The sequence below is a fragment of the Tachypleus tridentatus genome, chromosome 6 (genome assembly GCF_004210375.1).
Source record: "Tachypleus tridentatus isolate NWPU-2018 chromosome 6, ASM421037v1, whole genome shotgun sequence".
NCBI classification, from domain to species: Eukaryota; Metazoa; Arthropoda; class Merostomata; order Xiphosura; family Limulidae; genus Tachypleus; species Tachypleus tridentatus.
Genome location: NC_134830.1, coordinates 141,383,336 through 141,444,283, shown reverse-complemented (window position 1 = coordinate 141,444,283; position 60,948 = coordinate 141,383,336). Strand labels below are relative to the sequence as shown.

General features: G+C 31.5%; 2 protein-coding genes across 5 annotated transcripts; one reads left to right on the top strand and one right to left on the bottom strand.

Annotated features, from left to right (window-relative positions):
- The first annotated feature begins 236 nt into the window (after positions 1-236).
- On the top strand, positions 237-27,807 carry LOC143253871 (uncharacterized). Of its 4 annotated transcripts, none has more exons than XM_076508361.1 (9): positions 237-333; positions 9,241-10,701; positions 13,018-13,255; positions 13,659-13,792; positions 14,116-14,293; positions 16,949-17,096; positions 19,605-19,672; positions 20,758-20,894; positions 21,387-27,807. In XM_076508361.1, exons 2-9 carry the CDS (start codon positions 9,307-9,309, stop codon positions 21,450-21,452), a joined length of 2,364 nt encoding a protein of 787 aa, XP_076364476.1. In that variant the 5' UTR covers positions 237-333; positions 9,241-9,306; the 3' UTR covers positions 21,453-27,807. The 4 variants fall into 4 exon arrangements, with proteins under 4 accessions (XP_076364476.1, XP_076364475.1, XP_076364474.1 ...); XM_076508360.1 differs by lacking the exon at positions 237-333 and adding an exon at positions 784-923; XM_076508359.1 differs by lacking the exon at positions 237-333 and adding an exon at positions 801-951.
- Positions 27,808-27,991: 184 nt separating this feature from the next.
- LOC143253870 (sphingomyelin phosphodiesterase 4-like) lies at positions 27,992-49,126 on the bottom strand. Its single transcript, XM_076508357.1, has 9 exons — positions 48,811-49,126; positions 48,220-48,357; positions 42,351-42,496; positions 39,467-39,557; positions 38,133-38,248; positions 37,372-37,495; positions 31,486-31,704; positions 30,528-30,800; positions 27,992-28,852 (listed from the first exon to the last, which is right to left on the bottom strand). Exons 1-9 carry the CDS (start codon positions 48,919-48,921, stop codon positions 28,697-28,699), a joined length of 1,374 nt encoding a protein of 457 aa, XP_076364472.1. The 5' UTR covers positions 48,922-49,126; the 3' UTR covers positions 27,992-28,696.
- Positions 49,127-60,948: the final 11,822 nt, after the last annotated feature.

The following is a 60,948-nucleotide window of genomic DNA, read 5'->3' as shown; positions in this document are numbered from 1 at the left end:
AATCTATCAGCCTAAAATTATGGAACAGCTGGCATAGATAGCTGTTGTGTGGGCTTGCGTAAAATCCACCAAATAAATATTTTGTAAAGGATGACACAGTGACACTGCTTTTATGATACACACTTATTGTTAACTAATCTTTAGGCAATGAAGTTAAAACAAAGAAACAACCTTTTTTTTTCAGTTAGTGATAAAAATGTATTATTTAAGTGAATATTTCGCCAGTGCGGCTTCATCAAGAGTAGTAGAAGTACAATAATTATTAATCCTGGTGAAGTCACAATGGAGAAACGTTGGCTGAAATGAAACGTTTTTATTACTACGATATGTTAGGTAATCTTTATTTTACTTTCAATTTCATTTGTTCTTAGTTTGGAATTTATTTTTCATTAAAATGAATGCTGTATCTAATATTCGTTCACATATTTCAGACGTTTAACTAATATAATATGAAAACTAAAAAGAAGAAATAAATATATGATCCTTATTTTAATTCGTAGCATCGAATGAAAGTTTTTGAGAGACTAATGTTAGCGCTCTCTCTTTATTCATCACAAGAATAAATTTTCAAAACTTAAATTTCAAATTGTCGCTGGACGTACAAGGCTTAACTTTTATCAACTATAAATTGTAACGAATTTTATTTTTAATTATACAGTGTCATGAAACTCATTAAAAAGTTATTTCTTTCAGAGTTATAGCGTAATATTTATTTGACTTACAGATTGCAATGTTATATTGTTGTTTGAAGACATTAAGAAACATTTTCATTTCCCCTTTCGGGCAAAGATAAACTTTGAGGTGAAAATGCGGTTCGTTGTGCGAGAGAAAGTGTAGCCACGTGGGATAGTTGTGTTTTTAGTTCTACTTTAATAGTAGTTTGAAGCGAGTTAATGAGAAGATTACGCATTGACAAATAAATTGTAAGCAAAATCCAGTTGCTCATTAAAGGTAAAAAACGGAATTGGTGAGTTAAGAAGTTTATGGATGTTTTGCTAATATTTGGTACTTGTGGGATATTATAAATATAGATCCACCATATTGTGAGGACATTTTTCCGAGCTCGAGCATAACTTGGATGCGAAGCGGATACTGTACCTTTTACAAGTAACATTAAGCCTAATATTCGTTAATAACACCGAGTCATGGTGTGGAGAAGGGCAACAACGACCAAATTTAAAATTTTTGAATTTACGGTATTAGACAAGTAAAAAGGAATAAACATTTCACGTACTATAATACATATTTATCAAAATTTCGTTTTCTTTTAGAAATCAAATGCTTTAACAACATCTTAAGCTATAATTTTAAAAGAAAGAGAAGTTATTTTTAAAAAAAAGTGAAGGTCAACAGGGATTCACAAGGATCAATATAATCAAGTTTCATTTTTCTTAACATCTGTAACATAAGACCTCTTATACGTTCAGTGTATTAGTGTTTTTTGCCGTTGTTTTTATGTTTAAAACTGTACTTTAGGAATAAACACATAGTCAAGCATCATTATTTTGTTGAAATTAAGCTGTGCCATTGAGTTTCTTAAACATATTGGATAACACTTTTTTAATTGTGAATTTATACCTTTTGCTGTCTGATACTGAGTCCAGAAACTGTTAAACAACATCTCAAAGTTTAGTCACCCCTGTTTTTCTAAAGACATTTAGCAAAACGATAGGGTTTGTACATTTATAGTATCTTAATTTGCTATTGATATAAGCTTGCTGTTGTAAGCTTTTATTATTTATACATATGAAAGAGGTTTGTTTTAGATAGAATGTATAAAGAGTAAAAGCTTTTTGTTGAGTGCACACCAAACCTTTGTTAACCTGAAGATGACCTAAGAGGGTCAAAATGTTCTTCTGTTTTATTAGTAAAACTGTTCATACCCATATCAGCTGTCCTAATATAAATTTTTATATGTATCTATATCAATAAATATACATGGATCTTTTACAAAAGCTGTTTATAATTTTCAATAAGATAATTTTATTTTCTAACAGACAACAAGATGCCACAAGGCCCATTTTTTACTTCTGCCATACTCCAAATTTCTCTTTGAAACTTCATGTTTTATATTCATGACCATGTGTGGTTTAACTGCTAGTGTGCTTAACTGTGAATTTGAGGACTTATTGTTCATGTTCCATTGTTACTTATAGCATTTACAGTCAAAGATATATTATGAAAGTGATGTTCAAATCCCACTGTTTAGTAGAGTTGAATAATGGATGCTTTTCATTGGTTGTCTTTTGGTAAGCCTAATTATACAAAATTATAAATGGCAAATGCACATGATCTGTGTGTACTGTGGTGTCCATGTTATGTTACATCATATATTAGAACTGAATGCAAGCAATCCACAGGGAGTAAGTAACTAATCACACAAGGTGTACATTGTAGGCCTATTTCAGAGTTACCATATTCTTTCATCTTTATCAATGCCTGTTTAGATAGGTAATTTTTATTTGGAAATGTTTTATTATGGTTGTGTAAAATGTTTGTTTTTATTTTATGTGAACCTTAAACTCAAACAAACATTACTACTAAGAAAGATCAGCCACATTGGCAAATGAAAACTAAGCACGAGATCTAGTCTGTATTTGTAATTAAGATTTGGTTTATATGTAATATGGTGATTATTAACACAAAGTTTTTAGGTACTCATCTACTAACTGAAGTATGTATTGAACAAGAAGTGAATGTTACAACACAATTATGTGTAAGATGTAAGCTTTCAACAACCAACATCAAGGGCACTGTGTAAGCAATATATCCATGCATTGTTTTTTCCATAGAAAAAAAAAAGTTTAAATCTACAGATTAGGGTCATTTTTGTTCTTCAATGGTGCCATTTCACATCCATCCTTGAGAAGAATAAACATTTAAATTCACCTGTTAATTTTCAGGAAGCCATCAGTCACTGTTAGAAAAAGCTAAGTTGTTTTAACTAAGGCCTAGCCTGCATTTTCAAAATATTAAGTTTGTGAGCTCTTGTCCTGTCATCTTAAGAACAAGGTACAGAAAAATCAGGGGATCTTTATCCTTTTAATGATCACCTGGATAACCAACCTTAAGATTACCTCTCTTTCTCTTCTTTTCTCTTTTATTGCTAAAGTTATCGTAGTAGCCTTGTGAATATTTTTCAATTATTTAGCATCCTTTTTTACACATAAGCAGACCACAGTTGTATGTAGTGTTCCAAATTTGACTTAAGATTTTTATAGAGAAGTTATTACTCCTTATGATGTGTAATAGATATTTTTATAAATACACATAAAATTCTTCAATCTTTACTACTTGTAACAGAGCGCTGTTTGTGGACTTACAGTGCTAGAAACTGGGTTTTATACCTGAGGTGGGCAGAGCACAGATAGCCCATTGTGTAGCTTTGTGTTTAAAAATCAAACGGAGCACTGCTTTGAGAGCTGAATTCCTTTATCCACCATCATACCAATTTTTTACTCCAATCACACATTAGATTAAGTTCCTGTTTATATTAAACGTAAACTAAATTATGATAATGCACTTTAATGCATTACTTTGCATTCAGGATAAGTGAATGTCATTGGTCAAATTCTTGTGCGACTTATCAGCTGATAACAATGAATGAAAAACCATATAACCCTAGTGCTTTCAAAAGGTAGACCTTTCTTCTCTAGGGGCAAATTGGGAACAGAGGTGTAATTGAATCATAGATATATGTTAAGGGAGTTTAGTGACATCATTTTTTTATTTCTCTGTGTACTGTTGTAAGCACCTTATTTCTGGTAACATGTAGCCAGTGCTGAGTGTATGTAAAAAGGTGTTGGGGATATTTTACTCTAGAAATTGTTAAATGTCTATTGATAACTCATTCTGTATTACTTTGATGTCCTAAGCATGACTAGAAATATTCAATAATTTAATGTCATTAGAAAACATAACTATGTCATTATCAATGTTGTTAATTTAAATAATAAACAAGTAAACGAACAAGCAGTGAACCCTGAACTATTCAAAATCTTTACCAGTAAGAAGGATCTAGGTTGACTAAACTCCATAAATAACATTTTGTTTTCTTACATCCACAGTTTAGTTAACTTTCTGCTTCTGTACTTTTAACTTTATTTGTGACACATTTCAAACATTTTCTGAAAACCTGTGTTAACTAAATCCACATCCTTTCCATTATCCAGATAACAAGAAACATTATAAAAAAACAACAAAACATGAATCCATGTTGGCTTTCTTCTATGGTATATTTCAATATACGATTTTGTAAAAGCTACTTGTATCAGATATTTGAATTTTGTCTACTACTGAAGGAAGACTAATTGACATATAATTTCCATGGCTAATCTTCAAATGAGTAATAGTAGAAACTCTCAAGTCCTCACACACCTATCCATTTTATTGACTTAAAAAAAAAGTAAGAGATGCTCCTGTTTTTATTGTTAACCTCCTTTAAATCCCTGGATAAAACTTTGCCTGGACCTGACATTTTATTTTTTAAATATAATTCTTACTCCTTATCTCCAAGTAATTACTTACATGGTTAATTGTTAAACCAGTACCAAAATCTCATGTAGAATGCTCAGGGTCAGCAATGTTGCTGATATATTCTCAAGTTAAAACAGAATAAAACACCTAAAAGTTCAGCTATTTTATAGGCCTTAACAAAAACCTTGTAATCAACATCCTGTAAGAGTCTAGTCTTGCACTATTAGTTTTAACATTTTGCTTATTTTTAACAAACACACAAAAAAACCAAAAAAAAACTGAAAACACCAAAATAGCATACAGAAAATTAGGAAATAATACTTAAAAGTTAATAAAGAAATAATTAACTTTATTATGGTAGAACATCAAAAGAGTTTTGTTCCTGATCTATTTGTGTGGGATCTTAATTCAAAATCTTCCCTGAGAGACACTGCCAAATTCTTATGTGAAAGGTTATTTATTTTCTAAAAGTGCCACAGAACATTCAAGCACCACAATTTCAAACTGAAATCTTGAGTTTAAATCATTAAATTTCATTTTAGAAAGTTGATAAAGGATCAGTACTATTGTAACATTTCATCAAACAGAATCTATTAGGCTTATGAAACAGATACTGTACCTATAATATTTTAAACCTGTTTGCCAGTATTTCGGCCCAATTTATTTGAGGTTTTCTTTCGAATGCTTGTGCCTTTTTTAAGTACAGCACATGTTTAGAGTGCTCAAGGTTCACAAAATGAGTTAAAAAAAGGGTCCTGGGATCTATTTATAGAAATTTTGTGTTTAATGGATGGTAGTTATTACTTAAGAAGCATCATTTAGAAAGCTAAGGTTTTCTATTTCTCTGTCACCAGTTATACAGCAGCACATTTGGGAAAAAAATGACCAAAAATATACTACTAGAATTATACAAGGGTGAACACATTGAGCTTTGAAGAGAAAATTTATATTTACTGGAGTATATGAAACAAGAAGTGACTTGGTTTAGGTGTTCAAATATGTTAGGTTTTGTATAATTTTCCTGTGGGTGGTCTGTTTTGAATTGTGAAACATAGGGATTGGAAACCTAGATGTACAGATGATTCATATATTCAGATATACTCTATCTGTTTAAATGGTTGTGTGGAAGTTTGGAGAACTAATTTCTTAATTAGGGATAACAATTTGATGCTTTTTTTTTGTTGATAGAATTATTTCTCTGAGTGTTCAAACTTCCAGAATGTTTTCTTCTGAGTGATGTGAAGTGCATTGTTTGGTGTGTAAGTTGTTTAGAAAAGAATGTTTTAAAAAGAATATTAGACTCACGTGAACTGATGCAAGTTTTATGGTCATGATAGGGAAATACAACATGTGCTCGTGTTTGGTAGAACCATCTTAGTGATAGCATGGTGTATTTATCAGTCTTTACCATACCATTAACATTTGAAAGTTTTATTTTGCATATAGTTTGAGCTATTATTTAGTTTTAAAATCATAACATCATTGCAGATTCATGAAACAGTTAATATCATGTACTTTTCTTAAATCTTGATAAAGTCTCACGTGAAATAAAAAGAACAGTTTAATAGATGAAATGCACCATTTTGTTGACAAGCTTACCTAAACAAAAGAGTAGGCAAACCTTAAAAAGAAATAGGTATGTATATAAATGGGGAGGTAAATGCAGTCATGAATTTATTTAAACATTAACCTTTGCTCTGTAATGATTAAAAGCAGAACAATAGATTTTTAACTTAGTTCCTCAGAGTTTTGTTGTATTTCTGAAACCAGCTATAGTATAAAATCAGTGTGTGTTTGCATGGTAATGTTTAGTCTGGTAGTTACTTTTGCAGTTGAAGATGAGTGAGTGCAGTTTGGCATTGGAGATTGAAAGAAAAATTGGTTTTCAGTTAAAACAGTTAAGTGCTTGAATATATGAGGTAGATGAAACAGTTTTGTCTTTAGATGTATATGTCTACAAAAATTGCTAATTATATGAAATATGTGAGGCATGCTTTTTTTTTTTAACTATTTAAATTTGTAGGATTCTAAATGATATCAGTGCTATGCCTAAATGTATAGTGCATTATATTTTAACATATTTAAAAACAATAATGAATATTTATTTGTAATAAGATATGATAATTAAGCAAGTTCCTGTCCAATAAATTGGAAAAAAATGATTGAATAGTAGTTCTTGATTGATATGCATATGATTGAATACAAGGCTACTGTAATGTTTTCTTAATATAAATGCAAAACTGGTTAAATATAATACAACTTTCAGTGTGAAACACTCGTAGACTTGATTATTTTGTTGACACTTCAAACCAATGCTCCCCCCAACAGTTACATTTCTTGTTCCTGACTTGTCTTTTGTGAAGGGCTGAGAGCAAAACCATTGCCCAAGAAATGTTGTGAATGAAGGCTTGAGTTGATATTTGCAGTTAAAAACTTTACATTTAATGTATAATAGACATGATCGAAGCAGAATTTTATCTAGTAAATGAATAATATGATTCTTCTTTAACACTACATGTTCTTTAACTGAATTTGAATATCAACATTTGGCAAAACTTAACAAATGACTAGCGTGAAGTCAGCTTGTCAAAACAGTTAATAAATTCTTCTGTTATGTGGCTGTTAATATTGTCACCATTATAAATTCCGTTCTAGGCTTAAGAAATGTATTAAACATTTAAAAGAATGTGAAGGAGGCTTTCAGGTTGGTACATGGTTTATAAGTTCGTTTTAGGCTTAAGATTCTTTTGAGACTCATTATGATTAGAGGCTTGAATAAATTTAGTATTTTCAGTTCTCTTTTAAAAAGGATATGAAAATTTTTCAAGCATGCATGCCCCTTTATTGGAGTAGAAATACTGACTAGAATTCCAAATTTATTAAATGTAACTACACAAAAATATATTAAGCTTTCAATCAAATGTTTAATTTTCTGTTATACACAGAAGATTAGTGTTTGTATTGAAGATATCTCTCTGGATTAACAATATCAATCCAACTCAGACTGTGACAAGCCAGAGTGCATGATGATACTCATGTAAATAATAAAAATACTTTATTTTAAAAATAAGTTTGTTTATTGCATAACCTCTAGAACTTCTGAAATGCATATCTATAATTTGTTTCAGTATCCTGGTGTATTGTATCTGGTGTTACTCTCATCTATCATGAATTATCATTAAAATAGCAATGTAGGGTAAAGTGAATAGTTCATAATTCTGAGTTTAAGTACATAATGTCTTGTTGAATGGCACTATATAAGGTTGTGCCCCCTGCCCATGGACATACAATTAAAGGAGGTAATTATCTTTACTTTTGCTACTTTTGTGATTCAGTTTAACTTCATAAGCTTTGCTTTTGTAGATATTTAACTACTGTTTGAATTTGAAACTTTTATAAAGTAAGTTTATAATAATTTTTATATTTTGCTTCTGATTACTCAAAGGTCAGCTTGAGGACTTGTATGTAAAAATTTGAGATTTGACACTTGCAGTGGGAACTGCATATCTTGTCATTCAGTTTATGGCTTAGAAGTTTTATATTTTAAAAGTTCATTTCCGTAGGGCTTTTATCTAAGTAAATAATGCAAAAACTAAAACATTGATGTAATTAGTGCTTTTTGATTAAGTTGGAAGTTGCTTTTCATGTGGAATAACTTTCTTTAGGAAGTAAGTTTGACATATTAAAATGTTTCTGTCTGTATTTCCTGTGAATTTTATACCCAAAAATAAATATTTAAGAATGTCTGAATGAAAGTGAAGAAAATGTGTAGCATTATTGAGACAATATTCAAAGCTCCCACTTAAAAATGTATTGATTTTTATCTAATGTTATTTTTTAAGGCAGTTAGTAAAGTTTACTTTATACAGTTGATTTAGTTCATTAGAAAAACATTGAGATCTTTCTAAATGTTTTGTGATGACAAGAAGCCCACTTGAAGTAAAAATGTATCTCAGGATGGCTGGTTAGGGTATTAACACTGACTAATAAAGCAAAGAATGTTTTGACTTTCTTAGGTCTAAACTTTGTTCTCTGCTTTATTAGTAAAAGTGTTAATACCCATACCAGCCATCTGGAGATATATTTATAAATATTTATTTTGGTATTCAAAACACACAGGAATATGTAACTGTTGCAAAAGTTTTCCACCTCTTTCAACCCCTTATTCACAAATACAGGTTATAAACTGTGACTGAATAATCAATTACAATTGCAAGTGAGAACAGAAGATGTAAGTAATAGCTATAAGTATAAGGAAGAGAGCTTGGAATTAGTGGTTTATAAGTACAGGGTGTTAAAAAAGTCTTGAACCATCAATACTTAACAAATTTTACAGAATGTGTTCCACATGGTGTAGTCGTAATTTGAAACAAGTGTGGAAACAGTATTTCCATTCTCTTTGAATGCTGCAGAGCATGTTCGTATCATTATTGATGGTGCAACATTTGGCTTGGATTTGTTTTTTTAGATGTTCAGTATCCATAATCTTCTTTTTGGTTCTATACATTTTAAACATCCTGGAGAGTGTTTTCTGATGCTTCTGTATTTATTACTCTTGACAAAATAATTATAATGTTCAGACTGTAGTGTGATGAACAGTAGGAAATCTTTTATACACAGTCTTGGTTGTTGTTTTGTTTTTTAAGATAATTCACTTCAGTTGTGCTTTGTACTGAATTCTTGAATGTGAGGAATGTTGCTTGTTACGTTAACATACGGATAAGGAAATTTGGTCATTACATTGTTAAAACACTATGTTTTCAGATATTCTTAAAAGACTGAAAAAATAAGGAAGGAAGAAAAGGTTTTGAAACCCAGAAGTTGAGACTAATGGCAGGGTTATCTCCACGCACAGTTGCTGTGTGTGTTATCCCTGCTCTTATTGCCATCTTGTCCATTATTTGGTTGAGGAAAAACCGAAAAAAATCACCTGAACTAGATAGAAGTCTTGTAAAGAAACATTTAGAACAGGAAAGAGAAAGTGATTTATCTCTTACTGCTCCAGTTGGATTACTGGCAACCACTAGAGTTCCGTCAGGAGGTGAGGAAGATGTCACTAGAATGCTTGCCAAGAGAAACCCAAGCAAAGAGATTGAAGGATTGCACAAGATGTTCAAGGAGGATGAATTTCATCTGGAAGTGGTTCACAGTGATATGTTGTGTGAATCAGAATATCAAAAACAGAAAATTGAACCAGAAATTATGAGAAAAAATTTTACTAAAGATGAAGCTTACCCAAAATTAAATATTATTATGCCAACCAAAGAGGGGAAGTTAATTAATGAAATCATTCATGTTGATGAACAGTGCAGTGATAAACAAAACACTGAAAATACTTCACAACAACCTATATGTGTTAGCAGAGCTCTTGATCAAGATTCTAGTAGTGTTTCAAAGAGTTCAGGAGAAAAACAACAGATCCCTGAAGGAAATGTTGATTTGGCTGGAATCGGCACAATACAATATAATGAAAAACAAACCAAAAACAATGAAATTTCTTTGTTCACCAGTGAAGAATCAATCAATGAAGAGAGATTTGATGATAGTGTATCAAATGAATCGGAACAGGTTAAAAGAAACAATGAAAGTACAAAGATGAGGGAAAGTAATGAAAGTGAAAGAAGTTTTGAGAAAGACACTGAAAAGAATGTTACAGATGATTGTCTCAACTTTGAAACACAAGAGGGCATGCATTTCACTTCAGATATCAGCATTAACAAGTCAGAGTTGAATGTGTTAAGAACTTCTGTGGTTTTAGGAAATCATAGTAATGTTAATGATTCCACACATAATTCAGTTTCGTGGACAAAGGATTGTGTACGCCTTCCAGAACTCTGTAAGAAATCACTTGATAGTGATTTATTAAATGCAGAATCAACAAAAAATCTCTTATTTTCTGCTCATTCAAGTAAACAAAATGGCATACAAGCTCAAAGTGATGATGTAATCCACATCTGTGAAACACACTCAATTAGAACGGACGTTGATTTGGAAGGTGATACACAAAAAATTTTATCTCTGTCGGAAAATAACATTTCCTGTACAGACGCTGCAGATTGTACAGTTCGTGAATTGGACACTCGTACAGTTTCGTACCAGAATCCCCAAATGTGCTCTGAATTGCGTACCCACAGTGCTGTTCCTATCTATGATGCAAGTAACCTTTTGGACGTAAGAAGTGTTGACAGTCCACCACATGGTTCGTTGTCGGATGGCTTAAGTGAGGTAAGATTCATTTTCTTTAGTTGTTTTGAGTCTTTTTTGTTGTTGTTGCATTTAACTTATATACTCATTTGTAGCTTGTATCAAAATAAAGCCTTCTCTTTCTAACTTCAGACTAATTGTATGTCATTTTAAGTATTAATTTTCAAACTAGTATCTTTCATGATTAACCACATTTTTATTTTAATTAATAATGTACACAGTTTAAATGCTACATTACATAAGCAGCTCTAGAAAGTGAGTCTAAACCTTTTTGGGGACTTCAGTGTGCCCCTCTCATCCACCAATGGTTCAACAGTATGTCTTAAGTTTTCATACCAAATATCCCATTGTTTAACATTGCACTTAATGACACAAAAGAAAATCCCCATCCCCCACCTCCTCCAAAAACAAAATCACTTGTATTTATGACTAGTTTGATATTTCTGCTCTTAATTCATGTGTATATTGGGTTTCAGAAGGAACAAAACTATCTGAAGCACTGTTATTCTGCAACATTGTGTATAATTTAGATAATTGTTAAATTTATTGTATTTTGTTCTAATTATGATTTCCTTTTTGAATAACAAAAAATATTTGAAATTGAGAACTTTGAAATTCTTGTTGTTGTGGTGTGTTGCAAGCACTTTCTGAATTTCAATTTTATTTTTTTGAGAGGTAATTATTAGTTACATGTTTGATTAATCCTAACTGCACTAATTCAGATATCCAGGAAAAAATGTTTATTTTGCACAAAATGAAAAATGCTGCTTATCTTTTGTCATAAGTACAGGGAATATTTTCTCTTTTGAGAAAAACAACTTTTACCATTTTTTAAACTATGTTTATAAAAATGTTGGTTAACAATGTTAAAACCTTTTGATGCAGCAAAAATAATTTTTCAATGATTTTTTTAAACAAAATAAATATTAGATTTAAAATAAGGCACTTTATATTTATTTGAAATTTCTAACCTGGAACCAGTATGAAAAACAAAACATATAGTGAAAGATGCATTTTTTAATATCTTAAACATTTATTGTGAGCTTACTTTAAAATGTGTAAAACATATTGCACATCATTAGTTTCACATGGTCATTTATTTCCCAGTGAAGTGAAGACTTGTTACTTGTTCCATAACATAACAGCTGTTTCTCATCCATAACCCAGGTGATGTTCTTTTGTTTTGGAATTCCATCATAAGAAAACATTTTCTTGTTACAGTTTTTGAGGGAGTTCAATATTACAGTAGTTTGTGCCTCTGGACCCTGTGCTTTACTTAATTAGCTATTTATTTAGAACAAATATGCATTGTATATTTCCAAATACCCAGGTGTTTTTTTAATGTTATGTTCCTTGCATAGAAGCATTCCAAAAACTTTCTGTATTCTAAGTGTCCAGCCACATCAATAAAAATTCTAAACTTCTGATGGATACACTTTTTTCAAAAATTAAAGCATATATGAAAATATGACTTTTGAATGAATCTTTTTGGTATTATATAAATTGATTTTTGACTGTAGTGCAATATTACATAAAAAAATTAAAGTGTTTCTAAAACATTAGTGGTTTTATTGCTGTATGTAAAGTGAGAAAAAAAGCAAATATTTTAAAGGGTGGATCTTGGTTTCATGTACTGTGATATTGTACCACTTGAAAAACATTTCAAATTCAAGCAAAAGAGAATTGAAATGGTGTAAATGACTTTTTTTGCAAGTTGGCAAAGCAGTTATAATTTACTCAGTTTTCATTATTCATTAGTATTAAGCCTATTGTACTTTTTAACACTGGTTACAGTTGTTACAATACACTGTTAAAGTTTCAAAAACTGTACATGCTGCAGGAATTGAGAGGTAAGAAGATCATGATGTAATACATTAGCACATGTTCATTAAAAAAAAGTTTCCCACCTAGTTATCAAGAGAAGTAATGTGATTTTTTTGTCTTGTTAATTTGAGGAAGTGCATGTTAAAAATAGACAGCTCTCTTTGCTGCCTACAAGTGAAGAAATGTGTTCATGTTTTAGACTTTTTAATATTTACAAAAGTATTGAATTAGTACAGCATTAGTGAAAAGTGAATGAAAAGCATTATATAATATAATTAGTATTTGTATAACAATAAGTTATAATCAAAAATTTTGCATTCATCTTTTTTTGCTTAATATTTGCATCTTTACATAGCTCACTATTTGACTTAGCTACAAGGTTTTCAAGCTTAGCCTCAAATCGTCTAACCGGATTAGACAAAACGCTACAAAATTTAAGTCGTATTAAACTTTGATAATTGAAACATTATAATCCATGCTGAAATTAAAACTACATTTTTCTTAACCCTTTAGGGATCGAGTGATAGTGGTAAAGGAGGTAGTGATATTCAGTTTGGAGCTGATTCTTCACAAGCATCACAGGCCGACTCGATGATCACTGTATACGAGTTTGAAATTCCCCAAGATCTTTGTGGTCGTTTGATTGGACGGCAGGGAAAACATGTTAATTACATTAAAAGCTGTTCAAATGCTAACGTATTCATTAAAAGACATCTTTTCAATCCTCGTATGAAACTCTGTGTTATTGAAGGTGAGAATTTTATAGTCTTATTATGTGTTTTTTTTACTGTAATTAGTTTCAAGTATCATGAATCTTCCAGTGTAGAAAAACTTTTTTATTAACATGTCAAAAGTTAATAATACAGTGTTAAGTCACAACACTACTTAAACTGGTTATGGATGAGTATGCAGAGAACTTTCAGGCTTGAGACAACATGGATAAGTATTGTTTGCAACTAGTTCTTGAGAAAAAGAAAAGCAGGCTCCATGTTTTAAAGATTTTATACATATTTTGTAAGGAATGTTTGTTATGGAAAATTCAATTGAAATTGAATAAACTAAGACTGTTTTGTGTCTTATTAAATAACTAAAATTGTATTAACTAAGCCTATTTTATGTCTAATTAACACATAGTTATATAAATTTTACTTCAGGTACAGAAGCAGACATCAAAACTGCTCTGCATTTAATTAGGAAGAAATTTCCTCTGACACACTATCCCATGGTCACTCTTGTCCAAGTTAATGTTCCTCTTACGTGTGGTATTCCTGTACCAGAGACTTTGCAGGTAAAGGGGTACACTTACTGATCACAGTAGCTATGCATGGACATGTACAGTGTAGCTTACTTAGCAAGAAAAATTGAAATCTGTTTGTGTAGATGTAAAGAAATGAAATAACAAGTTTAACTTTTCAATCATCTTCTCCCAGTTACATTTCATTGGACCATTTTAAATGTTACACACACACACACACACACAATATAGCATGCATACAGAATTTATGCTATTTGAAGCTTCTGTTGCTTCTGGTGTTGATTTACAGTATATATATATATATATAAAAGTTACATTACTGAAATACATGCAGGTTTTATTTTCTCTCTTTACAGCTTCTTCTTCCAGAAGGGGTATCATGTGATACCATCTTGTCCAGTATGGTTACTGCTGGTCACTTTTTTCTTCAGCAGCCAACACACCCGACTTACCCATCTTTGAGTCAACTTGACCAATGTATGACTACGTGTTACATACAGGTGGACACTCCACGACTTCCTCAACCTGTTGAGGGTACAAACAAATTTACAAAGTAGTTTTAGTCTTTCAAAGATTAGGAAAGGTTTGAAATGTAAACTAGTACACATACCTAATCATTATCAGGGTTAGTACTTTTATTGAGTATATAATTCTAATTACTTTTAAGTTACTATTTAAAAAATGAAATATTGAAACCTTTTCTTTTTTGGCATGAGACAACATTGAGTTAGTATTCTTAATGTTTAAAAAAACATTCATGGTTGAGTTTCATGTTTGATTGATTTTTACATGTATTTCATTATATTAGCTGTATTAACTTAATCTGTTTTATGTGTTGTTAATTAATGTGAAAAGCAAATCATTAAAAATTAAAGACTTTCACTAGGTTATCCTAAAGGTTAGTACTGGCAAAAATGGCTAAAACCTGATGATCATAACCTTGTCATTGTGTAAACAGTGGTTGAAATCTGATTATCACAACCTTATCGTGAGTGAAGAATGTTTGAAATCTGATCATCACAACTATATCATTGAGTAAAGAATAGTTGAAACCTGATTGTCACAACCATATCATTGAGTAAAAATGATTGAAATCTGTCATCACAACCTTGTCATAGAGTAGAGAATGGTTGAAACCTCATGATCAAAACTATATCATTGAGTAAATAATGGTTGAAACCTGATGATCACAATATTGTCATTGAGTAAAGAGTGGTTGAAGTCTGATGATCACAACCATATCATAAGCGAAGAATGGTTGAAATTTGTTCCCCCACAATCTTATTGTTGAGTAATTATCATCAGTACTACTTTGAATCACATGTCTATACTTAACATTTAAATATTTACATGAACTGACAGAGTCAAAATAAAACTAAGGTGGTGAACTATATTTGAAGGAAATCTAATGTGTTGAACTAATGGAATTGAAGGTAAACTATTGCAGTGGCTATTATGTGTTTAGATTAACTAGTCATTTCCACTTTTCAAAATCTTTTGTAAATCCGTCAAATGCAAGCCTGGACAAAACATGGGTTCCAGGTTGCCATGGTGACTAAAATTTCATTTTGGATCCTAGTGTATTTTATTTTTAGCTGTGCTAAATAGAACTTGAATTTACAACAGTTGTGGATTCTTGGAATTTCAGAACTATTTTTTGCATTCTTTGATTCCTGAATCAAGCTTTTTAGGATTTTAATGGTGTATTCAGCACTTCTTCATACTTTTCTGGAATGAAGCAGTGTGGTTGCACAACACATTTACTAATTTCAGATCATTTTTTATTTTATTTTCTCTCAATTCAACCAGTTGGTGCATATGCTTAGACTTGGATAGGACCAGAGGCAGTTAGTTCAGGCAATACTATCATGTGGTTGTTGATAGCATGTGATTGTTAGCATGCACTCATTGCTATGGAAGTAAATATTATCTTGATTATCTGTGCTGGTCCAGAGAAGATAAAATAGTTACAAATAACAGAAACAGAGGATAATTGAGCACTAGTTAGTCCATTATTTAACCTTAATAAAAATTTCAATATATTTAAGTTCCTTGCTTTAAGTTATAATCTTTTTATTCTCATTTAATCATGTTATTATGAAAGTTGTCATAATCATAATACCCAAGTGTCGGTCAGTCAGTTGGTCATACTCGAGTTCTCTGAATTTTGTGAGTTCCACAAGTACAATTCTGCTTTTTCTCTGATAATGCTTCTTCTTTTGATTACTCATTTCTGTTAAATTGAATTTAATTGCTAACATAGATATAAATACACCATAAATGTTGGCATGGAAACGCATTAACACCCTATCAATGCTTGCAAAGATTAAGTAAAAAATTAGTGCAAGTTTAAGCTTGAGAATTATTATTAAAAATGTCTTTGCTAAAAGAGACAGAAGATACTAATTATTTGTAGGGAAGAGATCAATGCATAACTAGGCAACACAACTTGAACATGTATATGTGATCAAAGGACACTTGCTGTATGACAGAGAACAGCAGAAAAACAGTTGAAGTTGAGTGAAATCTTTATTTATTTTGTGAGATTTTATGGACTGTAATTTTAATAACTTATCAAATAAAGTTAACCAAGCTACAAATATTTGTATTCCTGTCTTAACAGTTAAAAAGAGTCAAAACTAGGCTTGAACTGGTTGCCTTATAGTTTAAACACATATGAGATCCTGCACAAGGAAACAACAGATAACATGCAACACCTGAACTTTAGAAACCAAAATTAACTTCTTAACAATAATTTCTCCAGAAACATGTAAATTATTGTCTAGAATTATAATGGCACAATTATTTTGAGAATAATTAAGGAAAAGAAGAAAAAAAATGGATAATCAAGGCATTAGTGAAAGCCCCAAGTTCCTGGTACAAATAGTATTGAATTTAGGTTAGGCACACTTGGTGCCTGAGTTTTTGTTTTGGCTCCTAGGTCTGAAAATGTTTGTCATGGCCTGGTCTAATGAGACATCAGATATTCATAAATTCTCAACACTGGGAATATATGGGAAATTTGAATCTTTTTGTGGACTTTTTCACATGAGGTGATGAGCTTTCTCCAGCCATAAGTTTAATGTTCAGTATCCTGTAAATTTGAATGGAATGTATTGTAGAAATGACATCTATGTACGTAAGTGGATGCAATCAAAATAATTATTGTTATTTTTACCTCATTTAAAGCAAGTGTAGTGTGTGCAGCTTCTATGATGGGAGGATGGTTCAGAGCCCAGATAATGTATGTACATGAAAATATGGAAGATTGCGACATTAAATTTGTGGATTACGGAGGATATTCAAGAGTTCCAGTATCTTCTTTGAGACAGATAAGGTAATGTGAACCTACATATTTGGAATGTTGAGATTTTTTTTCTTAAACTGGAAAAAAAAAATTTTAAATTTGATAATTATGTTAAAGTTTATTAATTACTTTGCTGCTCACTAATTTTTCACAATTAATTATTAATTTGCCTGTTGATAGTATGTTAAATAATCTGTAATGATTTTATTCTTGGGGGAGGCTATGAAAATTCATCTCTGTGACTACAGAATGGCTTTACAGGGCTCCAGTCTATAGTTTTCTCAAACCTGTTTGGTGTATATAAATTTCTATAACTAATTTAAAAAAAAAAATTTTTTAAATGTAATTATATACATTTGAATATTTTGTTTTCTTTTTTAAGAACTGAATCTATAAGTAGAATACATTGTATTTGTAAACTGTTTCATTAAATCCGGAAAGAATCATATTAAAACAGTGAAAAAAAATCAAATACAGTCAGTATATTGAAGAAGCATTTACTTTAACCATTAAGTTTGAATTGGTTTTAATCTTTTACTTATGTTTGAACAGTTAAATGAATAAATGTCCAAAATCAGTAATCAATAGAATAATGTAATTCATAATCGCATATTAAATTATTGTGAAGTAATGAATAAAGAATCGTTTCAACAATTATAGCTATTTCTGTTGTTTTTTTTATAAAATAAAAGTTGTTTATTAAAATATTGTAATTGCTTGCTCAAATATCAGTTTGCATCATTATAGAGACATGGTGTCAAAGTCTAATTAAGATCTCATAAAAGCTTGTTACTAGCCTACAGAAACAAACTGACATGATTGTAGATAGTAATGGGTTTTCATTTATCATAATGTTGAATGATACTTGGTAGGCTATCCAAGGCTATTCACTCTTGTTTTCATCACGTCTCAGGGATTTAAAAAAAAAAAAAGTCCCTCATTCTAGTTTTGCATAATTTATGATTGTGAAGGGACAGCAACAAATATTGAATTACAGGAATAACACTTGTTCGTACCAGTTGCTCTTTTCTATTATTATTTCCTGTTTGAAAAGTGGGTGAAATCACATTGACTTCTCTTTTTTCCTTTCAACAAAAAATCTAACAAGACGGCTAAGTGTAATGTTAAAACAAACAACAGCCTTGGTTAGATAAATTTTGTTTGTATTAAGGGTAAACTTATCTCCACTTTCACCTGGATAATTATTTCTCTCCCCAGCATTACAAATGCCTCAAACCTTTTGATTCAAATTGTAACAGGTTTGAAACTGAATATTTTTACATTTAAGAAAAACCCAGATCTGAAGCTCAGTGTATAATTCACAGTTTGTTTCTGAGTTATGCTGGTTTTGGGAAACACTAGCTCTCATCAGTAAACCAGAACAAGGGCAGACTTATTTTTAGTGTTTAACAGTTTTTGTGCTGAATAATTTTCAGAAATAAATTAGAAACATTAGTTCTACATGTTATTCAAGTCCTCTGTAACTATACGAGGTGTTCCAGAAATCTGGATCCATAGGGACGTATATGCAATTAATTCTTTCTATCTTTATTATTTAAATTGCATACCATTAACAGTTAAATACCTTACATATAATAGATCAAGTGCAAATAACATACAAAATGGTATGTGAGTGGTCTCTAAAAAGATAAATTACAAAGAAGTTTTATCTTCTCTAATTCTTCACTGGTAAAATATCATTGACTTTTCCTGGAAAATTCAAATTTTAGTTTCAAACATAATAAGTCACTTCCATTTTGCTTAATATATGTACGTATATGTGTTTGATAGATGATGAATTCATTATACACATAGCACATGCAAAAAAAATAAGTTTAAAATGAAAATAGTGTTTTTAAATGTTGTACCTCTCCAGAGAAGTGCACATACACTGTTGAAGTAGCATCACAAATCTTCATTGCATTGCTTACTGACTTGCAAAGCATAGCTTTAGGTCTTTGCTCTTTTTCCTCTTTGCATCTGATAATAGGAAATGTAATTGTTGCCATAAGTGTAAATCTAAACGTTTATTATAAATCACAAAATGTGATTCCTAGAATTTCAGATCAGCTGATAAGTTGTATTTGCTAAGAAAGCATATTTTCTAAGCCTTTTTTGCGTATAATTGAAATAATTTCCAACAAAAGTTGGAGTCAAGCCCTGTAACAAAGTGTTTGTAATGCTGCAGTTCACCACTTTCTGTACACTCCCAAATAAAATGTGACTTCTAAATAATTGTGTACAATTATGAGTTTTTAATATAATTTTTGAACAGAGTTTATCTAAATCTGTAATGATATTCAAAGATTCTATGAAAAGAAAGCTTTTGTAAAGAAAACCTGAAACTGCAATGAAAATTGCAAATTCAATGAAATACATTAATGTTGCTACAGATGTTTTTTCTCAATATTTGAAAGAAACCTTTTTTTTAAATATGTAGTGTAAAAAAAAATTCCTCATTACAAATTAATATATGAATTTTAGAAGTTAAAGTTTTCATAATCTCTAAGACTATTTATTGCCTCTTTTGCTTAATAGGAGTGATTTTATGACATTGCCTTTCCAGGCAACTGAATGTTATCTGGCAAATGTAAAGCCTGTAAATGGTAAGCCTTTGTTTTTACATTTAAAAGATCTTTAATATACAGGATTTAACATCTGAATTTTTTTAGTATTTAATAGGCTTTGATTACCATGCATTTGGCCATCCACACTAACACTTTATAAATAATGGATATAGATTTTATTAGTGTTGCTTTCTATGCTTATCATAACTGTAGTGTTGAAGATAAGACCAAATAAAAACTAAAAGTGTAGCGTAGGCTCCGTACCTTGCTACAATTTCTAACCCTTCTATATTTTTATTGCTGGATATAATAATAATAATGAAAAGATTTATCAAGGATTTGCAGTCTTAATATTTAAACATCAATAAATTTATGGACTTGTAATGCTGAAATCTGAAGTTCATTCCATGCAGTAGTTATAGCAGATAGCCCACTTGGCTTTGCTATAAAAAAACAATTATTATCAAAACCAAAGCACTGACATGTTTTTCCCACAATGTGAAACTTATTTTTCAATAGCTTGTAAATGAAAGCTACACCCGTGATTACTTTTCTTCTGCTAAACCACTAAAAGTAGAATATTTCCTCAAGTGAAACTAAGATGTGTATTAAAGGCTTAGGGTGCTCAGAGAGAGAATAAAAATACCAATGTTGGTTGTTTCAAATAAAACCAGGGTACTTGGAGAAAATAAAAAACATTTTACTTAACTCAAACCTGACCCTTTCTTAAATGTAACAAATCACATGGCTTTATTCTAATAAACTCATAATGAGAAATATGTGAAAGTAACTTTAAACAGAAATTTCTTTATAAAACAAAATGTGTCACAAAAAATTTTATGTTAAAAATTATTTCACAAACTCTTGAGAAATCCCAGAATTTTTCATCTATCTCTGTTGTTCAGGCAAACAAGAAGTTATATTAACAGAAATAGGTAGCATGGAATTATTTATGTAAACGTACTTAAGTAAAAACTAAGAAATTTTGTGTTGGTGTTAAAATGGTAAGTATAATAATTGCCATATTGTAACATCGTTAATATTTAGAATAATGTCTATCGCCATTAGGGAACTACTATGTGATATTAAGATGTCTAAAATTGATTCAATTCTATTCTGTGAAGATGAAGCAACATGGTCTCTAGAAGCCTGTGCCACATTTGAAGAACTAGCCCAAGGACAGATTCTCCAAGCGATGGTTGTGACGTATGCTGAAGATGGTGTTCCGTATGTTCATCTCTATAGAGTTCAAGGGTTATCGGTGAGTTCAACTATCAGTGTTGTATCACAGAAGCTTCCATATTTTTGATCAGTAGAATTTAAATAACTTTACAGAGTCGTGAAATCTAATAAAATGGTTCAACAGTCCATATGTTTGTGATTCAACTCTTAATTTAAGAAATGGGGGGGGGGGCTGTCTTGAGTGTTTCTAGTTTTATGTAATTGTTTAGTTAACCCTAATAATTTTGATTTTACTTTGTATAACTTGCTGCTTTCATGTTTTTCTCTAAGACACATATTTCATGTAAAATTTATGATTGTCACTTTGATCTGCTTTGTTTCTAGGTTTCTTGACCTGGTGATAAAACTTTTCTCAAAATGTGTAGGGTTCTGTTTGTCATTTACTTATCACTTGTATAATAAAGTTTATATTAACTGAGAGCTATTTAAGTGTAAAAATGTTTTTTTTTAAATTTAAATATTGTATATTCATAACAAACTGGTAAATTGTTTTAAATTTCCTTTGTTTCAGTCGTTATTTATCAATCGTGAACTAGTAAATCGTGGAGTAGCACAGTGGATTGAACATCAGGGTTGACTTCATTTTCAATTCTGTTTCCATAATTTTTCACGTGCAGCAGCATTGTTCAGATCTTTTGTAACAATCAACCATGAGAGTAGGTAGCTGATGTCTCCTGTTTAAGGTAGTAGCTGACAAGTGTGTGATGGACTTGGGTATTCTGTCTTTGGCTTAATATTGCAGAATGTCATTTTAATTTCTGGTAATTTATGTGTGAATCTTTTGTGATCTATAATTTATAGTAGCGTGTGGTATAATGGTACAAATAGGTGTTTGATTTTTTTTTTTTCTTTAGTTTTGGAAGTAAGAGACTTTTTCATAGTTGATGATTCATCTACTAGCAGAAGTTTTTCTTAAATGTTATGTATAGTGATTTAAAACTTTAATTAGGATTTAGAATCACGAAAACTTTAATATTGATAAAGATTGTTATTGAGTAATTTGAAGATAGCATTCAATATTGTGTAGTTTGGAGTTTTAAAGATTTTCTCCCAAGAGATTATGAACTTGCCAATACTTCAGCACATTAAGTAATTGTAGATGTTATTAGTTTGTACATTATAGACACAGGTTAGGATATCATAACATCATGTTTTTTATAAAAACTGGATACTTTTATTCTCCCAAGTCATCAAGTTATTTCTTGTATAGATAAATTAGTGTTGCAGTATCTTTCATTTTTGTAATTTTTTTTAAGTTTTTCCAACCAAATGTTTTGAAATGTTTTTTGTATGTAGTATAATGCACTTTCCTGAGGCAATGTTCTGAGATAAAGCAGTTTACAGTTTCATGAGAAAATGTTCTGAAAAGAAACTGAAAACCCCTTTTGCTAAAAGCATGAAACTTCAACATAACAAATTAACAATTTAAAGTCTGAAGCTAAAAAGTTTTCATATAGTTTAAAGTGTTATGTTAACTTTTTTTAAGATTATAAGATGGGGCTAGCAACCCTTTTGATAAGCATTCTGTGAAATAACTTGCTAAACAGCAGTTTAACAAGGGATGTAGTATTTTCTCTGCTGGAATATATTAATTAAAGTTCTAATTTATTGATTTTAAAGTGATTTTCTTAATATAAAGGTATATGTTGAACTCCAGTGTGTAGTAATCACAGATTTATCATTTTGTTCTTAGTTTCTGAACAAAGATATGTCTTAGACAATTAATATATATTATTACTCTTCCTTACAGAATTATTAAAAGTATGTGGACATGGTTACCCATTCATTTAAAATAATTGTATAAGGTGCTGAATATATTTCATTTACATTTGAACAGCATTAAAGGTAGAACTTTAAAAAATCAAAAAAATCAAGAACATTGTTCCATATGAAGTGCCATAATTTGTAATGGAATTATAAAAGACCCCTTGTGGCTTGGAAGTGAACTTGAATTAGTGATTTGATTGAAATATTTATAAATGAACACATTAAGTCTATCTACTAAAATAAACCTGCTCAGTTTTTGTAAGTTCTTAATTGATTTGTTTTTGAATAAATGAAATTGTTGTAAATTCATGAAAACAATGCAATATTTAGGTCTATGAGAAAATAGATTTTGTAGAATGTTAGTCTACTTGCAAATAATAATGAACAATACAGAAAAAAAAAGCTTTGATTGAATAGTAATAACCTCAATTAATATTTTTGTTTTTAAAATGTCACTAAATGTTTCTTAAAACAAAATGTTTATTCTGTTAAATTAACAATAAATGGCTTCATCAATTTTTCAACAGAGATTATTCATTTGAGTACAAGTTAAATCTATGATTTGTAGGAAAAATTACTTTAAGAAAATGTTAATTTTGTTTGTATGTTTATTTCCATTAACTACTAGTCACTACATATGTTTGGGACAATAAAGTTAATAAATAGTAGGTTTAAAATTAGTAAGGTACAACCCTCTTAGAAGGGAGGATATTTTACTGTCAACTTTCACGACATAAATTGATCTAAGTAGTTACACTCATAAGTACCTGTACGGTAAAGACTGGTTAACTAAGATGTAGCTGGTTAAAACTGGCCAGTTTTAAAGATAATTATAGAAAACCAATTGTAAGGAAGAAATATTTTTGTTAAGTGAAAGTTAGTGTTACCATAGTTACGTAATAGTAATAATGGTAAAAAGTTCATATGCAAAATTATTTGTACTTAACAGTCTGGATGGAGTTGGCAAACCTTTCCACATTCAGTAGTGGGAAAACACTAAATTGAACATTTGTAGAGCCAAACTAGGCATATCTTCTACATGTATTTTTTTCTTCTTTAATTACAATAAGTGACTAGACAGTGTTTACTACTGGGGTGTTAAAAGTAGTGGTTATGCTTTACTTAAATATTTCATTTCCTGCCATACAAGTTGAAGGAACGAAAATTTTATCTTTAGTTAAATTGGGAAATATATGTGGGGAAATTAGCTCGATTATCCAAGTGGTTCATGTGAACTAAATCTTGCATTTCACATTGGAATTTTATTAGTAATTTAAAGAGTTGCTGTTGTTCTGCACACAAATTTAAGTGAAACCAATAAACTACATCTTTTGAACTAAGGTGCAAATTAATGTTGGTCATACAAAACGTTTTATCTTTTCATTTGGGGTTACTTTTACATAGGTTGTAAGATCATAAAGTGACACCTGTCCTACAGTGTAAAAGATACTATATCTTTAAAATAACTTGCACTGGCATTTCCAATATATTTTTCAAAATATTTCAGTGTAGCTTTTTGCGATTTTCAGTACACGTTATGGTATTTTTAATATCAGAAACCCTACATTAAAAAAATGCTTTTTCTTGTTAATTGTTGAAATATTTACTTCATGCATGTTCTAATTGTAGAATTTTATTTCTATTTAAGTGAACATGAATGTTTCCAAAGTAAGTTTTTCATTTATTACCCTTGTTTAGAAAAGTTTGATTCAATTGTATTTTTAATGCTTAATACACTTATTTTTGTTCTTGTTCCAGTTTGTTTTCCTATCACAACTTAAGGAGATGAATATACTGTTATATCTGTTCTGTATTGTGAACTCTAGTTTGTACTCGTATAAAAAAATGAATGAAAATGTGGGTAGGTAGTTTCTCTATTGTGTGGTGCTGTTTAATAACTGGAAAATAAGCTAACATTTTGACAGCATTAGGTTATTTCTCAACCTTGAAGACGTACATTATATTCATTATTAAGGATAACGTACATGAACAATTTTTTTGGATATCGGATGTTATTTGTGATTAAAGTATTTCTGGTTATAATAAGTGTAATATCTTGCCTATAGACTCAAAAGTCAAAGCTTGACTTCCCATCATGCACTAATGCATCTGAATTACAGATCTTTATTAAAGGTATTTTAACCCCCCCCCCCCATATTTCAACAACCCTTATTAACAAAACTGAAATGAATGCATATTATTTTCTGATCTATGACCTTATGCAGTGTCAAGCCACTCTCAGGTGAATATTTAGCATTTTACACTATTTCATTTGAGAGCTAGAATGCTTTACAGGTTTTTGTAAAAAAATGACTAATGAAGCATTTTGTAAAATTGTAAAACTCAATGCCTAAGGTGTGAGGGGATGTGACCCCCCCAAAAAAAAGAAAAAAGTTAAAACTTAGATGCTCTGGGATGCACCAGAAAGTTATCTTTAAGACAGAAACAATTCGTTATCAAGCATAAAACACTAAATGTCATAATATGTTTGCAGTGTTTTCAAAAAGGTAAGTGAACTGTAAGTAACAGCTTTAGATTCCAAAGTCTGTGTGAGTGTAGGCCTGTGGCCTGCTAGAGTAGGAAAACGTTTTTATTTTTAAACTGTCATAACTGAAATGGCTGTTACATAGTGGCAGTTTGATATGTTAACCTAACAGCAGGAGTTAGTATTTCATAGTGGTAGGTGTAAAAATGGGACAGTTTCCCATGTTAAGAATATGAAACACTAATTTAGCACTTTTGTTGCTGCATAACAAATTAAGTTTAAATAAAATTAAATATTCAAGAGGTGCCCATGAGCAATCATAATGTCATGAGAGAAATTTGGCATTTAAATGCAACTATCTGTGAGCCATCATTATGTCACATCGTCCATATGGCACTGAACGTGTTAGCATCCTGGAAGCACTGTTCATAGACAAGTAAGGTGACTTGATTTGATAGCTAACTTGATGTGCAAGAGTTAATTGTGATGGAAAATTAGCTTTCACATCATTTCACAAGCTTGACATCAAACTGACGAACCTGCAAAAATTATCAGGAACATTCAGATTTGTCCTTCAGACTGCTTTTCTCTGTAAGAGATCACAAAGTTTCATAGTGGGGAATTTCTTCAATATAAATTAAAGGTGCTTTTTGTATGGGAAGTTTGGTCTACCTAAACATAATTGTATTGTATAATAATGATAAAGTATGTAGGTTGTTACTAGATTCAAAATTTGCATGCTGTACAAGTAGAAGAGAGTGAAACAGACTCAAATTTTAGTGTTGTTCTTAAGATATGACAGTGCAGGTTATTGACAGGTCTGGTCAAAACTGACCATCAAAATTTAAAGTGTATCACTCACAAGAAGTGTATGACTCAAAACAAGACAGAAATAACCTACGTTAGGCTAAAATGTAGTTGATGACGAAATTGAGTTTCATTAGAAGTTGTTCTGTTTAGATTATTTTTCAACAGTAATAGTTATTTTTCTAATTTACTTAATTTTATATTGGTTATCTTTTTAATTCAATACCTACTGTATGAAACACTAGACCTAAACAAAGTGGGTCAAGGTCGGATCCCTAGATGCCGAGACGGCGCATAGGATCTGGTACTGAACTGTAGCTTAATTGGCAAATGAGTGAAAATGTTAACACAATCCCTATAGCTGGTTAACTTCCAGCTATCAGCTAGGTAGACTGAAACAACTGGGGTAAAGTGCCTTACTTGAGGACATAACATCATAGCATGCACTGGCCTCAAGCTTGCAGTCATCCAAAGTGTGAAGGAACTGAATCATGCTATCCTTCAATTAACCAAAATGAATCTGTTAATTAAAAGTAGTATTTAGTGAGGCCATCTGATGTTTTGATTTATTAAAAATATATTTATAGGTGGCAGTTAACCCCAAATACCACAGACAATTGATGTGTTCAATACTGATGCAAAATAACAGTATTTTGAAGAGTATTATGGTTGAAAATACATCACTTCAAATCAGAACACTTTCAGTTTTCAAAAAGTGTACATTAGGCTAGGGGATAATATTGGGAAGTTACATACTCAGTTATATGTAAGATTAATTTATTTGTTAGATGGCTTCTAACAAATCTTAGCTTCTGTGTTGTTTTTATCACATCGATGTTTAGTTTACAAGTACAGGTATAATGAAGCTAGTACTTTAATTAAAGTGACCTTGTTAAATATGTAGTTGAATTCATGTGTTGGTTGACATTGCCAATTTCTCTGCAGTTGTAATTTTGATCTGCTTTAGTTTTCCAGTGAATGTGACATTAAATATTTTTCTTTGTTTCTATTTGTCAAAAGACAAGTTTAGAATAAAGCAACAAAACTAGGAGTTAAAAACCATCTGTGACTCTTGACAGTGGTAGTTAAGTAGATCAAGACATTAAGGGTTGTAGAAAGTTTAAAATGTCCAGTAATCAGGATATCGTGGTTGTGATTTACTGTATAAAGTTTCAACTCCCAATTTCTGAGTGGCTATGGGACTACAGTCCCAGTAGAAATGCCACAACCAATGTTCCATTTTACATCACTTGTAAAAACAAAACCCAGAGCCAATTGGTTCAGTTTTAAGAGATTACCCACAAAAATATGTTACTGAAAGCTAGTTAACACCACTAGGAACAGAACATTGTGACCCACCAGTTTTCTAAAGCTAGTGTATTATAGTTCTGTGTTACATTACTAGCAACAGAACTTCATTTGCACCTAAAACATAACACATCAGTCTGAACTTACACCATTGGCATTAGAACATTTGCCATCTAGAGTTAGCTTACACTAACCCTTAAAATATAAATATCCAGTTCTAGTTTACAAAACTGCCGATAAACCACTTCAAATAGATGTTTACTACAGTTTTCTAATTCTCCATTGATTTACTAGCATGAATAGAGTTCTGTAGTAACTGGTGCAAAGTCACAATAAAGTGCAAGTTTTTTGTTCCATAGTATTGTTTAATTGTATTTCTGTCATATTGTTCATTTATCTACTTTTTACAAAGTCTATAACTTTTTACCACCAGGTGTATTAATACTTACCAAAAAAAATAGCAGACTTGTATTTTAATATAACTATTATATAAGTGATTCAGTGGTTTCATTTTTTTTGTGATAATGTGTACTTAGGTTTGAAATAAAACATTTTCGTAGTTTAACTCTTGTACTTATGTTAGTTTTTTTTTTAACAGTGATTGTACACAGTGAAGCTATAATACTGAAATACTTGTACTAAAATTCAAAAGTTATTCAAAATAGAGCATATCTAAGTAACACTTGATGAAATCTTTATTATGTAGAGGTATATTAAAAAAAATATGAAAATGCAAAGGCACCTCGAACTCAGGTGATTAGATTTATTCCTTTAGAAGCAAGTAACAAGGAATTGATAAATTACAAAACCTTTTATTTTTCACAGTTTATAAACAAAGCTTTTAAAATGATTAATTTTGCTGCTTATAATCACATGTAAATTGTTCAGAACACAATCTTCAAATTTACTGTCTTACAGCACAACTAGAAGTATACTCTTCGAAAAATCTCTGATTCTGTAACTACCAACAATATTGAAATCACTACGTTTTCACAATAACGTTAAGGAACATCTGTGAAAGTCTTTGTTTTTTACTTAATAGCATCTTAATATTTTCCATTATTGCATGTCAGTAGCTACTAACTACACCCACACTTAAAACTGATCACAGGTAAGATGCAGTATGCTTTATGAATTAGTCACGTTGTTGTCCCTCCAGCTCCTTCCAATAGCTTTTTGGGTTAACATGACTAAAGACAAACATTAGAGCTCTCCTTAACGACTACAGAATTCACAGCAGGACTTCTCAACAACCAAGTTTCTCTGAACTTTCAAAGCTACTCGAGAGAGACAGAGGTGATATAGGCTTAAAAAATGCTTTCAGGATGCAGTAAAAAAATACTGTAACTAATACCAGGAAGATAACTGTTAAAGGTTTGTAGCCACACATGTAACCAAATAAAACCAGTTCAAGCAAATAGCCAATAGTTTGCTGGTAGGCCATGAACCTAAGGTTAATACGAGGAGGTAACGTGCGGTTCACGTGGTGAAGATTCTGCAGTCTCAGTTTTGGTCGTTCTTAGGTAGAGCATTGGAGGAGATAGAAGCTGTCTTGCGAGATGTCCGAGCAAGCTGTCTCTGTAGTACAAATCATACAATTCCACTCCATACTGAAGGGGAGGAAAAAAATTAGATAATTTCCTTTTAGATAAATCTCACTTCACTGTTTCACTTTAGAATTTGAGAATTTCAATGGATTGCAACTGCCTGTTTTAGATTGCGTAGTGAGGTCTTCATGTCTTCAACAGGCATTTGTAGTCCATTAAAGTTCTCAAACAAATCTCAATTTCATAGTAGTAACAATCATATTTGCTTACAGCCAGTGTTGTTTATGAAAACATGAACATGTATTATTAAATGTATAGCAGAATATTATAAGGATTAAATCACTGATTCTTCAGCCACAGATGCTTAAATACCTTGATCTTAAATGAGAAAAGTGTTAACTTCTCATGCTCCAATATTTAGTGTGCATACCTTTCCACAGTTTGAATCTCAAAAACTTAAAACTCCAATTTTAAAATGGCTTTCAAAATAACTTTTGCTTCACCATCGTTCACCTGTGTAAGGGAAACAACTTGGAAAAGCAAGCATACCAAGTGCAAAGGTAAATGCTTGCACTACAATCGAGTAAACATGGCCAATGGACCCTTACCCTCACAAATTTTAACCTTGCAATAGTCTTCCTGGGTCTTCACAGACCACACATACTTTGTAAACATTGGTGTTGACAGGTGGAATTGCATACATGTTCACTGTTCTCAGTAGCTTCAGTATTCAGTTAGTTTTTGTTGAATTGTTATACTTAGTTTAGGTGTTAAAAGAAAGAAACAATGTTCATTTATTGAACCTTAGTGTTTCCCAAATAATACTATATTACTCAAATATTTTTCAATTAATTTTTTTATGATGTAGTCCACTGGGACATCAGAAGAGTGACTATGGAAAAGTTTTGCATAAGACTAACACAAGATTAAGATACAGAAAGATCACAGCATCAAGCAATGAATCCAATCTGCACTTCCTTAACTAATGCAGTTACCTGCTTCTCTTTCATTGTAAACTAGTATTTATTCTTGAAAACATGCCACATCATCAGTGAACGAAAAGGAACAGTGATGAGTAAAAACACCCTCTTTATCCAATTACTCTTGTTTCCAGAGTTCATTTTGCATTGCTCACCTGAGGACAAGAGTATCATCCAGTGTTATTGTTCTTTTTACACTCACATACTATCCTCAAAGGTGATACATTTTCTGATCCCATGAAGTTGACTTCATAATGTGTGTAATGTGAGCATTATCCTGATATGCATATTATTTCCTTGTACAAGTTACTTCCCTTTAGAGGAAAACCATATAGAATGTAAACTCAGTTTAACAGTGCATCAGTAAAACTATTCAATGTGAATAATGTCATATAGCTTTATTTCACTATGTTTATGAGACACCACAGTGGGATTTATTTTTTCACTTCAGCACTTTTAAATTGATAAATTAATGATCCAGATGAGGAAACTGGAATTCCAGACAATAATTAAATCTAATATGAATATTTAAATTTATGATTTCATACAACTATGTTTTAATAAAAATATAATAATGTCAGGAAATTATGATGATAAGGACTGTAACAGAAATAAGACATTTAATCAACAAACGTAACAGGTTTACTTCAGAGTAGAAAGGGAGAATTAATATGAGGATGAAGCAGTCCACTAATTGAGAAAGGACATCACTGTTAAAGTTGAGCTATTGATATGATATAAAAAACTTGTATGTTTACCTTTTCATTTAACACTGTTGATACATGATGAAGTAATCGAACCAAGAATGCCACCTCAAAGCTTCTGACTGGTTGAAGGTCTGGATTTCCTTGGTAACAAAGAGGAAACTTACGAATTCCATTTATAAGTTGATATCGACCTAGTGGTGTTAGTTGGGGTCCATTGTCTCTGGGAACTGTGTCTGGTGTCAGATGTTTGAGGAAAGAACCTACTAAGGTGACACCTGGTGTTGTGGAGACTGGGCTAATAGAGGATGTGTTGATAATGGGCAGCTGGAAATAAACAGAGTTCTGCAGTTGGTTTAATCAATTAAATTTATTTGAAACTGTGTATGTACTACCATCTTAACAAACGTGGATAATTTCATCTATGGTGTACAAAATTTCCTAAATAAAACTTATGATTTTCAATATGCCCTGTTATTTTAAAACATGTACTCTTGGGAGACCTCAGTCAGGATGTGGATTTTTTTTCAAGGGGGGGGGTTAAGAAATTTGAAAACCAGTGTCCTAAAACTAGTAGTGTGTAGAATATAATCCTTTTATATTTTGTAAAAATATTCTGCAATTTCTAGAAACTTTTCTAAAACAGTGTAACTGACAGAAAGTAGCCATGTTATATGTAAGATCAGACTCTAAATTGTGGTTATATATTAATGAACTTTATTCTCTACAAATACAATGAATGAAACACCAATAAATGGTAAGATGCACTCATAAGTATTATCATCTTTATAACTATGTACATGCTGAACTTCAGAAGGAAAAACAACCAAAGCATTAATAAGAATTATCAATACCTTACACCTTATTGTTTGGCCCACCTTTCCAACTCCATACAAGAAAAACACACAAGAAAGACTATAGCACTAACAATAGATTTTATTACAACAAGACATTAAAACACAATATATTTTTCTTGCAACACACGCACACAATAAAACAATGTTTAACAAACCTGAAACAGTTCACTCAGTTGATGGATGGCAGATTCCAGATGTAATTCAACTTTTTTTGCTTCTGCAGCACTGTACTCATCACCAGCATAGGAACTTTCATTAAGACTAAAGAAGGCCATAAGTTCTGAAAACCAACTTTTTTGGGAAGCTTCCTGAAGTTTGATTACTCCAGCTATTGTTGCACGGGCTTGGGCAATAAGGTGCAGCAGTTGTTGAACCTTTAAGGAGAAAATACAGAAAATTGTCATAATTTTTGTTAACTATTGCAAAATACCATTTCTCAAGACTTGATCAAGTTTTTCCATTTTATGTGTTTAGAACTTTTGCACAAAGCTACACAAGGGCTATCTGTGCAAGCCGTTCATAATGTAGCAGTTTTAGACTAGAGAGAAGGTAACTAGTCATTACCACCCACTACCAACACTGGCCTACTCTTTTACCAGTGAACAGTGGGATTGACCATTACATTTTCACACCCACATGGCTGAAAGAGCAACCATGTTTGTTGTGACTGAGATTCGAACCTGTGATCCTCAGATCATGAGTCGAGCATCCTAACCACCTGTCCATGCCAGACTCAGCTTTTCCATTATCTCTATAATACCTTTAAAGCTACTGTAAGGGAGGCCTGTGCCTCCAAAACAAATCCTGTTAGAACACTTGCTCATGGTACCAAATTACATGTTACATATTTGGTCCCGCTAAGTTGTATGTGGGAGTATGAAAACAGTTGTAATCATGGTGCCCCCCAGGATCCTGAAGTTGGTCTGAAACTTCCATGAATGTTATAGCCCACCTTTATGGACTATATAGATAAAAACACCACAAGTTAGCTGACTGAACTTGGTCCTGAAAGCTCCAAAAATGTTGGAGGATTTTGTAGGCAAACAATTAAGTTGACATCCAACGTGAATTAACATGAACACTTAGACTGACGGTCCTATACACAGAAAATATTTTCGAACGTAGTAGACAAGAATTAATTAGCTTTTGAACTGCCAGAAAGTACCTATTGGGGTTATAGAAAACAGGGTTACAGATAAAATTATTTACAATATGATGATTGCCATCAATAATGACCAAAAATTTAGTCTTAGATTAGTACTCCCAAGCAAAAGACACTGCTGCATTTAAAAACTTTGAAAAAACAAGATTTCGTTTGAAATTAAAGATAATTTTGATGAACTTGATAAGAAACATGCTAAGATTACAATTTTTACAAAATATTTCCTGATGTCTTTTTACTCTGTATCCTCAAACAACTGAAGAAGAGAGGTATGGAAATTTATCACAATAATAGTAAAATCTATAAAAAAAACTGTGCAACATGATGGGTATTCTCAAGACCAATAACTTATCTAACTTAGATCACCAGTGAGATCAGTGTAAAGTTGGTGGTGATACTTAAGGGTGAGATGGGGTTAGTGGTGAAGTTGGCATGGTGGTGCCAAGTGTGTGTGATCTAAAATTGGTATTCATCCCTAGTATTTAGCCAAGACATGAACATAGAACTTCCAAAAACAGTTAAACTTTTGTTTGATTTGTCAAAATGCACTGACTGGTGAGAAATGATTAAATGAAATATGACTACACAATTGTTTTGGCTGTTAAAATAGTCAAAACAGAGGCAGGAAATGTGTCATCAAAGAGATAGATAGCAGAACCAAGAAAATTTCAAATGGAACAAGATGGAGAATATTGATTTCTCAGGGTAGGGAATGGACCCTTGATGGGCATTTCTGTGAAACATGCTGTTGGATGTGTTACTTCTGTCAAGGTTTCATAAGGACAAAGACACTTGATATTGCACATTCTGACAGTGTTTCTGGTCAGTAATGTCAACTACCTTAACTTACCACACGTTCATTGATGGGCAATAACCCTAAGAAAGGTAAACAGGTAATTTGTTAAAATAAGTATCTGAACAGTTTAACTTTGTATGTTCTTGTCAATTCCAGCACAGCATGCAATTGTTGTGAATGTGTCCCAGTTGATTTGTTTATTTTGTTATGTTAATGTTACAACAAAGTATTATTTATATTCTCAACAACCATGAAATCTCCAAGTCATAAACATTACAGTTCTAACAAAATAGACAAAGGAATGACAAGTAAGGGAAATTATAACAACTTTGGAAATGACTTGAATGGGTATTGAAAAAAACTTTATTATAAATGTATGATGTTTCAAAACATCATTCATTTTTATGAAAAATGTTCTTCATTATCCATTCAAACCATCTACAAACTTATTTTCTAAGAAGTAGGTTCATTTTCATCATGTTTATAATGGTTTTAAGTATATTTTGATTTATGGCACTAAATATCTTGACTGATCTTAATTTATAATTTAAGATTCCCAAGTGGTCTCCATCCACACTAACAAGAGATCATAACATCTAGGCCAAGCTACTACAGTACCACTGTTAAATACAATTGGCAGTACAATCACCTATGCCCTAACACTAACTGTTATATTGTAAAAGAAGTTTGGAAATTTTCCTCAGAAATATTTGTGTAAAGTCAAAATATTGTTAGCTTTAGTGGTAAATTATGAATGCATACATGATTCACCAACATTTTATTAAACAATAGTTCCTACTGTGTGGTGTTTCCTAATTGGATCAAACTGTACACAATATAATGGCATATATGGTGTAATCTGCCAATGGTACAGTCTAAGTTATATGACCTTAGTAACCAAAGGAATACAACATTAGAGTCTTTAGATTTTTTAAAAATATCTGTATGTAGTAAAGCTTTCACAAAAATCCAAAATCTTTGAGACTGGAAAATGGTTAAACAAATTATTAAAAAGAGAAATAAAACATGACCTATTTTTACTCCAATATTTTACCTTTATGGTTAATAAGGGCAAACTGACTTAGCCATCATTTATCTTTTTTCATAATGAACAGAACTCTCCAGTTCATACCACAACCTTAAGTCATGTAACAATTTCCTGAATATTTTATAATTCCGAAAATGTGTGGGAACCTTGATATATCACCAAAATTTTAGTATTTGGATGCTAGAACTGGGTAATGAACTTCTGATTAACAAAATTAAATAGCCTATGTAACAAAAACTGCCAATCAGATCATACTTAACATAAGTCTAGTAATAGAGAATAAAATATGTAATGAGAAATCCATAGCTTCACGTGTGATCTCTGATATTCACCAAAAAGTGGTTTATAGTGAAAGCCTGACCCTTTTAAGTCAGAAAGCTGTTGTCTCAGACTGCCACTGACTGATACATTATGGATTGAGGGTGAAGAGAAGGCTGGACATAGGAGATGTGCTGGAGCTTCACAGAGGTTGGACTCCACTTAAACATTTAAAAAAACAAGTGAAAACGAATTAAACGTACAAATTATTTTAAGATCTTATAATTACATTTGTTTTAGTTTTATTACTTTTCTAAAGATTTTTTTGATAGCATAAGAAACAGAAAATGGAAAGAGATATTGTCAAGACAGAAATTGTTTGGCACATCTTTTTCAGTCAGAAAAACGAATATTCACCTGCTCTATTAATTTCAAATTCTACAGAAAGAAACATATTGAAACATCATAAGTAAGTACCACACTAATGAGTCACCTGTAACATAATATTTATTTTAAACATTTGAAATTAAAAATCCATTCAAAAATTGAAATACTCATTAAAAATAAAATAACTCATAAGTTTCTAATAGCAGACAGAAGTGAAAGTGATTTCCAAAGCCTACACAGTAATAGAAATCATTGTAATAATATACTTGCAAAATGTTAGGCATTATAGTTAAATTTCCAAAAGGATAAATTGGAGTTGAAAAATGCATAATTCATTTACTCATGAGCAAATACTTCACCTCCAAGTATAGGTTGACTCACCTTCAGATATCATAGTGCTCAGGTTTGGCTGAGAGAAAACCTAAAAGTGGATTGTGTACGAAAATAAATTCGGGAGATTTGACATACAAAATAAATCATTCTTAACTTCTGAGAAAAAGAACCCTTTAATCAGCTAATCCAGAACAATTTTTCTTAGCTATCATTATGTTTTTCTTTCTACTAATAATTTATAACCTTACAAAGATACTGCTTTGTGATTATCTATAGATATCTCTAAGAGACCTTAATATTTGATTAATGAAAAACTTTAATTTTAATTTTTACCACAGTGGAATATTCTTGAATACGTGGTCTCTCATGGTTACTACAGATTATGTTACTAGGGTAAAAGCAGAAATACATTTTTTGTGTTATCACAGTGAGATTAGTTAGTTAATTTTGATTTTAGTCAAATGTAATTTAATTTTAATTTAAAAATATTCCATTTTATAAGGACAGATTTTTAAGCAAATTATATTTTTACCTGATTCCCAGTACATATTTTTTTACATAGATATTATTACAAATTTTTACTTGGATGTGATAGAAAAGGATTTAATCTAGCTACAAATATATCCTTTTACTCAATAATATAGGGTGGCAACATTCTGACCAAAATTGTAGCAAATTAACACCACTTAAGTCTGCTTATAAAAACTTTAACATACATTTTCTTTTCAGTATTTTCTTACAAGTAAAATCTTACAATTTCAATTATAAAAGAACAGTTGGTCTAATCTATCATCAACAATCATGAATTAGACAATTATCATACAGAGTGAATGACCAATATTATGCTAACACACAGAGGTTGAGTACATTATACTAAAATGACTTTAGAGCTTTACCACATCATTACAACCATGACACTTTACTATAGTCCTATTTCTCAAAAGACAAGTTTAGAATAAAGCAACAAAACTAAGAGTTAAAAACCATCTGTGATTCTTGACAGTAGTAGTTAAGTAAATCAAGACATTAAGGGTTGTAAAAAGTTTAAAATGTCCAGTAATCAGGATATCATGGTTGTGATTTACTATTATTAAGTTTCAACTCCCAATTTCTGTGTGGCTGTAGGACTACAGTCCCAGTAGAAATGCCACAATCAATGTTCCATTTTACATCACTTGTAAAAACAAAAACAAAACCCAGAGCCAATTAATTTTAATTTGCCAAATACTATCACTCTACTGGAGTCTTGTTTGAGTTCAAAGCCAGTTTTGAGCATCTTACCAACTTACATTAAAAAGGTCTGCCTGCTATCTCTAATGTAAACATTATATTCACTAAGATAGGTATATGACTGTTATGTGGCTTGTGTTACTTTTTCAAATGAAAATTCTTCTTGATTATGGTGCACACTACTGTTGCTCGTTAATGGCTTTTGCCACTGACATTTGTGTTTGTGAGTTCTCACCTCTTACAAGATACCATACTTCAATTACTATAACTAGGTTCTGACTGATTGAAGGTCTCTTTCTTAGTGGTCCTGGGTTTCTCAAATTGATCCATATTCCTTTGTTTTCAAAACTCACTAAATACAAGGGGTATCCCAATTTTGGAAACTCTGGATCCAAGACCTAAACACATTTTTATGAGCTGAGTGTATGAATATTTTGTGTCAGACAGGGCTGTTATATACTTCCCAAAAGCATCAGTGGTTGGTGGCATTAGACTTCCTATTAAACATCAAACAACACTATAATGTAGTTATGATACATTACATTCTAAACTGGCTGTGACTGTCACATGACATATTGATTTACATATTTGGCTTTGTTTTTATATAATGTACTCTAGCTCCTTTACATCAATAGCTGGAAAAATTAACGTATGAACACATTTTCCGAAATAAAACTGAAAGATAATTTTTTCCTGACTCAATCATTTCCTCAAGGTTAATGGCCATCCTTTAATACAGAGTTTTATTTTTCAATAAGGAATTTAAATTGCCATAGAGATTATCACATGGATTTTAAAATTCAAAACATAACAAAATATGGCTCTACCTTTGTAACACGAAACAACATGTAAGCATTTTTAGGAGAGCTCAGCTCAATCCGAAAGAAACGAGGAAGCAACTGTTGAAAAATGGCTGTGTAAAAACACAAGTTTTCTGTGATAATCTTCTTCCTAGAGAAAGAGAAACCATTTATTATTAGATACATACAAGGAAAGCCCTAAAGTTTCTTGCATTCCAGTGACTGAAAATGTTTCTTGTCCAAGTTGAAAATGAAGAAATATTTTACAGATCAACATTATTTACAAAATGTGTCAAGCTAGAAAACAATTATTAAATTATGAGTTATTCTGACTTTGATGAAAACTTTAGTTTCATTATATAACTTTCTGTATTATAAAAAAACAAGCACCTGTACTTTATTAATCAATAAATGTACAGATTATAAATCTGTATTTCATTAGCCTTTAAATCCACAAAACTAAAATTTAAACTTCACCAACATTTACTAAGAATACAGACAACATATCTATAAACCAGCTTTTCCACACCTACAGTTAAAACATGATCTTACCAGTCTTAATTTATTACATCTCTATTTTATGAATTACATCTAAAAAACAACCATATACAGAGTAAACATATATTATTTCATCAACTACAGAAGACACTTCCAATTCATCAATGAATCTTTACTACAACTACAGATTGAATGTGTACTTCATCAACCTTTATAGTAATAAGTTCGTCCCACAACCACATTTCTTCTATTATTAATTTTTACTTTATCTTCACTACTCTTCAACTTACCACTTCACATCCATGGACCTATCTTTATCTTCCTTCTCCATGCCAGTGTTAGTTGGTTCTACAAGAGGATTGGTATACCTCCATGGCTGAATGTAGCTGAGCCATGTTTCAAGTGGCTAGAATAAGAATAAAAAACATTACCACCAAGGTTACACTAATAAATAAACAAGTAGTAAATCTAATTAAAAATAGATAATTTTAAGTTTTGAAAGAATAATCTTAGATTTCTCTGTTAACTGGAGAAAATTATTCCAAATATTTAATTTTCACTTATTTGATATTCAAGTTACATTTGCAATTACCAAAACTGAAACAAAGTACAATATTATACCTACAAATCAATTGAATTATACACAATTAAATCAGTCTTAACTTTCACACACTCTACTCAGCCTAAGCCTAAACTGTAAGTGTTATTGAAAAAAAAAAAGAAAAGAAACAGTCTGTTTGCCTGAAAACATCTGAGTAAGATGATGTGACATAACAAAGTTATTCAAAATCCACAAGCAAGAAAAGATACACAGAAATGACTCAATAAATAAGTTACTAATTATATTTTCAAACACCAATAAAAAAAAAAAATTTTGAACCTGTATCATGAAAACAGGATTTTAACAATAGCAATTCAAAAGTTGGATACTGTTTTTGATATGTAGTTCAAATTACTTTTCTAACCGAGAAGTAAACAAAAAAATATTAAAAAATTAATATTATCTGAAATTTCTTTTGTCAATATAAATTCTTGGAGTTACTGCTATCTGCAGAAAACCATATAAAGTAGATAGTTTAGCAAAAGGTAGTGTAACAAATTTCTACAGGTGTTCCACTACAGTATGATAAAAGCCACAAATAATCCAGTTTAAACCATAACTTCTGTGGCCTCAATCTAATTTATTCACACTTTGAACTTTAAAATGGAATCCCACCAGTCCAGTGGAAGTCACACAAACAACCTTTAAAGCAGAAATAACAGATAAAATTACCAGATGAAACTAAACATAAAAATAGTTGACCAAATATAAAGAACTAATGAAAAATAAGTGATTGGCTCAAACAAGATACAGATAATAGTTTAATGGACAGAAATAATATGTGTTTTCTTATAGCAAAGCCACATTGGGCTATCTGCCAAGTCCACTGAGTGGAATCAAACTCCTGATTTTAGCATTGTAAATCTGTAGACTTACCACTGTACTAGCAGAAACTGTGGACAGAAAAAAGAAACAAAATATGAAATGTGAGAAGGAAGAAAAGAAAGCAATGTTAATTGAATTAATAGGTAAAGTGGACAAATATTTATCCACTAAGAAGATATGTTAAGAAATGTTACTTACCATGTGAAAGGAGGCATCAAAAGGCCATCGGTCAAAACAAAGACGAAGAAATGTATATAGCTTCTTCTGCACCAACTGTGGCAGAATTGAACTTAAAGAAAATATAAATATATGAGAATAACCAAACCTTTTTTCTTTATAGCATAACACTAAAGACATACTAAAGTGAGTCCTACCAATCAACAGCTGTAAGTAACAATTTAATCTAGTCAAAAAATGTTATTTGTAATATTTTACTCCTTTTGGCTGATTACAAGCCAGAAGTAAAGTAATAAATGAAAGAAGTGTCAGTTTTTCTATTGATTTAAAGGAAACAGTAATTGTATTTGAACATACGTTTTCTAAAGAATTCTAATTATATGTTTTACTGGATAACTGAAAGTAAAAGAAGACAAATTCATGTAGCTTAACTTTAAGTAATTTTAATCAAGAATTTACTGAAATTATGAAAATTTTATCAAAAACACACATGCAGTAAAAAAGGTAACTACAATAAGGTAAAACCACTGGTATGAAGTTCTCTCAATTATCACAGAAAATTGTAAACTATGTCAAGATAAGAACCAATGTATTGAGTAATATCAGTTGTAGGTTGAGTTCATGTATCCAAGGGATAGTCTTATGATAGTAAACAGAGAAGTAATTTACCAGTCAGCCTATATAATCGAATGTGGTTTGAGATGCCTTTATATTTTTGAAGCTAATGACATTTGTCCTCAGTATCGAGTATGATCTGTAACAGCAGAATTAAAAGTCTAGCACCATTGTTAAATTTAGTCTTGATTGGGATAATACAATAGTTTGCAAGTATACACACAATATGTGTTACAGGATGTAGTCTGGGAGTGAAGTTGTTACCATAGAGCTGAAAGGAGTATTATTTATCTTAAATCTTAGTAAACTGATTTTGTTGCAACAAAATGATATATGAAAAGTTAATTTTAATTTTCCAAATACCATCACTCTATTGAAGTCTTGTTCAAGTTTAAAGCCAGTTTTGAGCATCTTACCAACTTACATTAAAATGCTTCTGCTTGCTATCTCTAATGTAAACATTATATTCACTAAGATGGGTACATGACTGTTATCTACTGCTGTAGAAAAGCCATTGTTTGGAAGCACATGACTGTACGTTCACCAGGAACTCACTTAAACCAGCTTTGGTCTAATTACACCTCTCTCCACCCAGCCCTCCAGATTTTCAAAAGATTTTGGACAATTTGCTACCCTTCTCTTGATAATGTCTTGAGTTATATAAGACCCTCTCTGAAAGGGTCATTTCCATATATTCACTGTCTGAAGTTAATTAATGGGGTATGATACATTTCCCAATATCCCATACACATTTGATAAAACTAAAAGTTTTACATCGAGGAACCTTGTCAACGAATTTAACATACAGTAGGCATTATCATACATTAGGCTGAAGTCAGGATCAATTATACCAATAAATGGTAGCATAAAGGATCGTAGGGCATAGCTCCTATAATAAAGAACGTAACTAGTGCTACCATACCATAGGATGTCATAATGTGTACATCTATCACTACTTATTCTTGCCTATACCATATTCCATAACTACAACATATTTTTGCAGGAAAGTGGGTTAGATATGGTTCTAAATTATCTTCAAGTAAGTTTATGCCTGTTACTTGGATGAAAAATGAAATACAATTCACCTGTTAAAACTAAACACAAAAAACATAATGTTGACAGGAGAAAAGTTGGTTGGTTGGTTGGTTTGTTTTATGGCGCAAAGCAACTAGGCTATCTGCACCAAACATCCAGTAAAAAGTTAAATTATTAAAATTCATAAAAAGAAATTAAGGTAAAACAAAACAAAGTTGAATTTTCAAATTAAAAACAAATAGCATTAAATCCAATTTTTATATCTAGTCTTCAGCAGTAAGAGAAAAACTACAATAATACAAGTTGTAAAGGACTTTCTGTATCATAATTGTAATTGTCATAGCTTGCCAGGATGACTAAGGGATAAGTTCAAAATTCAGCATTAGTCACCTGAAGTTGGCCTTTCCAGTCCTGGTTTTGAGTTATTTGATGTCATGACCATTTTCAGAAAGTAAAGTAATACAAGTTTCAAAAGACTTGTAGCAAAATTTGAATTATTATAATTCACCAGGAGAACTGAGAAGGGAGAGATGGACATTTTTTAACAGTTGTTCTAACTTGTTTTTGTAACTGAATCAAAGTTTTTCAAATAATTCAAAACATATTGCGAGATAACAAATTCTACTTTTATTTTGTTATGGTCTTGTTTATTGTTCATTTGTTATTCCTTCTATTGTTCAATTCAACTATGAATTTGTAGTTACATTAAAGCACTAACTGACCCTCTAGCTAGAGCATGTTGATTCTGAGTAAATATGTGAACATGAAACCAAAGCAAGCTTCCTCTAGCAGTGACATACAGATATTAATGTTGTGAAATATTAAGTAAATCTATGATAATCGCTAGTCACATGAGCCGTAACCTCACAGTATAACCACTAAATAACTAGCTTTCATAAACAAGTTGGTACATGAGATATAGCTCGAACTAGTTACTGCTAATATCATTCATTATTATTGATCTTTTGGAAGTTGGGTTGTTTATTCATCTTTCCAGTTCTTTTTCCTAATTCATTAATAACACTGATTTTTATGTTGTATTATTTATTAACGTCCATACCTAGTCTTGGCCAGGCATTGGTCTTCTAACTGTTTCTTGAAAGTGATAAAATTTGTGGTCTAGTTGTTTTACTTTTATTTTGGGTTTCTGTTATTTTTTAAAAAATTGTTTTTGCTGGACCCTTATTGTACAGATATTTTGGTTTAGGTCATTACAATTTAACATAGAAAAACTAATTTCTAGGATTATACTTACTATTTCAGTTCTTCCATTGGACTTGGAGGGTCATATTGGTATGGTAAGCTGTGATGGTGAAGTAAACAGCTATTTACAAAGTAACGAAGATGTTTGACAAAAATACAAACCAATCGAACGTGGTCATGAGTTGGCACAAAATGTTCCTGTTAAAATTGAGAAAACAAAAAGTGTAAAGCAAAATTATGGGAAAATTACATTTTAATTGTCATAAAAACCTTTTCTTGGTTCTAGAGTCCTACAAATGTTTTAACAAAGTCAATTATTTAAATTCTACAGATATAAGGTTTTCTGCTATAAGAGAAATATCAGAAAGAGGGGAGTATTTAGGAACACAAGAAATATGGAGTCACAGCAACTTAGGATAACTGTACAGAATTGTGCTTATGAAAATAAACTGTACAGAAATGTGAAGATGGAGCTAATAAAAGCAGCATAAGCTGAAGGTCTTTTGGACTATTTTGAGATACAAATAAGAACAGAAACATTTTCGCATACCAAATTATCTTATACTAATTCTTGTTAGGTATGATTTTTTTTTTGTTCTCAAACTCTACCCACAATTCTGGAGTTATTAGGACTAAACTTAGCAGATGCTGTCTCGCTAACCATGCTTCAAAAGTCATTAAGGTATGGTATAAGTGAAGGATTAGGAACAGCATACTGAAATCTAGCAGAGCAGCCATAGAAGTAAATGGGAATAATGGAGAAACTTGACTGTGGGCTTTGCAAATTGTGAGGGAGCCCTCTGAGAAATAGTACAAATGGTCAAAGAATACATCCTAAGCTTGCATGCTCTAAGCAGCAAATCAATCAGAAATGGAGCAAATATAAAGCCCAAGTCTACAATAAAAAGCACGGATGGCTAAATGACTTTTGAAGACAGATGAGTAGAGAGAAAATACTACAGTTTATCGTAAACATCAAACAAACAATAGAACAAGATGCCACAAAACTTGGGCCTACAATAAAACCTTAGATTGAAATTTAACTTCATAAAACAAATCAAAGACAAGTTCCTCCACTGATTTCACAGCCAAGAAGTTAAGGTAGAAAAATATGATGACAGATGATTATTATTGACCCACAATAAGGACTTGCCTATTTAAAAATTATTTAAAGAATGCAAAATCTGATGAGAGGAAGAGTTCAATCCTAAAAAATTAAATATGAGTAGTGAAAAGAAAGAAAAAAAAAGCCTCTGAGAGAGATACATATAACACTTTGTAGCTGCAAGGGTCCTCTAGGTAGTCTACAGACTGGTCCAAAACACAAAATACATCAAAAGCAGTGATATTTTTTACTATTAATTCTGATGGTTGTTTTGCAGTCTTAATCGAAAATGTGCAAAGTTCAGACCAAAGTGGTCTGCAGACAAGAAAGTTTGACATCCTCTAAACTAAAACACAGAAACTGAAAGTGGTAACAAAGTAAATAAGGAAATTTTCCTCCCAGTCACTTTGGTCAGAAGAGAAAAGAGAATGAAAGAAAGATTAAACAAAAAAGTCACTGATTTAGAAACTGAACCCAAAGTAAGGATAATACTAAGGTTCTACTAATGCATTATCATCAAAAATTAAAGAATAATTACGCATAAATCCTATATATACAAGTAGGAATTGGGGCAATTTGAAAGAGTAATCTAATATTAGAAAAAAGATTTTCATTAAAGAGTGTATTAAATGTATAAAACCTAAAGAACAAGTGCATAAAAATTGGCACTTCATACCAACGAGGGTAAATCTGGAGATTAAAAATAAAATAAAATTGAGAAATAGCTGAAATACACGCCACAAAAAACATTACCACAGTAAGACGTGTACTTAGAATGTCACAATGTCAACAAGTGTCCAGTAAACAATAAACTACTGTACTGATAGTAAAATATAACAAAAACTGTTTACATACACTTCTAAAACAACTGTTTCTTAAACTACCTCTTTATTGACAATACATCAAATTTGTCAACAGTTTATGATTTCACACTTCATGAAATAAGTAGTTAGTTTCAGACAAAACTCATAAACAAAATCAGAACAGTCATAAAAGTATACATATGTTAGCTGAGCTTGAACACAAAGCAAATCTTTCAGAATATGTTCCCCATTAGGAGAATACAAAAATCAATCATGCATATTGAAATTCTTTGCCTAAAACAACACTAACTAAAGCAGAAATGTGTTGTTTCTTTTAACCAGTTACCAACAGCTTGACAAGTTAACTGGACCATGCTCTATAAAATTTGGAACATTTAAACCTCTACAGAAAACAAAATCTATGCATTATCCTTTAAAGATACGAACATAGGAATAGCGTGATCTGACCTGACAAAATGTTATCACAGTAATGCCCCTGTTCATTTTAAGCTATTTTTATTGGTGTATGACAAGATTAAAGCTCCAAACGTGTTCTCTACAGAAAGTATATTGATGATATTTTTCATATCCAACAATTTCGTGGAAGCCTTACTTCATAACACTCCTCTCTACACTTCACTCACAAAACTGTTTTTCACAAACAATACATCACTTCTAAAGGTTCTCTTCCAACAGAGAATGCTTTATGTAACACTTCGAAAGAGATGTTCTTGCTACACTAATCCACAAAAGTTCAGATTTTAACAATATATCAATTTATCTTCTCAATGATCACGGATGGATAATAAACTGCCACCAGTTACCTACCATCACGGCCTGCACACCTTTATGAAGTTAAACCAATCAGTTTCATGTGTCTGTAAGAACTGTCCTTGTGCAATTGCATTTCACCTGTACAGCATTCTCAAATTAGGAACATTAAATCTCCAAAATACTAAGAAACATAATGACAAAATTTGTTTGCGATATCTACACAGAGTTTGTAGAATGTTTAAAATCCCAAACTGAAAGCAAAGCTAAAAGCGACAATGTAAGATGGAATAAGCAAAATTTATAGACAGCGATGGTGTTCCTGTTGAATTATCAATAGTCATGCTGATTTATTAGAAATATTTATTTTTATTCTTTAATGTTTTGTAATTTCAGTGATATAACTGCAAAATATGAAGATATTGTTTATATTATTTGAAATATTTTGTGTAAGATTGATATATCTTGTGAAATACCAATTAAACTATTGAAAACTTCTATATTTTTTTATTTGTATATATTTGGGTGGTTTTAGCACAAACATTATCTGTTGTGAAAATAAAATGATAACCCTGACCAAAAATGGCAATATGATATTTAATTATTTATTCTTTTCTAGAGTTGAGTTAATCACTAAATATGAACAGAATAATGTAATTTCAAACAAATTAAATTCCCCTCTAATTCTTTTAATTTTATTATGATATTATACATTATAAAACATTTACATATAGTGAAATTTAACAATCAAATAACATTAATAAATATGAAACAAATCAGCAAATTTATACTTCATAAATATTTAAAGTGCCAGTGTTTACAATATATAAAAAAAACTACAACACATAAAATACACACACACACAAAAAAATTCAACGAGGATGAATATTTGTCTCACATCGCTTATAACAAGTTATGAAGTTCACATTCCTTTGATCGTAATATAAAAGGATGCTGTGTGAAAAATAAAAAAAATCATTTGTTTAAAAAAGTACTAAATCTACATCATAAACATGTTGTTAAATCAGTCTCTGTATACAGACAGTACTGTGCAAAAGTGCTAGGACAAGATAATATTTTGTCACTATTTCCATTTTACGGATATAATTCTCTCATGCAGTAACTGATTGTAAATTTCAACACAATGGTAACTATTCACTGATCCCTCTTGAGAACTGAATGAACCAGTGTAAGAATAATCAATATTCTTTAGAATTCCTGCTTGAATGAAATATAGGGCTTGGAATAATTGTCATAGAACCACATGCAGTGTCTTAACAGAGAACTAGGCATATAAAACATTTATATACTGGGAAGAATAAATTTAGTAGCAATCCACAAATAAACCTTCATAAAACAGTGTTTAACACCATACATTAAATTTTGTTGTCATGTCACAGCCCCCAAGGCATGAAGAATTGTCAGAAAATCATAGAACTTGCATAAAAGCTTTATGTGATGCTAGTTGGACTCTCCGACAAATTGCTGCAGAATTGAACTGTTCCTCAGTCGCCATTAAGTACACCATATATCTTGAGGTCAAGACAGGTAAATTTGAACATGGGAAACGAAGAGGCAGAACAGTTAAACTCACTGATACTGATGTTAAGTATTTTTTTTACGAAGCATTCAGTACAAAAGGAAGACTACCACTGATCTCAAACATGAGGTAAATGAGCAAATATTAAATGACAGAAAAGTGTCCTGATCTAAAGGATCAAGAAAATTCCATGATAATGGAATATTTGGTTGTGAAGCAGTTAAAAGAAAACTGATAAGATATTTACCTCAACAAAATTACACAAAAACTGGACTGCTAATAATTGGAAAGAGGTGTTATCGATGGATGAGTCCTAGTTTGCAGTATTTAGGTCAAAATGTAGGTAGTATGTCTGGTGGAAGATAGCCAATAGATAATTATTTCTATGTATAGCACCTGCCATGAAGCATAGGAGAAATGGTGTGTGGTTTTTCTGCTTAGGTGACAGAACATATCTACAATATAAATGGAATAACACACTAGCACAAGGAACGTCAAGTACTGATCCATCATGGTGCACCCATTTGTTTGCATATTATTGGTAAACATTTCTACTTCCAAGATGATAATGTCTCAAAACACCCATACAACCTATGCAGAAATTACTCAGTTAAACTAATAAGCTGTTAGAATCATTCAAATGATGCATTAGCCCATACAGAGCCCCAATCTTAATTCAACTGAGCAGATTTGTCAAATAAAAATATTGAGAAATCAAAAGTTACTTCTAAAGAAGTTTTATATGATTGTATTAGGAACAATTAGAGTAAAATCTCAAAGATACTTTATTTAAATATCTTACAGTAGTATCCAAAAGGCTTTCTGTAGTTATTAAAGCAAAAGAGAGAGACATACAAAATGTGAACTGTTTCCTGTACTCAGTCACTCTCACTAAGTTTCTATTGTGCTAAGTTATGATAATAATATTAATACAATTTGATATTTCCTTGATATTTACCTTCCTTTGTTCTTTTGAGGAATCTTGAAATCTATTTTTGACTTTGTTCTAATGCTTTTGTACAGTTCTGTATGAGAAGTTTAATATATTTTACAAGGCACAGTATACTAAAGATATTCTGACAAATGAAGAGCATATATATCTCCATATGTTAAGCTACAACTCTCTACCAACATGATTTGTATGAACAAGAAGAATGCAAGTGTAGTGTAAATCCAACTGGCATTGTAGATCAATAAATAACAATTAATATTTAATCATTTATCTCTAAACAAATGTCTTCAAGGTTAAATTTTCTACCGTTAAAAATGTTAGAAAAACTTTATCATAAAAAAGCATCAGAAAAAGATTATTACAAAAAATTTTAAAAAATACAACTCACTGCTCATTAGCAATCCTACATGAATCTTTCTATAATTTCTTGTAAAATTCCAAATGTGATGGTAATATCAAAACGTGAACAAAAAATTGTCAGTGTCAAAATATTTACACAACAGATGGTGAGGGATGTAAGAATTGTACCAGCAGTAAAATGTGATATTGTATGGGATTGATGGATATTACAAAATAAAAATGATAAATTACGCAGTGATGTTTTAAGTCGATGTACTCAAACTGTAAAATGAACATGCAAGCACAACAACGAATTCCTCTACTTATTAATATTGCTTTTTGATGTATGTCATTAGGATAATAGGTTGAAAGTAAAACAAAATAGTGAAGTAACAGTAATTCACAACATACCTTCAAGAGTTCAGAATTTGTGTATCGTTTCTGTATGTCTACTTCCAAACACTTGTACAAGAAATCTTGGAATACCAGAGACATCTTATCTTTTTCTTTAATATTAGGCTTCCCATTTTTCGCTATGAGATCAAATATCTGAAAAAGAAATGGGACATCATGACTTTATGTATATCTATATGTGTGATTAATGGGTAAGCCTTGTTCTGTCTTTTTTTATTAGAGTCGCTGGAAGACATTTCAACCAAATCATACAATTGTGTTTTCAAGTAAAAGAAATATAACTATTAAGAAGTTGGGTATTGTGAAACAATGATAATTTTTATGAGTAATATTATCACAGAAACATTTCTCTTTAACCAACGCAAGCATTAATTCACCCAAATTCTTAAAAGATCTTGAAATTGATTCCGAAATACTTTAAATTTATCCAGAAGAAGACTCTTATAGATTTATTCAATCATAATTTTCTACTCTCATCTCATCTAAGTATTTGCATACAAAAAGGAGAATACATTCAAATAAGGAGAAAGTTGAAATTCAATCTACCCTTTTTTTCCATGGCTGTACGGTCTGGTTGGCAACACTTACCGTGATGGGATCTTCATTACAATAAGGAGGCTCCCCATGAATCATCTCAATAATTGTAATGCCAAAAGACCATATGTCGACTTCACGTCCATATTTTTTCTTTTTAACCATTTCGGGAGCCAACCAGTACGGAGTGACGGCCGTTGATGTTCGTTTACTTTATTGTGGTGTTATAACGGCACATTATCCAAAGCCAGCTACATGATGAAAAGAACCAAGAATAAAATTTTCATTTGAGTAAAAATGCTATAGTGAAAATTCAGAAACCATTTTAGCATAAAAGTATAATTTTTGCCTTGACTTTTCTATACATTAAAATTTATTATATAGGGAACAACTTCTTTTCGATGTAGATCTTTTGATAGTTTCCTTCTTTAAAAATATCCACATATACACCTACACACATGTGTTTGTCTGTCTGTGGTTTGTATTTGTAATGCAACGAACAGCTCCTGTTCTATGTGGTTTTTGTTAATTTACTTCCTTAAATAGATGCACATATACGTGATACTCAGGTGCATACCCTCAGGAGCATTTTGGTACAGGTGCAAAATATTTGGATTTTGGGTTCTTCCTTCTTCAAGCTATGACTTTAACATACACGCACAGACACTTGCTTTTATTATTATTATATATAAGCAATGTTATTAATATAATAATTCTTGCATAACAGACATGGGAAAGGAACTGCAATAAGTATTGAACAGATTTTAAATAAATTGTAATCATTAGACATTTGTTAGAAAACAAAATTACAAGAACCTCTATTCATAACTGTCAATATAACATACTTCTTTACAAACTGATGATATTTCATTTTCGGACAGACGGGTTTTGGTCAGAACATTATCCTAAGAGCCAAATGCTAAGTATTCCATTATTACCTAAACAAACAAAATTTAAAATTTCAGTTACATTTTATTCTTTAGTAAAATCTCTCATAAACAATGAGACATAATATTTTTTCCTGACTTAAGATTATGTCAGTAGTCATATATATAAAACAAATACCAATACCAAAATAATTTTTCCCGAGGTAAAACGTAAAGTAATTCTTGAAGAGTTAGATTTTTATTATCTAGCGCAGATAGCCTTCGTGTAACTTTGCGCGAAATCCCAAAACAAACAAACAAATAAACTTCGTGCCCCCAACCCCAATAGCATAATGGTACTTCTGTAGACTTACAATGCTAAAAACCGGTTTTCGATACCCGTAGTGGGCAAAGCACAGATAGCCCATAAATAGGTGTCAAAGTATAATTGCCTAAAAGTAAGATTTTATTAAATCTGAGTTTCTATGATTTGCAAGTTTTCTAAATTATATAAAAAAGCAATGTATTTGTAATTAATTATTAATTCATTAAATAGCGATGATTATATTCGAGACTGAAGTAAAAATATTAAAATTACTATGCGTTAACAGAAGAATTTTTACTGAAAATTTGGGTTCATCTAAGTTAAAAATCATAAAACAGACCCCCACTAGTACAGCGGTAAGTCTACGGATTTACAACGCTAAAATTAGGGACTCGATTCAGCTGACAGTCCCATGTGGCTTTGCTATGAGAAAGACACACACACATCATAAAACAGTTGCTCATGAGTGGTAGATAGCGAGGGGTTTAGAATGAAGATATATTAAAAAGTTTAAATAATATTGTATTTTAAGGGATTTTAATTGCCAGTGTTTGCATAAATTAACTTTCTTGTTTTTATTCGTTCCACAGTGTTCTTAACCCACCTAGCCAATTTAGTTTTGTAGTAAAATTAAAGATGAATATACATGTAATCTATTTCTTCTTTGTTGAAATTAAAACTAAAATTAGGGATAAAAATGAAAGTTTAGTAACAACTATTTTTATAGTTAAAATTTGTGTAATTTAGATTATTTAGACTTATCTACTCTAACTTTTATAATGGTGATTATTAGTTGCTGAGGTTGCTTTTATAGGAGTGGTGTTACTTTTTTGAGTTTCTCTACTAATTCGCCTCTTCACGGCACAAATGAAACGAGTTTATCTGGTAATTCATCAAAGGTTTTACTTGTTGTCGTAATAGGAAATGTAATATGTTTTTTTTTCTTTCTCCTTGTTGCAGCTAATTGCCATCCAAGTAATTTCCAATTGAATTCTTACTGGAATCAGTGTATTCTTACTCAGTTTATTACTGCCAATAGTTATTTTTGTTACGTGTATTTATTATAATTTTAGTTCTGTGCGAATGTGTTTGTTTTACTTGGCCAGATGACGGAAATTAATTCGCACATGTGCAAAAAGATGCGTTGCGCCAAGGATTCGATTTTTTACTCCTTAAAACCGATTAGTAGGAAGTTTAAAAGAAGCCTTAAAATGCAAAGTTATAATATTTCTTTGTTTTTAAAGTTAAGCACAAAGCTACATCATGGGCTATCTGTGCTTTGCCCACTACGTGTATCGAAAACCGGTTTCTAGCTTTGTAAGTCTACAGAAGTACCATTATGCTATTCGGGTTGGGAGCACGAAGTTTATTTGTTTGTTTGTTTTGAAATTTCGCGCAAAGCTACACGAAGGCTATCTGCGCTAGCCGTCCCTAATTTAGCAGTGTAAGACAAGAGAGAGGGCATCTAGTCATAACCACCCCCCGCCAACTCTTGGACTACTCTTTTACCAACGAATAGTGGGACTGACCTAACTTATAACGCCCTCACGGCTGAAAGGGAGAGCATGTTTGATGCGACGGGGATTTGAACCAGCTACCTTCAGATTTCGAGTCGAACACCTTAATCATAGATACGAAGTTATCAAGAGAGAAATGTATAACGTAATATATTACTAGTATGACAGAAACATAGTGTTAAATAAACGGTGAATATTAACATTATGAAAATTGTAGGAAAGCAAATTATGTTGAATCTAGTCACAGTGCCAAATGTATTTGTGTATTTTCTTAAAGGAAAGCCAGATTGGTTGAGGCTACCGAGCAGAGACAAGTATTTAATACAGTGTAAAAATGAAAAACAATACGAAATCTGTGAGTAAAATTTAATAGTTTGTTAAATATGAAATTCTGAAAACAGAATAGAACTTTTTTCTAGAAGGCGGTTTCAACTGGGAACTAAATGCTAAGAATATAATTTAACTGTTTAATACTTTTATTAAAGAACCAGCAAGAAAAACCCTATCGCATAATAGAGAACATTTTTTTAATAAACTTGTTAATTTCTTTAAGTGTTCATTAAGTTGTTGGTACAAGCACATTAAAAAGAATTATTGAAGTAAAAACTACGTTTGATGAATCAGCATCTAATGTTTTTAGTTGAAGCCAGAAAAAGTTTTAAAATGTAGAGGACTAGATCTAATATATGAAACCAGAGTTTTCATTGTGAAGTACAAAGCTGACTAATGGGTTGTCTGTACTGTGCCCATCGCAGGTAATAAACTTCCAAATGTAGCGTTATAAGCTCTCAAGCTTGCCACTGTGTGATAGGGGGCGTAAAAGCACTATTAATAAACATCATTCTTAAATATAGCAATAACAAACAACATATAAATTACAATAACTTTTTCTCTTTTTTTAAAGGATTTTTATTTTCATAAAGGTAACATTGAGTGTACTTGAAATATGGTAAATAAAATTACAACACATGAGCGACAAAAATATATCACGTAATGCAATTTGGATTTGAGAATTACAAAAATACAAGAAGAATACGATGGCTTTTCCCTGTTTACGGAAGAATGAACAAAGAAATGAGAACTGATATATGTATTTCTGGAAGAAGAACGCATTTTATTTCGCATTGTAGCATATTTTTCCTTTACCTGCACTTAACGTTTGTATATTCACATTAGTCAAATCTTGAGCTCGAATTTTTCAGATCATTTTGTCCAATTTGAAAATGACCAACGAAAAACGAACATTTTCAATTCAGTGTAAGACATTTTACTTTGTTGATTTTATTTGTTACATTTAATTTACATAAGTAGAATATATAACAATGAACTTTGTTGAACTAAACAGTTTAGTACGCGTGGACTATGAAAGCCTCGAGAAAGTCAAACATCTGACTTAACTATTGGGTCACTCAGTAAAGTGCAAACCTCTGATACATAGCGTCGATCATATTCGGCTCCCAAGAAATACGAAAATATGTTCGTATGTTTGTCGTTGTCAAGGGACACGAACTATTTTTGTAAGGACAATGAAGAATAATGTTCTATACATGGCCACCATGTTAATAGATAGGGATTTTTTGAATATTCATGTCCTTGTTGTGATCTTGGCCCTCCAAAAATAAATAACTTCTGAGTTGGGTCATAACCCCAATGTTTACCAACATTTTTCCAAATCCATTCAGTCATTTTCGAGAAATTTTGCTAACAAATATACACAGGGAGGGCACACATAAACTCCACCTGTCTTCGGTGGCTGATGTTATTTAATAATCTGATACGTTATTTGATGCATAACTGAATGTGTTGAATCAACACACATTGATTTTACTCATATTTTACTATAATAACGTGGAGATACTTCTAATAGTCTAATCGTTATTTAAAGAGTAATTAATTATAATCCTTTCTTTACGACTGCAGCAATGAGGACAACCATGGGTAAGTTATTTCTTACATTAATTTATTGAAATAAGGAAATAAAGTAAAATATAATTAAAACACACCAGAAAGTTTTACACTTTTAAAGTTTTGACTGTCGACATATTATTTTATTCTTTTATTCTCTCGAAAACAATGATATACGTAAATATAACCTTTAGCTGCACAGTGTTTGATGTTCATGTATGGGAGTGTGCATCTCTTTGTCAGTCATGTCCATAGGAAAACACCATTCCAGTGCCGAATAATCTACTATTTTTTAGTATTTGTCAAAAGACATTTGCAAATTAACCAACTATTTTACTTCATTTTAATGATTTTTTTACAAGAATTAGTGTTATAAAATGGCGATGTGGTACTTCATATCTGAAACTTTCAGTTTGTCATTTGAGAAAGGTTTTTTTTTTTTTTCAATTCTATTACTCGCACGGTTACAAAGTCTGACGATAAACACATTCTCGAAAGACGACAAATGTCATGATGTTGATTAGAAGCATCAATGGTCTTCACAAAAGCAGTGATTACTTTCTGATTTTACAGATTTAAAAGGAAAAATATTTTTAAGGCCATGGGTAGGAAGAAGGTAGATGGAACTGAAACTGGCAATACACCGAACCAAGGAAGTGGCACCTTTATCTCTTCCTACACCTCATAAGCAGAGATTAACATTGATGAATTAGCGTCGATTCTTCTACTGTCGACTCCGCTTTTAACCGATATCGAGAGTAAGGTGAACTCTCATAACGATTCTAAACACTTCCTTTCACCAACACAGACCTCTATCCACAATCATGAAATGAATAAATCAAACGAAAATTGGACGTTTCCATTCGCTCCGAAACGATCAAAAGACGTAAATAAAAACATGAGAAAAATTAAAGCTGGCGAACTGAATGTGCACAACTCGAATTCTAGTAGCAGAAGAATATCCATCATGACAAGCATTGTGGGTAATAATTCTAAGTTTTAAAACACTTGTCACTTTGTTGACATTATGTAACTAAACAATGTTAATCGTATCAGTAACTTTCTCAATGTTATGAAACAAAACAGTGACGGTTATGGGTAATATTTCTCGGTTTGAAAATTATAGTCACTTTCTAGATGTTATCTAACAAAGTTTTGTCAATCTCTCGAATAAAGAAGATGGGGGCTTCAAGGAAGAAAAGTTAAAAATAGTTTATATTTGATTTGAAGATAACAAAACCCATGTAAAAAGTTGAATTTTTTGAATGTCACTCAATCATATCCCTAGACTTACGTTCTGTATTAAGCAAAACAACTTCCAATTTTGTTAAAACATATTTCATATATATCAACCGTTTGTCCTTTGAATACACGGATATTTTAAGTGTAAGCACTTTCGTTTATATGAACTATGATTCTAAGTGACTGTCTTATGGTGAATCAGAGGTATCTTCAATGACTTACAACGCAAAAATCCGAGGTACTCTTTCTTCAGGTGCAAATAGTCTATTGTGTAGCTTTGCACTAAGAAAAACAACAAAGTCCATTTGAGAAATCTGCAGAAAGTAATCATTACTTAACATACCCCACACAGAACAAACAGTTTGTTTATTTGTTTTTGAATTTCGCACAAAGCTACATGAAAGCTTTCTGCGCTATCCGTCCCTAATTTTGCAGTGTAACTCTAGAGGGAAGGCAGATAGTCATGACCATCCACCGCCAACTCTTGGGCTACTTTTCTACCAACGAATAGTGGGTTTGACTGTAACATTACAACATCTAAATCACCTGACTGAACAAACATTGTAAAGCATAGTTCAACTTAAAACCACCAATAACGAAATTTTAGAATACAACCCACACAATATTGCTCTCACAGCCTAGTCATTATGTTACATTCTCAACAAAACATTACTATAACCCATTTTAAACATAAAAGTCATGATTTCGTTCACGATTTCATCTTAAAATCAGATTATAAATGATGCGGTAATAGCGAGACATATTCCTAGGAGGAGGCTTCGTGAACGGTGGAAAATTGTTGTTCTGCTCACTGTCTCCGCAGATTTAACATTTTACTAAAATACCGTACACCATATCACTTTACCATTTAACCTTTCCCTCCCTAAACGTACACTGATGGAACAATAGAAAGAGATAGATCACAAATGCCTGTCAGAAAAGAATCAAGATGTTTGTAGAGAACGAAAATGTTTTTTTAGCAGAACCCACGTGCCAGAACTATGAATGTAATATAGACTAAGGAGGCATTAAAAAAAGACAGTTAAATGATGGAACTGTGAAAACGCTACTCAGAAAAACTCACGAAATGAATTCTACCTGTATTCATATCCTAGGATTGTTGTTATTGTTGCTGTTTTGAATTAAGCATAAAGCTTCACAATGGACTCTCTGTACTCTGCCCACCACGGATATCGAAAGCCGGTTTTTATAGTTATAAATCCGCAGACATACCGCTGAGCTACTGGGGGGCCATAACCTAGGAAGTGATAGCATTAAACTAATTCCAGATATGTTTTCCCCTTTTGGAAATTGGAATCTGTGAAAGCAGTGTTTTTTTAAAGCTTATTTGTAGTTTTTTCTGTGCGAGCTTTATAACGTGCTTTATATTCTGTGCGAGCTTTATATTTGTTTCCATGTCGGAAACAAATATGGGATTCAAAACTGTATCCGTACATCGTGTTTAATTTCTCTTCTTCTTTACGTTAAAAAGTTCATTACAGAAAATAATCCCACTCCAGTCTTCCATTCACGTACTTTTTTTTAATCTGCAGAAAGTTATGAGGTACCAATTAACGAGATCAAGGTTTATTACCTGTTCATACGGTAAACTTCATTGTGTACTTCTTTGTTATTCGCTTAAACATTAACGTCTGTCAGTGCACACCAAACTCACTGCCACCTGTCAAGTTTTAATAGCTTTGTGTGTGTTTGTTTTCTTATAGCAAAGCCACGTCGTGCTATCTGCTGAAGCCACACAGAGGAGTCGACCACCAAATTTTTGCGTTGTAAATCCGTAGACATCCCGCTGTACTAGTGGGGAGAAAATTTACAAATGAAATCCCTGATCTGTTTTCTTGAAGCATTCTTGTTGAAGTATTGTTGTATGCTTAAATGTCAATCGAAATGTAGAAATACTTTCAGATGGAAAAACAAAATTGATTTAGTGAGAAAAACAGACATGTCAGTTTAGTTTGTTTCTTTCAACTACAAACTATAACTCTGAATACTAGCAGGATTACTTCTTACTATTCAAACACCTGTATTAATGTTATACAAGCAGTCAGTAGGGAACAACTGGAAAATATTCACAAAAATCCCTGTTTTTATCTTCATGCAAGTTTATCTCCGTTTAAAATATCAGTTTGTTTGTTTGTTTAGAAGTAGCCACAAAGCTACAGAGTGGACTATCTGCGCTCTGCTTACCAGGGGTATCAAATCATTGTTTCAAGCGGTGAGGGTCCGTAGAATGCCTGTTTGCCACTAGGGGCTTAAAATATCGGTAATAAATGAGAAACATTAAGAATTGTAAAGTTATTATTTATAATATCACGATTGAGATTTTTCTGTTACTAAATTTTTATTGTCTTTGTAGGTAATACATAAAGAGAGTCAATTGTTGGGTCTTACTTAAAATATAAATATTATATCTGATGTTTTTAAAAATTAATATGATCAACCCATTTCTTTAAAACAAAGACTGATGACAAAATTTTTCAGTTTTGTATTATATATTTATTTATATCTGATTACACATTTACAACATAGAATTAGGTAACTACTCATTTCTCAAAGCATCGTAAAAGTTGAATTTCAAGACTAATATCTTTATCACAACTATTTTTAACTGGTCGTATAAATCAGGTCATCCAATAAGTAATGTCCGAAAATTTAATACAAAAGTACGTCATCATTTATGTCTTTGTAAAAGGCTTTAATGACTAAAATATATAGTAAGACGTCTATAAAAATGTTCAGACAAATATAAGAAATTAATCTAACTCTGCGCGAAATCCAAAACAGAACAGACACAAAAATTACAGGAACAAGATGTGTAGTGAAAATACAATAGCAAAAAAATGAGAATGAAAATGAACTTAATATTTAAGGCCTAGAATTAACATTATTCCCGTAAGCTACAAGTATTTATTTTGACACTTCTAACTATTAGAATTTATAAAACTGAGTTTAAATGGCAATTTGTAGCTGGATATGGTTTTTCATACCAATACAGGAAAAATGTACAAACGGCTTATTGCGTAGCTTTACGCCTAACAAGAAGAAAAAAAACAGACAAGTCATTTGTGATAAATGGCTTTCGATGTAATTCGAGAGGGTCTAAGTGCAGGTAGAAAGCAATAACACTTATGAAATAGAAAATTTAAAAAAAGTTATTAATATATCTGTATTTATATATGAAGCAAAATAATATTCGAGCCATAAACCAAAACACATTATTATGAAATTCAAATTATACATTTAAAACACGTTGCACAATTTTTATTTAAAAAAAGAGGATTATAGGGTACAAGTTACAACCTGGAATTGTAAAGTGAATCCTAGGTTTTGTTGATGTATGAGAAAGTAGAAGCCACACTGCGGTGGAGATTGACCGTCTATCTACGAAAATCATCCAGTAAAAATGCTACACATTCCTGTTACGCACATGATTCATATTCAGTTCTACAACACTATTGTTTCATTTTTGGAAGGGCTCTTGTTTAAGTGTTTGAAGTTTTTCTTTAGTGCGCTCCCTATTTCTAACTTAAACAGTTTAACTTCCGAAGTGGGCTTTTTATTAATCGTTTTTAATTATGCATCTGACATTTTATTTTAAACTCACTGTCCAATCTTTATTGTTTTGTAGTTGGGTTTTTTTTTTCCCCTCGCACGTTTGTTTTCATCTATCAATCAATTTGTTCGATTTATTGCTTACCATAAATTTCGAGGTTAATGTTACCACTTTGAGTGCCACATGTTTTACAAAACATTTTTTCATTGGTAGCAGTTAGGGTAATGCAACGGATGTATTCGTGATTGTTATCCAAGATATAGGTTACTGTATGGGTCAATCACCTTTACCTGGACTTCTCCGACTTCCCCAAGAACATATTATGCCTGCACAGTGTTATAAAGGCCCGGCGTGGCCAGGTGCGTTAAGGCGTTCGACTCCCTGTCGCACCAAACATGCTCTCCCCTTTTAGCCGTGGGGGCGATATAATGTGACAGTCAATACCACTATTCATTGGTAAAAGAGTAGCCCAAGAGTTGGCGGTGGGTGATGATGGCTAGGGGAGATAGCCCTCGTGTAGCTTTGCGCGAAATTCAGAAACAAAATATTGTTATTTGTAAACATTATTATACGCGTTAATTTGTTACATTGTCACGAGACGTTGGATTTAGAATGTTTTCGTTAATGATTCACTATTCAGTTTGAGGTACGTGAAGACGCGTTGTGGCGACAATAGCATATATATGGTTAGTAACCTTCGTGGTTCTACCTTCAACAATTTCTCGTATCTCCGTCAACAACTTTCACGCGTGACTTCCTACTTCGTTTTAAACCAACTTTAATATTTTAACAGTAATGAAGCATAAACAATATTTTATACATTTTCAGATACGCGTTACGACGGACTCGAGAAATAGTACATTACGAGCAATTTTATAATTTAACGAACTTTCTAATAACAAATAAATGTGTATATTAGTTCTAATGAATCCGCAAAAGCGAAACATTGATTTAAAAAAAAGTGCTCATTTTTATTTATCTCAAGTGTGAAGGTCGGCTTTCACAAACGTTTTCCAAACATAATATGTTTGTGCCCGGCATGGCCAAACGTGTTAAGGCGTTCGATTTGTAAGCCGAGGGTCGCGGGTTCGAATCCCGGTCGCACCAAACATGCCCGCCCTTTCAGCCGTTGGGGCGTTATAATGTGACGGTGAATCTCATTATTCGTTGGTGAAAGAGTAGTCCAAGAGTTGGCGGTGGGTGGTGATGATTAGCTGCCGTCCCTCTTGTCTTACACTGCTAAATTAGGGACGGCTAGCGCAGATAGTCTTCGTGTAGCTTTGCGCGAAATTCCAAAACAAAAAACAAATAAACTTTGTGCCCCCAGCACTAATAGCATAATGGTTCTTCTGTAGACTTACAATGCTAGAAACCGGTTTTCGATACCCGTAGTGAGCAAAGCACAGATAGCCCATGATGTAGCTTTGTGCTTAACTTTATGAACAAAGAAATATTATAACTTTGCATTTTAAGGCTTCTTTTAAACTTCCTACTAATCGGTTTTAAGGAGTAAAAAACCGAATCCTTGGCACAACGCGTCTTTTTACACATGTGCGAATTAATTTCCGTCATCTGACCAAGTAAAACAAACACATTCGCACAGATCTAAAATTATAATAAATACACGTAACAAAAATAACTATTGGCCGTAATAAGCTGAGTAAGAATACACTGATTCCAGTAAGAATTCAATTGGAAATTACTTGGATGACAATTAGCTGCAACAAGGAGAAAGAAAAAAAAAACATATTACATTTCCTATTACGACTAAAAGTAAAACCTTTGATGAATTACCAGATAAACTCGTTTCATTTGTGCTTTGTAGAGACGAATCGGAAGAGAAACTCAAAAAAGTAACACCACTCCTATAAAAGAAACCTCAGCAACTAATAATCACCATTATAAAAGTTAGAGTAGATAAGTTTAAATAATCTAAATTACAAAAATTTTAACTAGAAAAATAGTTGTTACTAAACTGAAATTTTCTTAACAAACAATTCAGCTTTATTTTACAACAAAAATAAATCAAACTTTAGCCGGCAGGTTTAACTGTCAATTTATTTTTCGTCTAAGATGTTATCTTACGGATGTTAAAGAAGACTACTAATAAGATGAATAATGTTAAATAGACAAAACAGATGATTGATCACTTAATATGTTATTGGGAATTAAAACCTTTATTAAACTATAATATAGATTTTATAGTAGATCCACTGAACGTGGTGGTGGAATTGTTATATATACAAGCTCTGCCCTAAAGTATACTTTACTTTATAAAGTATAAATTTCAATTCTATTATTATCACTTACCACATTCAATTATGTAGATTTACTACAGAATAATTTCATACTGTTTACATTTATTATCCGTCTTCTGATAAATATAATGATTTTGTTGTTACTTTGGAATCACTTGTTGATAAATCAATAATGAAAACTGAATTATGTTTAGGTGATTAAAATATGATTTTTTTCAGTTCACTCAATCCCTTACAGATCATAGCTTGAAACTCACAGTTTCATATCTGTCATTTATTTACATTCTCGTATTTACCCACCCACTGGGTTAGTAGGGGCTGCTGTATCAACACTTGATAATGCTTTTACAAATTGTCGAGACGTTACAGATAATTATGTGTTAATACTGTCATTTTTCTCTATAATCAATTTCATCAACATTTACAGGGGCGTAGCCAAGGGGGGTTAAAACACCCCCCATGGACCCAAACATTTTAGACAAGTTCGGTTGCCACTTGTAAAGTTTCA

Coding starts and splice junctions, on each gene's coding strand:
- LOC143253871 (XM_076508361.1), top strand. CDS start 9,307: ATGGCAGGGTTATCTCCACGCACAGTTGCTGTGTGTGTTATCCCTGCT. Junction 14,294..16,948: donor ACTTCCTCAACCTGTTGAGG/GTACAAACAAAT, acceptor CCTCATTTAAAG/CAAGTGTAGTGTGTGCAGCT. Junction 20,895..21,386: donor ATAGAGTTCAAGGGTTATCG/GTGAGTTCAACT, acceptor CCTTTGTTTCAG/TCGTTATTTATCAATCGTGA.
- LOC143253870 (XM_076508357.1), bottom strand. CDS start 48,921: ATGGTTAAAAAGAAAAAATATGGACGTGAAGTCGACATATGGTCTTTT. Junction 30,801..31,485: donor AACTGAGTGAACTGTTTCAG/GTTTGTTAAACA, acceptor GTTTATTTCCAG/CTGCCCATTATCAACACATC. Junction 28,853..30,527: donor CAACAGTGTTAAATGAAAAG/GTAAACATACAA, acceptor CCTCCCCTTCAG/TATGGAGTGGAATTGTATGA.